At 32.4% G+C, this 72,089-nt stretch overlaps 2 protein-coding genes across 2 annotated transcripts; both read right to left on the reverse strand.

The window, feature by feature from the left end:
• Window positions 1–21,139: 21,139 nt before the first annotated feature.
• On the reverse strand, window positions 21,140–26,572 carry LOC132722530 (tomoregulin-2-like). The gene is made up of 4 exons (XM_060707038.1): window positions 26,466–26,572; window positions 22,947–23,166; window positions 22,264–22,602; window positions 21,140–21,242 (listed from the first exon to the last, which is right to left on the reverse strand). Exons 1-4 carry the CDS (start codon window positions 26,503–26,505, stop codon window positions 21,173–21,175), a joined length of 669 nt encoding a protein of 222 aa, XP_060563021.1. The 5' UTR covers window positions 26,506–26,572; the 3' UTR covers window positions 21,140–21,172.
• A 10,632-nt stretch (window positions 26,573–37,204) lies between these two features.
• Window positions 37,205–54,726, reverse strand: LOC132722527 (uncharacterized). Its single transcript, XM_060707034.1, has 5 exons — window positions 54,718–54,726; window positions 50,262–50,646; window positions 38,845–40,023; window positions 37,716–37,978; window positions 37,205–37,225 (listed from the first exon to the last, which is right to left on the reverse strand). Exons 1-5 carry the CDS (start codon window positions 54,724–54,726, stop codon window positions 37,205–37,207), a joined length of 1,857 nt encoding a protein of 618 aa, XP_060563017.1.
• Between the last annotated feature and the right edge of the window lie 17,363 nt (window positions 54,727–72,089).

Consider the following 72,089-nt stretch of genomic DNA (forward strand, 5'->3'; position numbering starts at 1 on the left):
GAATGACATTTGAGTTCTAAGTTTGTCTATATCACAGCAATGTGTTAAGTTTCCCTTCCTAGTAAGGAAATTATGTTTATACAACCTTGTCATATTATTACGATGTGGGATTTTAAAGTAAATCCTATAAGGAATGAAGAAGTTGGAGTGAAACATACCAGTTTCTCGAAAAAAATCTAAGTTCAAGGTGGAAATAATTCTGGAAATCGTCTTGCTAGAGTATTTAACCTTCTCAAAAAAGTTAAGTGATAATAAGAAAACATATATATGAAGTTTGAAGTAGATACATTAGGAAAAAAAGAAGTTATTTAAAAAAAAAAAACATTTTTTCATAAAAATTCTAAGTTCAAGGTAGGTAAAACAGATAATTTTTGTGCTAGAGTTGTAAACCTTGTCACATATGATGTGGTTGATGACCGGAAACTTATATTTAAAGTTTGAAGTAAACACCTTAAGAAATTAAGAACTTATAGTGAAAAAGCTGAAAAATTTAGATCAGATATCTTGAAATTCAGGCTATTTGTTGCCATTGCAACCAGAATTTTCAACATAGGAAGAAAAAAAGACGTGCATAATCTCCATACTGCCATCTATCTTTATATCAAGTTTCATAAAAATATTTTCAGTACTTTTTGCGTTATCGCGGGATCCAGTTTTGTGGACGGACCGACTAACGGACTGACAGACAGACGGACGGACGGACAGACGGACGGACTGACGGACAGACGGACGGAGGGTAAACCTTAAGTCCCCTCCGGTTAAACCGGTAGGGGACTAAAAACATTTATGATGGCTATGTTTATTCAATACTCCTTTAAATGCTTCAAATTGAGATAATGATGAATGTTTACCAAAAAGCAACAGCGGTTAAAAATGATGCAGAGTACTGGAATTTGCAAACTAAAATAGGCAACCAAACATAATAAAATAAAACAGTTCCTGGGACAGGATGGGCCTTTTTAAGTATTTTTGCAGGAAGTCAAATAATTTTCAAGTAGCGGTTTTCATAACATTACAGCGTGTATAAGTTTAACCTTCAACTCATTATTACAAGCTTTTCCACGAAATATTTTAGCTTTAATCGACCTTACAATTACGTGTTCTTTATATGATAACATTCTTTTTCAAAACAGGATGTAAACTATACACGATCACGCATTCATTGAATGATTCGTGGCGTGATACCAATAAAGGTACACACAAACGTATAAAATGTCGGTCAAATTTAAGATATATTTTCGGTCTGTCCTTTGCTCTCGACTGAATGCTGTTCATCGGCATGTGTATTCATGTTTTGTTTAAAGATTGAGTACACTCGAATCTTTTATTGTATATTTTTATTTCTATATGCATTTACGTTTCACTGTAAATATGTTTTTCTTATTATCAGCCACATCAAATATGGCTACAGACAAGGAATTCATACACATATCTCCAGAATCATTTTCACTTTAAATTTTTATCATTTCTTGAAAATTGTTTTAATATACTTCAGCGTCTTTATTTTTATAGGTATTTTCTTCAAACTAGATATTATATGTCTCTTATCTCTTATCATAACCCAAATAATACATGATAAGGTTCGACAGGCATCTTTATTTGTTCAGATATATTACCACTTCCCTCACCGCTGTGGGTTCAAATCCCAGGAAGCTATCCAGTTAGCTTACGGAACATCGGTGGTTCTCAGGTGCCCGTTCGTGTCTGAGTAATGCACGGAAGGGCACCTGAGGTCTTCCTCGACCAGTAAAGCTGGAACGTCGCCAAATGACCCATATTGTGTCGGTGTGACGTAAAACCAAAACAAACAAACACACTTTAAAATTATTGTGTCAGCTTTTTCCATTGATATTTGTTTCAAACAAAGACCTTAAGAGTAAACCATAGGGAAGTTTTCACCAGTAAAAAATTACTCAACTATATTGAAAAGTTAAATCAAATTCAACGTAAGATTTCGGAGTTGTGTGGCATTTTGCTATTTTTTTTAATCAATTCTGAGCCATGTTTTGCAGATAGTTTCATTATGATTATTGATCAATGTCTATAGTAACGAATGAAAAATGCATTTAAAAATTTCATTCAATTTTAGTAAAGCATTTGATCACTTGGAATTATGCCATTAATTGAAACAAAAGCTTAATGATATAACTATTTTGGATAAAATGTCACAGTTTAATGCGTTGAACCTATTTCTCAAATGAGAAAAATAGCTGTGAACAAAAGCTTCATTTTTCTGTTTAAAAAGTGTACAAAAAAACTGACAAAGACCTTCATTAATCACAAACTATGTTGAATGTAAAAATAATCTTTATACCTTAACTTTTTTGTTGCTTAATACAATAAACCTGATATTCAAACAAAGAGTTATAACTGACAAGGTAAAATCTGAAGCAGAAATTAGTCTTGGTTAAAGAGACAATTAAGTCAAAGGTCCAGGTTACATTTATACAGATGTTACATCCTTGGTCAGAATAACTACTACAAGAATAACATTCTGTGAAATGTTGAGCTCATATTGAACAGTTGAAATGTGATATGTCTTTAAAATAGAGATAATAAGAATCCCCAAAGAAAGCCCAACACGGCCAAATTGAAAATGTTGCCGGCTTGGTTTGATTGAGCCTGTTCATGGACGATACTGTCAAGTGAAAACTACCGTCCACGACCCTAGCACCGGCTTAAGCAGAATTCAACATTTAACAGGAACTGGTACAATTTTGAATTTTGAAACATCCGCAGATGTGTTCATATTGCGGTTATCATGGAACCTTCAATGTGACACGCCAGTGCCATAAGAGTTTTGTTACTTTTTATTGACTGTTTGTATTGTGTAAGATACATATTGTAACCGCAAGTTCCTACATTTTTATTAATAAGTTCTAATTCTAGTTGTTCATTTGTATTCCCAGAGTATTATCTTATAATTATTTAGTGTATTAGTTCAATGAAAGTACTTTAATGTGTGTTATTTAAATGCCACATTGCTTAATTAGTGAATAACCACCTTTAATAAAGCAGTATAATTCTGTTCAGAGTATACTAGCAACTCCTAACCGTTAACATCAATTATGTCTAATCCCACATTGGTACCCTTTAGAGAAAGTGAAGTGTCAAAGAATGATAATTCTAACTTGCTTAATATTTTAATTTCATTCCTTTATAGTACTTAGTTTAGCTTGTCGGGATTATAACTCAATAACTAGAAGTGATCATTGAAACGCCATACAGTGATAGAAAATAGTGAGAGGAAGTGTAACGGTCAAGACAGTGTTTGTTACATTTTTGCTTTTACTGTCATTATTTATTGACAGATGTGCATTGAATAACACTTTAAAATATTCTGGTTCAGGGAACACCCATTATCTATGTTTCAATTAGTTTCCATTCTTAGTTGTTCATTGGTTTTCAGATAACTGTCACTGTTTATTAACTGTATTAGATACATTTTTAATTGATATTACGAAAAGATCACTTACCAAATCACAAATTTTAGCATGGACTTTGACTGAATTATAGTCCTTTCTGACCTTGGAATTTTCTTGATACAACATAAATATTCAACATCAAATCATGAAAATAATCATAATATGAGAGGGTAACAGGTCAAAGCCAATAACTTATGCCTATTAATTTTAAAAGATTTCAGGTTAATTATACTTCAACACTATTGGTATACTTTATGAAGTTCATTTCCATTTTGATGTGACTATAACACTTGAATAAAATGAATTTAATTGATACTGTGCTTATCACTCATCCTCGACCCCCTAAAATAGCAACACCTCATCAATTTGTAAATGAATTATTTTCATTCATGGGGAAAATAATACCAACATATTCTACATTTTAATCATGTGTGATTTCTTTTTACACATAAATGACAATTTATAGAACACACAAATCATTGTTAACTGAAATACTGAAATTATGTCCCTGAAGCGAGTGATGCGTCGATCAGATTGACTTTGGAGAACACACAGGATATCACGTGACTATGAGATATTTAAGTGTGCACGTCTAAAATATAACTCTGCTCGAAAAAGGCAAAATGCCAAACTCTTAGTAAAAAGGTAATTGAATCAAAAGTTGATAGAAAATCTTTATCCGACAGTGAAAGGTCTCAACGGTAGGAAGTCTGAAAATTCAGTGCTTCCTGTAGACGACCGACACATTTTCTAACAATTTAATGGATACAATTGCAAAAAAATCGAGAATTATTGAAAGACTTTGAAAATTTAAACCCTGTACCATCTTTCATTTGTTTGTGAATTTAACCAAGGACAAAATAGAAAAGCTGAATAATCAATAACAGAAACAATCGTGTCAGATCGACAGATTGCAGACAGAAGTTTAGAAATCCTTCTTCACGAGCCCTAACCTTTACTCGACAAGATTTCGAATAAATACTTTAAAATACTTTTCTCATTTTTATGTACGAAACTAAACATATAGGTGATGGTTTTGAACTAGATACAAACATACTGCATGACCTTCATAAAGTGCAATCTTTATAAAATATTTTGTGTTTAGATGATATTGAGGTCAATTCCTTAAAATGATGTTTAAGAAATAAAATCGGCCTGAGAGGTGTATATCGGCTATTTAACACCGGTTTGGAGTTTTGATGCGTCGGAAATGACACCAAAGTTTTAAAATAAACTATTAAACCAACAAAACAATTTTACATATGATTATACAGTGAGATACGCACTCGAAATAAGCACTGAAAAAATAGCCTGTCATCAAGTATTTACCGCATTATTAATGTTCTTTATGACTATCCTATAACAAGTGACTACCAAACTGATTTAACAAGTTTGTCCTTTATGGTGCATTTTTTACACAATTGGTAAAATATTTTAATCTCAATTGTAATTTGATATTTCAATTACATACATACACAGTTGTCATGAAGATCATTGATAGCGAACAAATGATTGAACTGTCTTTCAGAAAGATTGAAATTAATCGCACAGTGTTATTGGTCATAACATGCGTTTTCTAAAGCGTTAATGATCTTTAAATCAATGATTGCGCTATTATAAGATCATCATGTTTAAATATATCTGGTGATTGCATTTAGTGGTTAAAATATATTGTGTAAGATATACGTTAGAGTTATATACATATATTAGTTGAAATAACGAAAAGTTTCACTAGGGGTCGGAGCTAAATGACTGTTATAAACAAATGATCAGATTACAGCCAAACAAAACTCAGTTGAGCATAAAGCATATTTTAAAAGCAATACATGAAAGTATCAAGACATGTATATACATATGCCTTAAGTCTCATACTTGATTGTCCTGATTTCGAAGAATTTGTCAAAAAATATGATTTTTTCTGTGTTGTTGAATCTCACCTTGATAGTGATGATTTAGTGGATATTATAGCATAAAATCGGCTATTTTTCCCTATTTTGCCCATGTTATAACGGGACCAAAACCATGTGTTAACATAGTCACGCGCTCTTGTTATAGCCCGGTTTCACCTATGCGCAATACATACAGGGCCCAGTAAACAAACAAAAAAAATGACGATTTGGCCTGTTTGCCAAAGAGTCATGCGCTCTTGTTATATTGAAATTATTGATTCGAGGGCCTCAATCGCATTAAATACGGCGAGCAGCATTCAAGTAACTATGCCGGAAATACGGCGTATATACATCGCTGCTAATCTTGGTTGTCGCCCTTTCTAAGAAACGGACAGTTGTCAATGTAAACAAATTACTGGCATTCAGTTTAACCCTCGATTAACTTACAAAACAAGATAACACAAAACGAATATGAGAACATGTTGTTTTATTGATGCTTATGTTGATAAATGCTCTTTATATTTCTTTGAGAGATTAATGTTTAGTGCCTGATTTTTTTTATAAACTTGTGTGCTTGAAAAAACCCGATTCTGATGACGTCACTGATCTTTTTTCTACCGTCAATCTGAAATCATTCTAAGAATTTCTGAGGGTCATGTTTTGTATTGGAAGAGTAATGTAACGTTGTTGTTTTTTTTCCTTGAGATAATATTTCTCCAATGTCAAGCTTTACAATATCAATTAAAATTCAAAATTTCGTTCGGTTCGTTGTTGGCCCCGGAAAAATAAAACGCATACGTAAAACATGTAGAATTGGATAAATACCGTCCAAGCACAAGGATTTAATGTATTGTGTTTTGTATTAAATATACATCATGAATCTGTTTTAAAATTTTATGCTATAATAGCGTCAACGCACGTTTATTTCGTGTAATAAAGTCTGCAGAGTCACTCAGAACTGTTGGAGCCCTCGACCTGCCGGGCTCGGGCACCAACCGTTCCTCGGGACTCTGCAGACGTTATAACACGGAAAAACGTGCGTTAACCCTATATAAACGACTTTGTAGTTCTGGCAAAGCATAGACAACAGTGTTACAAACGTAAATCTGGTGGTATAGGTGTATATGTAAGAGACAAGTACTCAAAGTTTGTGAAAATTCTACCTGGTGACAATGAGTATATACTGTAGACATCTATTGATAAATATTAATATCTAATATATCTGAGAATGCTGTTCTAGGTATTATATATTTCCAACCTGAAAATTCTAGGTTTCTGAATGAAAGTGACATTAACAGTTTCGAAAATGAAATAATTTCAAGATGTAGTTTAAATTAATATGTATTTTTTGGTAGGAGATGTTAACGCACGAATTTTCGAGCTTGCTGACTATTTGCCCTCTAACCCCTTTTTAAATGAATTGTTTGAAATTGACGAATCTTCTATATCTCAACTTGAAATGAGAAATTATCAAATAATCTTGATAGGAAGTTAAAAGATAAAAGGTGTAACTCCCATGGCTTAATGCTAATTGATTTATGTAGGAATAATAACCTATTTATTGTAAATGGTCGCTATGGCAATGATTTGACTGGAAATTTTACTTTAGAGAAAAATCTGTTATAGATTATCTAATAGTCACAGCAAATTGCTTTTCGCTTTTTGAAAAATTTGAAATATTAGAAACGGATTCCCTCTTTTCAGATGGACACAATGCTTTGTATTGGTCTATTAACTTAAAACAAAATTCTACAACACAAACACAAAACAATGTTAAAAATAGTTACATAAAACCACAATGGCGAGATGATAAAAAGAACTCATTCTGTCAAAATATTGATGTAAGTCATATCGATAGAATATCTGGCATGTTCTATTCTAAGCCAAATATTGAACAAATAACAGACGAACTTAAAACGCTATTCCAGAATGCTTAGAATTGTTAAACCTCATGTTGTATACTTTGATATACCTGAGTGAAATAAAGTTATCTGTCTGTCTGTCTGATTATTGTTCCGCTGTCTGGGGATTTAAAAATACCTAGTCAATGTACAACAGAGTAAAAATAGACATCACATGGGAGTCCACAGATGCTCGCCCATTATTACAACATAAGATGGATACCACTAAATCAGAAATGATGAATAAACATGAAAGGTATATCAAAGAATATCATTTAAAGAAACAAACAAACGTTCGTTTAGTTTTTCATTGAATATTTTAAAGCTCTTGCTCAATGCTGTAGAAAAAAATTTACATATTTTATGATAACCTCTCATCTATACATAGATCCATTTCTTATGCGTAGAAGTCAAACAAAAACATAAAGAAAATCAACTAAGATAAGTTTTCATGAAATGTATTACCTGTTTGGTTCTCCTTTAATCCATTTTCACTTTTTAAAAACGGTGGTTACGAAAATATGCACCAATGTCATCTTTTAATTGTTTGAATTTCAAATGATGTTGGTTTACTTTTTAAATGTTTCTTTGCCAATAACAAATGTGACTTCAATCTTAATTATAAAACATGCAAATATCTAGTTTTTTTATGTTGTCCGATCGATTTGAATTTAACATGTTTTGAAATATAAGTGGTGTCTTTTTATATTCATTTTCCGGTTGAATAAACCGCCTTCTTGTTAACCAATGGGAATGCAACATCAAAAATTGGTAGACAAGTCCAAACCTTATTGTCTATTTATGACGTAACTAGGGTAAAAGTTTGTATTTAAAGATAAATTATCATGCTCCTAGTTAGCATTGTTCGACTTGTTTTTTGAAAAAGCCGTCGTCTATCTAAGCAATCACATTGATAAATCTTACTTTGTATTGGAAAACCTTAAACATAATTTTATATTTAAATTGAAAAAAGCCTCGTGTTTATGATTGGTATTGAATTTTTAATTTTGTAAACAGTTCTTTCTTAAAATGACTTTTGTAAAAAAAGTATCTTAAAGTCTCATTTTTTTTTCGTTTCTTTATGTTGTTCAAACAATAATTACTATATTTAGCCTGTTTCATAAATAGATAATGCTTAACGCTTAGGCGATAATTGACGAAGCGTATATTTAATTTATACAATATTTTGCGTTGTGACCTGACATAAACGCCTACTGTCAAACAATTTGTGAAAGTTTATGGTAATAATTAAAATTTTCTGGGTTTTACACTGGCAGGATGAATTGACGCATTACAATAATTATATTAATTTAGTATTATAAAACGTTATCTAAATATATTAAGCAACAGCTAAATAACTTGAGGACTAGTTTTGTTCTATCTCTTTTTGGGTTAACTTTCAAAAACTGACGTTTAGATATTTAATAAATGGACTTTGTTAGGCATTATTTCTTGTAACCCCTCACTGTATTTTATCGTCAAAATATTCATTTGATAATACATTGAATAATTTAATTTAATTACCCCATACCTACTATTTTAATTAGTTTTGTTCATCATTTCTTTAATGTCACAATTGTGATTTTTATCCCCCCCGCCCAAAATAGGTCCTCGTCACGACCGGGTCCAAACCTTTCCCGGCCCGGACATTTTTTGGCCGGGATTTTCCCCAAAAAGTATTTCGGGTTTCAATTTAAAACCCCAAATAGGTAAATAGATCTCTTTGGGCGGGGAGGGCGGGGTCCCAAAAGGGAACGAAAACTCTACCCGGAAAAATTTAAATTCATTTTATTCCCTTTTTTGTTATTTTTCAAACTGTTTTTTGGTCCAGAGAATAACTCAAATAGCCTTTAAGAAAATCAACATAAAATTCTAGGTGAAAAATTTTTCTCGGAGGTGTGCAGTACAAAATAAAAGAAAAACTCCTTAACCCTTTCCCTTTAAATTTTTTAGTAATTGCCCTTTTTTATCTTTCATACTTCATTTCCCACCTGAAATTTTTGGGGGGCTTTGGGAAAAAGGCCAAAAAAAAAAAATTTTTTGAGATGTCAACATTGAAAACTTCATTTGTGGATTTATCTTATTAAGGATGAATGCTGTGCGAAAGGAATAATAACTCTACCTTTTTATACTTTTTTTCGAGTTATTGCCGCGTTTGTTTATCTTTCATACTTTTTTTCGGAGCTTATCTTAAGCAGTGTAGGAGGGTATTCAACATTGAAAACTTCATAGGGTGGATAGATATTCATTGAGGAACGAGTGCAGCACACAATAATGATAAAAACCTACCCCCTGCATTATTTTTTTCCAGTTATTGGGCCTTGTTATTTTCAGCCATCAGTATTCACATAGGTTTAAGTCTTTAATCACACAGCCAGAATTCTTAAAAATTGAATTATTCTGGTTCTACTAAATATCATTCATTTGTCCATGTTTACATGGCTCTGTTATATTTGTTTTACTTTTAAAGCAGTAAGTCTATTAAAACACTATGATATCAAATTATTAATTATTAAATAAGTTGCGACTAAGTTATGTGAGTTAACCGTGAACAACGTTAAACTCGTAAATGCAAGCTAAATTGTGATAGAAATTTAGATTGAACCCGGGAAAAGGATTTCTTGCATCTTGACGGGAGACGAAAAACTTTTGATTTCAGATCCAGTTTTTATTTCTTATTTCAAATGGTTCAACATAACTTCTTTTAAAAATACCACGCTAAATATTTGTTTAAAGCACTTATAAAGCGCGTATTTGACAGATGAAGAAATATAAGGGATAATTTATACATTAATGCGATTGATATGTATAACGATGGAAAAAGTTTAGATTAAAAATATTGAATTTTTGTTTTCTTTATACAATTGATACAAAAAATGCCAAATAATTCACCTGACGTGATTAAAAAAAATCAAAGGGGAAGAAAATAAGGGAATAATAGTGTTTAGGGGGATGTTTTTTTCAAGCGTTCAAATTTCCATTTATTACCTGCAAATTGATTAGATTATCATTTCTATCATTGGGGATTGAAGCCGGGATAATTCTGTCTGTTTTAAATTGTTACTGAATAAGTTGTTTATTTAATTTATTCTTATTGAAAGCAGTTTGTTTGAAAAATCCTATTCGATGTATTTACATTATTTATGAACGATATTTACACAAAACAAAAATTTGGGGTTGGGGAGAAAGCCCATGAAACTTATAAAATGTTCTGTCCCCGTTTAAAAGGTTTTTTTAACCCCTTATTAATTTAAATTTTCCATCAAATTGGGGGGTAAAAAAAATCAAAATTTTTTATATGACCGGGGTAAATTTAGTTAAGTTTCCCCGTTTTGTTTTTTAAATTAAGGGAATTGAAAATTGGGAAAAAAAGCAACTGTGTTTTAAACGGTGGCAAATTTGATTGTAAAAAAGAAAAAAAAATCTTTAATTGATATTTTAGGTACAATTATGCAATTACGGCAAAAAAACTACCAGCTACTATAAAACAAGAAAAAAAATGGGATATTTTGAAAAGAAGAAACTAGGTGAACACTAGTAACGCAGTAGGATGCTTTATCTTAAGTAGGTTTGTTAAAGAATAAGAAACAATATAATCGTTATTTAAATTCAACAGCGGTCTCCCCCTTCACATTGTCGCCTGTAGCTTAAAGAAAAAAACAAAAAAGATTTGAAAAGAAAATACATTAAAATTTTATCAAACTATATATCACTTCAAACATATTGTATAGTTAATAATCTTGGATGTTGCGTGCTCGGTGTTAAATAGAGCACGGTATGGAGTTCAGATGCGAAAAGTAATATTAATCACGAAGGCCGTTGACCGGAGTGATTAATACAAACAACCTGCAACGACGGAAACCGTGCTATATGATTATAACAAACAGCACTCAAAATCAAGATATATTTCCATTCTAAACACCCAAGGAAAAAACAATTTTAAAGTTGACTAAATGTTGCCCGGTTTTAAAATTGTTTCCTTCTCAAGAATTTCTAATAGCAAAGTTCTTGAAAACTTTTCTTGTCAGTTTGAAAAAAATGTCGTTAAATCTACCGTTTGGGCAAATATTTTGAAGAATAACAATGGTTTAAAAATGGTAATAAAATTTTGTTTTTGTCTTCTGTTGTTTATTTATTTTATTTTATCAGTGAAATTTAAAGTTTATATTTAATTGTTTGAAAGATGATTATAACGATATTTACTTTCTAAAAAATCTAGTTAAAAGCTTTTCAAAGTTAAAATTAAAAATGAGATTATTCTTAAGATATTGTTCCTTATTCGATATTTTGCAAGAAAGAAACAAGCAAGTAAATATTTTTTTATTTTCGATTATGCACAAAAATTCATTCATTTTTTTATTTTATTTGAGAGGTACCTTGCAAATTTTTGAAATATTCAATGTTTACAAATTTCCGTATTATCTCCGTTATCAAATGAAATTTATCAGTAATGTATCCTCAAACAATAAGTTATGCAAAAAGAGAGTTTCACTACGGTATTGAAAGAGGGTAACCGTTTAAAAGGGAAGCAATTCAAGTTTTTGAAGAGTTTCTCTAAGTACTTAGAATGTTTATAAGAAATATCAATTGAAGGTATGAAGTTTGAATTTGTTTGGTATTAAACTTCGCTTATTGTCCTTTTATTACAAAAACATAGTCATATTAGGATGTTAAAGTAACTTTAAAGAGATGCTTTTTTAATAATAATAATATAACTTGAGCAATATGATATTATATCACAAGCTAAATTATCAAAACTGGCAAGGCATACACAGAATCGGACTTATCAATGAACAATCAACCAACCAACATGTATGTAAACAAGCAAGCAAGCACCACCAAAAACACCATCAATGTGAATTTTGGTTGCTTTTACTCAGTCTAAAAGTAGATTAAACGTTTATTAAATTTTCAAATGAAATTTTGTAAGTTTTAAATTTCGATATTTCGTTCATATTGTAAAATTGTTTTATTTTTGCTCGGGGGCAATTATGAGGTTTGTAACACCTCACATTTTTACAATCGGTTCGAAGTTTGAACCCCAATATTAAAAAAAATAAGATATATTGAAAAATGTAAGCTTGATGCGACCTTTTAAATCAATGTAAATACAAATTTCTCATTCTCAAGACTCTTAAAAGGTTTATAATATCATAATTCTTGTTTGTAACGTCGTTTTCCCATCATTTTGGTTTTTATATTTCATTAAATTTTATGAATAATTTCAATTTTTCGACAGGTTTTTACATTTTTTTTAAAGGGTTATAATAAATTTATAGGGGGGAAATAATATATGTTTTTTCCCCTATTACTTTATAAATGAAAAGGTCATTTCAAAGTCAGTTTTTAAGTTTTTTGATAAATAAATGATAAAATTTTCATCAAGGATATTTTTTTTAATTGCATGAGCCAGTAATTTTATTACTTTTTCCACATTTTTTACCACGAAGTTATCCGCAGATAGACCATATTACCCCAAATTAGTGAACATTTTTAAAATACCGGGGACATTGATTTACAAATTTTAGCCGAAATTTGTGTCTGTTTTAAAAAGGATGATATATCGAAATTAAACAGACGTTCTCCTACATTTAAAACGGATTGTTGTCTAAGTTAAGTAGGTTTAGAAAACTTATTAGTATATAACTGCAAATCGGCTCTTACTCGGCAGTAATTAGTGTAACCGCTTTTTCATGAAGAAACCAGTGCTGAAAGTAAAAATTGTGGATGCAATTTTTTTAATTAGCCAGGGAGGGTTTCTAGAAAATGCTGATAACACTGTACCAATCCCATGTGAAGAACATTTTCCAATTTATTACATAGAGATACACGTGAGCTCAGCTTGCCAGAGACAAATTAGTACACAGTAACTTTTTGATATCCCTTTTAAAATAAAAGAAAAATGTCAATTATTAATTGCTGACTGTTTATATTTTCTAGAAAATTAAGCAAAACATTTATTGTTTCAAATATGACAGGAATGAAATTGCATTAACAGTCTGGTATTGTTTGAAAACTCATTGTTTTTCATGCCAGATTTTAAGATAATTGGACACCATCCTTCGTTTTACGTGACTCTGGGGAAAAACAAGTAATGCTTAATTAAAGAGGTGACACTTTCTATATTTTTATCTGATATCAAGTTTTTAAAGCCATTTGCAAAGGTAAAGCAAAGACTCCCTAGGGGTCGTCTAAAAAAACTCTTCCCCATACAAAAAACTAACGGACGAATCATTTTAACCCCAATCTTGTTCCCTGTAATAAATTTCACTAATTTTATAGCAAAAACCATATTTTTTTTAATTTGAAAAATTTTTTTACAAAAAAAAACTGTGTCATGATTTTATGACCGAGAAATATAACGCTTTGAGTCAGTCATGTTACTCATGGCAAAACATTTTAATTTATTACGTTTGTATCTCTCGGGGAATGCACCCCAAAATGTTAAAAATTTTTAATTTTTTTTTATTTAAAGCCCACTATGCCGAAAAATGCTATTTTTTTATTCTCAAACCGTTTTTTTTGGGACCTTTTTATATTTTTTCCTACATACCTGAATACCCTTTGTGTAGCTTCTTTGTAATTGGCAAAAAAATTATAGTGAATATGTTTGCTGTATGGAAGTCAAAAAACTACTTGTTTACTTGTACTACCTTACTTACAAAATCATTTTTTTTACTCCACTTGTTTGACATTCTAAAGAATAACAAATAGATTCCTGAAGCATTTATGCTCATATATGTATATGTTATGTTAGTATAAATACACCAGTGAACTATAACCTCGTCACTATATGTGCCATTTTCAACGGATTCCGAGACTTGCAAATTTACAACAAAAGTTCGTGACTTGCTATTTTAATTTACTATAAATTTTATTAACAAAAACCTGAAAATATTTCTCAATACAACATTAAATAAGACTTTTATGATATGTTGTAAAACTTAAGAAATCAATTTGATCGCCTTTCTTAACAAGTTTAATTAAACTATGCATTAATGCTTTTGAAAGGGGTATACTATTTACAAGACTATTACGGGGAAAGGGGAAATACTCTAGGTTATAAAGAAGAACTGATTTTTATTATTTTTAAATGCTTTTAAAAAAAAAAAATATTTTTAAATTTACATATGAAAAGTAATAAGAAAAAAAAACTGCCTATCCTCAAATAAGAATCATATTTTAAAATACTTTTTACTTTCATATCTCAGGTTTTTAGGGTTTAACCAAAACCCCCTTGGGAGTTTTAAATTTTGTTTCGTTTTCAAAATGAAAAAATTGGAAAGGGAAAAAACAAAATAAAAAAAATAAAAATCCCTTAAGAAAGCCCAACACAACAAATTAAAAATTTTAAAAGCATTTTTAAAACAAAATTTTAAAATGCCCTTTTCGTGGGGGCCTTTTTATTTCCCCCCCGTTTAAGGGACAAAAACAGGGTAATATTTTCAGCTTAATAGTCATGAATTTTTCTTAAATTTTTTTAAAAAAAATTTTAAAACGTATTCAGATTTGTTTAAAAATTGTTTTTAAACATGGGGCTTGAAAAACAATTTCTTTTCCCCAAAACCTTTCACCCCCTTTGAAAGTTGCAACTTGGTTCTCATTAGCTTAAAAACAGTTTGCCGAAAATTTTTTCTAATTTTAAATTATAAAAGTGATTATAAAACCATGTTTTGTAGAAAGGGAAAAAGGAAAACAACAATGAAAATCATTTTTTATTTTTTGCCTTTTATCAAAGGGGAAAAAATTTTTATAAAAAAAAAGCACAAAAATATCCTTGGTTTTGACATTTTAACACCTTTTTCTTTTCATTTATTTGAAAGTAAAAAAAGCACGGACATAATAAAATAAAATTTTATTTTTACAGAAACCCTATACATTTTTCATTTTTTGAAGAAATGAAAAATACATTTTTTTATTACGTCTCCCCAAAACAATTTTTTCCATAATCAATTATTACATAAAACTAAATAATTTAAGTGAATAAATTATGTTTTCTTCTCCGTTAATCTTCAACTACATGAGCAGTTTTTATGCAAGAAAAAATCGTTGATTTTCAAATATGACAGAAACTTGTATTAACCATTGATAACAAAAACAGAAGGAGCAAAGGGGAGGGATAAGAAGGTGGAGTGGCGTGACTTTCTTTGCTGTTGGATGAATTTTCGCCCCTCTCCTTTTCAATACTATCGAAGTAACATAATCAGTTTGTGTGATATCGTCTGCTAAAATCTTACACTATTGATGTAAAAATGTGCAGTTTACTAGATTTTGTCCATGGAATAATTCTCGCATCATTTACAAAAACCCTGATTTGATTCCGCTGTAAAACTTCGTTTTTCGTATTCAGTGGCGTGGCGGATAGCCGTAAGGACACGTCACATGATCTAGTCAGTGTTTGATTGACAATAGTTAAATAATTACCAAACACGGAGCCAAGAGAATTTCTATGTTCTTTGGAACTACAAATTTTAGTTTCTCATATAGATAATTATTATGTTTGATGTTTGGTATTTGTTTCTCTTCGCTCATTTTCTTCTATGAGGGCCGAGTTTACAGTCTGTCCAAGTCTCCCAGGAGTGGCTTCCTCTCTAACTAACACTGCGTATCTGCTCGTCACTAGATGACAACTGCGTGCAAACTTTCTTCTTATTATTTTATAAAAAGTTTTCTCACTCCCGAGAACGGGCTAGGAAACGACTTACGCGCTTAATTAACATCCGGGGCCTTAAATATGCGTTTCTAAGTCCCCATATGAACAATTAAGCCCTTATTGGTAACTGTCGGAAATCTGTCGAATCGGAAGTTCCCTTTTCTGAAACAAACCTTGATTTTATAATGGACTACTACTTTCGGGGTTTAAACTGAATTGTCTGCGCGTTAGGTCGCTCATAGATTTGCTGATTTCATTCCATTGAATGCTTGAAGTCCATTTACTTCCGCAGTACTTTGTGGGCTTCGTGGGTTTGTTTTTTGACGAAACGTTGTATAGGGTTGAATGTTTTTTCTGCTGAAACTGGTTTAAGTACTCGCGCACCTGCAATGTATTTAAAGAATTATTTTATGTTATTATTTATGCAATGCTCTCGGCGTGAGTCTATAGAGCTCTTTAATGTTAGTTTGTTTTTAAATCTTGTTTTATGCCATTTCATACAAGCTATAATTAAACATGTCACATATAAAACGTTAATCTTTACACTACAGGAGGCGGAAACTGTTTGGTGGATCAAGGTAAGCATGCGAGTCCTTGCAGCGTGACCAAAATGCTATACTGTTGTACTGACTAACCATACAGTTGAAAATGGATTGTTCAAAAATAGAAGAATATAGAAGCTGAAAAAGACTAATAAACTTAAAAAGGGTATGGAAGTATGAACTAGTACGTGAAAATTCTATGACTTAAACTATGTCAAAACGCCATTTATAATAAATTACTGTTTCAAGCTGTAAACAGCATGTTCCCGTATTTGTGATGTATTTGAAAAGTATTCTTACTCGTTAGAACCCTCGAAACGCTGCATTTAATCGTCTTCATTTGTAGCAGACACCAACTTTGGCCTTCCTGACAATACCCGCGTTTCTATGTTCTGAGTCACAGATTTGGGAGGAGCAAATACTCTGTCACATGACACGAGCATTGCCTGCATCATTACACACATTTCCTCCCTGCAAATGAAAGGAAAACAGCATTGGTAAGTTTAAAATTTACCTATAATTGAAGCAGAATGATATTTTGTTTTATTACATGTTGTACTTGTATAAAACTGACGGAGTTTTCTTCATCGAGATGTTCATATTCTATTTTCGAGAGAATTTAAATGATTTGAGCAACAGTATATAAATAACACGGGGTTTTGGGGAACAGAAAAATTCACCCCGAGGAAAAATACTGACCCGGGGCGGCCGAGGGAAACATTTATTTACGGGGGATATTTTTTTACTTTTTATTTCAAAAACCCGGGTTTTATTTTTTATTCCCCCGAAAAAAAATACTCGTTTAATCAAAATTTTTAAAACAAAATCAATTTTAAAAAAAAAACCAAGAGTAAAAATGATAACAAAAACTGCCCCTTACCTTTCAAGTTTTTAATTTATTTGGGCCAATTGGGAATTTTTTTTTTCTTTTTTTTTTAGAAATGATGTATTTTACAAATCAAAAAACATACAAAAAGCTGGGTTTATTTAAGAATAAAACACTAACCCATTTACAGGGTTATATGGGGGAAATCTACCCTTCTTTTTCCAAATTTATTTTTAGCAGGGTTTTTTAAAAAAACCCATTTTCCCATGTCTTCCACCTCAGTAACTTTCATGTTTAAAAATTTTAAAAATTCCTTTTTGCATTTTAAGTCCTGTTTCCATTTTGAAAATTTAATTTATTTACTTTGCAAACTTCCTTTGAAAACGAGTTCATTTTTACTATTCAAAAAAAAATAATTTTATACACAAAAAGCAACCAGGGTGGAATTTACAAAAATTTTAGGGGGTTTCATAAATTTCCAAAAAAAATTGTTTGTCCTTGGGGGTTTTTAACGACAAAAAAGAAATTAATCGAAAAAAAAATGGGGCCTTTTTATTTCATTTTATTTAAAAAAAACCCCAGGGCCCAAATTTTTATACTTTAAAAAATACTTTACCTAAACAACAAATTCTTAGTCAGTTTACCTTCTTAACAGTAAAAAAACCCCCCAGGGGCCTAGGGAAATTAGAAATTTACAAAAAATTTTGGGGGAAATAAAATTGCTGTAGAAATGCAGTTCAAATAAATTAATGAAAACTATCATTTTTTTCTAGACAGTAAATGCCATATACCCATTGATACTGCTTAACAGCAGGCCTGTGGATAATTTTGAAATAACGGTATACCCGGTATGTATTTTGAATAGTGTTTTGGCCACACTTAACTTAAAGTTATCATACAATTCAATTCTGTATTCATTTGCAAACATTTTTAAATGAATATTAACAATTAACAAAACAACAAGAGCTCATCAAATATATGTAAACAATAATAAATGCACAATAAAGGTGACACTAATTTGATAAATTATAAGTTTTTTTCCCGTTTTGAGCGTATTTGTTTATTCTGTTTTACACTGTTACAAATAAGATCAAGTCTTATTTGACAACCGATAAAATAGTTTTACAAAGGAACGATTACTTAATCAATTTAGCCTGATATTTAAAGTTTACTTTCCTTCCAATTTCTATGAATGTACATGATAATATTTCTTTAACGTTTTAGTTCTAAAGTATGTCGAGTATGAATACTTGGTAACCATGGATACTATGAAAGCGCGTGCATTTGTAGGGTCATGTGACATAAAGGCGACGAAAGTATTTAAAAATTCATAGTGAACATTAAATATATAACAAACATCTAATCTTTCCAATTACGTGTTGATTGAATTTTAATTTTAAGCAGATTTCCCCCACCCCCTGCTAAAACACATTTGAACATTTTAAAAAGTATTTTTGACATCTACATTATTTTTAAAAAACAGTCCAGATATCAATGCGCCTATACCACGTGACTTTTTTGTGATCTGCGTTGGTCGAAAAGAGGTCCAGGCATAGTTTCCTTCCATAACCTTTTTTGACATTTCATTATTTTAATGAGAAAGTGTAGAGCCCGCTCATTTAAGTGAGGAACTCATACGTACGATATAATTACAGTCAAACATGTGAACAAAGGTCGCCCAAGGGAGATACTGAACATGTCGTTAATATACAAGTTGTTTTTATTTGAAGGCTAGTCGGTTTTATTCAATCAAAAAGGGTTGGCGAAGATTGACATTTATTTACACGGTGATTTTTATTCTGAGGTGGTCTTAATCACAAGTTTGACTGTATCGACAATGGGGCTCTTTATTATTCAAAGGTCAAAATTGCGATACAATAGTTGTATACATTCGTGCGAAATTATTATCATACCATAAAATCCATACCATACAGAGTGTTAATGTTACTACAGGTGTTATATTATATGTTATTTTGGTTTTGGAGTGATATATGTGGATATATTACCTTTCAAGATTTTATATATAACGGCTCGGGTGATATTTTATCTTAATAATAATAAATACCACATTTATATAGCGCCCTTTCATTAAAATGTTCAAAGGCGCTTTACATCAATCATATATGTCTAAAACAATATAAATGAACAGGATTATGAACATTAAAAATATTTTGCATTAACTAATTAAAAGTATAAATTATGGAATTATTTTTACATATTAATACAATATAACTTAAAGATCCTTAAAACTCACTTTACAATATTATTGTCATACATTAAAATTGTCTTCAATATATAAATGTGTAAGAAATAATGTGCCTTTTGACATAAACTCATAAATAAATATTAAAAGCTACTTTAAATGCATATTGATGATTTCATTGTTTTGTTGTCATACTTTACAACAGAAAATATATGAACGATTGATAAAAGAATGAATACAGCGACATCAGACTAAAAGAATATTGAACCTAACGAACCTGGATAGCATGAGTACTGCTACACCAAGGTCCAGTAATATATCCACATATATCACTCCAAAACCAAAATGATAATTGTATTACCCTTCCCCTGCCGAGTTAAGACGATTTTAAAATAAATCATTGCTACTTCAAATGAAACGTCGAAATAAGATTCCCTTTAGGGTACCCCATCATCAATACATGACGTCACATAAATACATGACGTATTTTCTTTCGGACCTAACGAATGTAAACAAGAGAAAAGGAGTAGTCTGTTGAACGCACATTTTTGGAATTAATATTAAGCTTTCACAAGGTCATATTTGTTTTCAATACTGATGAGAATATGTATGATTACTCTATTTTGGTAAATATTTATCATTTGACAGTTAAAACGTGCTTGTAAATCGGAATTTACATCGCGTAAAATTAAACCGTACGCGCATCGCCACAGCGCATGTTGTTTAGAACGTGAGGTACCCAACGGGGAAATTTAGTGTGTATATTAATTACCCGTCCGGCTCGGTAATATCAATTTCTTTCGGGTGATCAATATCCAATCAAAAAGGCGGAAAAAATCTGGAAGGGTAATAAACTGGTATAAATCTGTAAATGACCATACCTTAAGGGTGATTTGTATTTACATGATTGACCTTGCATTTAGAAAACTGCAATTTATAACAAAGTGAAAGTAAATGTCCGCTATTGTAAACATTGTAGACAGATACCTTAAGGCAAAATTGGATAAGCAACAGCCGTAGTCAGTTCGGTACTAATTGTCCCTGGCACTTTCCTTTTTATTCAGTATTTTGAGCAGAAAATAAGACCCAATTACCTCTAAGTTATTCATCAGACAAGGATTGTATCTCATAGGCTATCTACTGTCCATGGGCAATGTTCCTTCTAAATAAAATAAACCAGGACTTATTCCTTCTCATGTTATCGTATAAACAAGGTTAAGAGGCCAGTATTTAAGATAAATGTTGCATGTAAAAGTAAGTTGTTAAGTTTTCAAAAATTCATAATATATGTAGTGTATTCTGATTGGTTAATCATCTCGTGGCCAGGTCTTTGTAACTCGTGGCCACGACAGAGTAACTCGTGGCCACGACATAGTATCTCGTTGTCACGACTTAGTAACTCGTGGCCACGACTTAGCTATCTCGTGGCCACGACTAAGTAACTCGTGGCCACGACATAGCAGCTCGTGGCCACGACATAGAATCTCGTGCGCACGGGATAAATAAACACACACACACAAACTGTATAAATCGGTGTATAGAAATGAATAAGACGTTTTGAAGTTCATTCTTTTTGGTGAAAAGGCGTTTAATCAATCAAGCGCCTTGTCCGATATATACCGGATAACGATATTTAGCATGGTTAGTGTGTTGCCCCATCTCACTCAATAAGGTGTAAAAAAACATCTGAACGCAGGATTACCCAATACAATATTTATTTAAAGCTTTTTCTTTCAATGGCAGTTTGAGAGATCAATAGCTTTTAGTGACGGCTGTATACAAGTTTCCTTGGCAAGCTCGCAACTGGAATAAATATAATAAAAATAAATCAGATATACCTGTATAAAAAAAAACCATTCTGGCACGCTTCACACTATTTCCCTATCAAGTGAATTATTACAGATTATAACAGAATTATGCAGAGCATGACAAACGAATGTTTGCGTGTCGTAGGACGTCAGATAAGACAAAAATAACCGAATGAGTTCAAGAAAATTACTTAGAACTACGCTAAATAAGTTATCTATAATAAAATACCGGTAACGTTAGAAAGAGCTTGCATAAGAATGCACGATTTATCTTTCAAGTGCTTTGTAGGCCACTAGAATTTAATGATTTTGAAATATGAACCGTGCATCAATCAATCAATCAATCAATCAATCAACCAACAAGCCAAGTTATCGATCAATCAATCATTCAATCAATCAGAGATCGGGTAATAAGGCAATGCCGACAACATTTGAAATACATTTGTACAATGTTTGTTCGAGAAAGTAAAGGAAATGATGACAAGAAACATTTTTTTTGTTTACTGAAAAGTTGTAAATATATATAATAATGTAAATGAATCGCTCATCGAAGTTACATTACTTCACACGGAAATTACGCAATCATCACCCACTAAGTATTTATTTCCAATTATAAATGAAATATTGAGAAATATTGATGAAATAATTTGTATATTTTAACTTTGCGTAATATGTTAACTGTAAACAATTATTTTTTAACTCAGTGAAACATATTTTATGTATTTTCACTGGTATGTTTTAACTCAATTTAGCCAAATACAAAATTGCAGGGGAAGTGTTTCGAATCGTAAGGTCAAAAAAGCGGAAAAGTATATAATAAACAGAAAATTCAAGTTTTTTTCTATAGATACGGGATTTATTTTATAATCATGGCATGATAATCGTCATATTTCACTCGTGTCTACCGCCACTCATGAAATATATTTTTTTTCCATATAACTCGATGAAAATATATTCCGTATTTATAGAAAAAAACTTGAATGTCCTCAACAGTATGTATTGAATAAAATATTTACTGATTGACATAACGTCTGCCATCGGAACCACAAATAATCTCTATACCAAGTGAATCACAGTCCATAGAATTCACGTATGTGCAAAGAAAAGACGAATGTAATGGATCTGTTGTGACGTGAGGTGTCGTGTGGGTACTATCCGAACCGGAAGTGACGGTAGATGTCGTCTGCTGTGACAAACTCTCCGGACCGGAAGTGACTGCATGTGTCGTCTGCTTTGACCAAATCTCTGGACCGGAAGTGACTATAGGTGTCGTCTGTGGGCAAGGTCCGTGATTGGCAAGTCTTAATGTTTGTGTCAAGGTCGAATACTCGCAGACGGCATGCGTGAACTTACAACTGTTAATAAAAATATTATAATGCATGACATCCGACACTTCATTAAAAGTCTGATTATCAGCAGTTAATTTTCGAAAAGTAAATTTTACAGATTTTAGAAAAGTAAAAATTTCTGCTTCTGAAAATGTGTTCTATCTCAAAGACAATCAATACTTACACTTTTAAAGTATACTTTACAGAATAATTTAACTTTAAAAGTGAATGAAGTTTTTTTTAATTGTAAATACAGCTAACCAGGTTTAGATACATCTGTTATGAAAGAGTTATACAAATTAGTTGATCAAATTTTACATCAAGCATTTACTGTGTTTTTTATTCTCTCCCTTGAGAAACTAATTTATTACTGGTTTTCATAGGTGACGCCGTCCGTACCACATACTTTCTCATCTCCCATTGTCACGTGATGGGTACAGTCCACGAGCAAAAGTTCGAGACAAAGGCGTTTTGTGTAATGAAGGTCAAGGTTGACAATGGCTGCATCAACCTGTCCGGGACTGGGAATATGTACCTCCTCGTGACCATGACTTCTTGGTTTGAGGAATGCCACCGCCATGTTAATGGATGCTGAATGAATCAAAGTACAGAAATACGTGCAGTTGTCTGGCACATGACACAGTTGTTCGTAAAAAGTAGAGTCTATTAAAACTAAGTACAAATACATATGCTGATACGGATGATCTTAGGTTTCCGGCAGGTTGCCTTGATAACAACAACAAAGTAAACGGAATGATTTTTAAAAAAATCGGTTGAATAGCCAAGGTCAAATACCAATGAAACAAAATGACATTCAGGCCGTTCTAAAAATTGCAAAGGAACGTGATTGACTTGTCAGACGCGCACTATTTATGATTTTGGCAGACTCAGCTATTCTTATTGGATTTTAATCCTTTTCACGTTTTGACCTAAATGTTTAAATATGTCTACTTATAACACGATTGCCTGTATGGCTTGTATTGTTTGAAATGTCTGGTTAGTTTCGATATTTTCAATAATTGGCCTTTACTTTGTTACTAATAAATCGATCGTCTTCATACAGTAGCACAACTGCCTTAAGTACAATGTTTTAAAGACAACACACTCAATTTGACCTACCTTGACTGATAAATGACCTTGACCATGAAGGTCAAATGATTGCACTTTTGCAGTTTTTTGCTGTAGTTGGCAATTACATTGTAAGTAATAAATGAACTGTCTTCATATCTGGGAAGAAAAATCCTTTGGACAAGACATTAAAAAAGATTTTATTAAACTTGAACTTGATTTAATTTGACCTTGACAATAAAGGTCACATTAGGGAATTGTACTTGTATGGGTCATAGCTTTCTTGTTTATTGATGGTTTTGATTTGTACTTGAGCAAAAGAACACTGATAACAAAACTGACATATTAAGAAATTGAAATATGGTATTTAAATATAAACGACGTTGCATGAAGGTCAAATTTTGAGTTCAATTAAGATTGTCATAACTTTGTTATCTATTTATGGATTTGATTTATACTTGGACCAAAGATGCCTTGCGATAAGACCCAAATGTTGAATATTCATTTATGACCTTTACTTTTATTTTACATTGACTGCTGTTGTCCAACTATTAAATGTGTCTTTAATTGTCATAACTTTGTTATTTATTACAGATTTGATTTGATTTATACTTGTACAAAAATACAACAACAACACATATGATAAAACTGGCATGTTGAACTATTCTGTCTAAAATTGTCGTAACTTTGTTATTTATTTATTTATTTATTTGTTTGTTTATTTGATTAATTCTTTTACAAGCGGACACTTATGACAAAACTGATATGATTATTAATTCAAATGTGTTCACTGGGGCATGCAGGTCTAGAATTTCATTTTCTCTCTGAAATGCCAAAAGCGCGTTTTTCTCCGTATTTTAGTGCAATATATATGAACCAGGGATTTATTAAAAATACTTTCTTATAGAAAAAGGACCAGACCGCTACACCACTAATCGGACCAGCGAAAAGTGTCGTGGGATCTATTTTGAACTCCTTTTTGTGTGACACAAAACGCTTACTATCTGTATTGTCAGTACCCCGGTATATGTTCTTAGCATATGCCAAGTTCAGTGACCTCTATTTTGGCGAATATATCTTTTATCGCGTTGAACAGAAATGCTTGTGTTTTTTTTCATTTCTCTAAAGCATTTTATTTTTAATGTACATTTTTAGTTCGGTAAAAAAATACCCATTTGCCATTTGTAATTTTATAGGTCCGGAAAAAATACTATTTGGCCAATTACCTGAACCATCTTTGTCATTGGTTACTTTTTGGCAATTTGTACAGTAATAGTGATGTAGGAAGTCAAAATAGTACTTTGTTTACATTTTGTTAATATTGTGTAAATTTGTTTCACAATTTTTGCTACTTTCTTCAAGTTACAAGCATCTAATGCTCTAAAACCATTATTTATCTAAACATTATAAAATTCATGTTTGCATTCACTAAAGAAGTAGAAATGAATTTGCTTCTGAGGCATAATGTGCCTTTAAGAATGTAGTTTGGTGACATGTTAAAGCTGCACGACTCTAGATGAGCCAAAATATTTCAAGAAAATCAATATTGAGAAAAATGTACTAAAATTTTAAGAAAGGTAAAAACATTCAACATCCAAGTTATATTTAAAATGTTATGTGCGGTTTAAGACTGATTTTTACCAGTATTTTATCACCATTATTCTACTGCGTTACCAACGCAGTAAGGTCTGTCTTTGTTTTTGTTGACCCTTTTTTGGAAATGTTCGTGGATTGTAGGTGACGATTATAATAAATAGATTACTTTATGTGTTCACCTAATAATATTAAATGATAAATACATTTCCAAAATTTTCATGAAAATTAACATGAATCTGGAGGCGTGCTGCTTTAATAGATTTACCTCGATAATAGCACGATGATTTCCGTATTGATTTATTATACATCAAGTCTGACAAAAACGCGGTCGGGGATTCAACAACATATTTCATAAAATTTCCACTGACGCTTTTAAAGACAGCATTTATATACCGCCCAGTGAAAGAACCGTCTGCCTTCATTATTTGTTGATGTTTTAAAAGATGGCTTCTAATTATTATTGAGGTTTTCATGATCGTAAGACCTTCAAAGATTAAAAAATTAACCCTCCACTCCCCCAAAAAAGCAAACAAGAGCCAACAAAAAACAAACAAACAAACAACAAAAACAACAAACAAACAGACAGGACAATCATAACATGGACAACAACAACAATAAAATAAACACGCTAAATGTCGCCCTTTTCAAAGTTTCGTCTTTTTGCTTTTAATTTATAGCTTTAGAATATTTTTCGTCTATGATTCCCTCGGGTAAATTTGCTATCAGATCTAGCGCATATTGCCCCAACTAATTATCAGAGAACAACAACAACAACAACAACAACGACAACAGCAACAAAACAACAACCACAACAACAACACCAACACCGTTAACGATAGCAACAAAAACAACAACAACAACAATAACGATAGCAACAAAAACAACAGCAACAGCACATACAAAATAAAACGGTGAGTAATCACCATTGGCATTTAATTTTACTTCCAGTTTCAATTTAATTTTATTCATTATAATGATGAAGTGAGTTACAGATTTCTGGAAAGTTGTACGGTACGGACCTGACGGACAGACCCGCTAAAAGACAGAATTTAAGGTAAAGCTTTGGTGCCATATTGTATAAATACCGATAGTGACATGCTAAATGGAAAGTTATTTTGTACATGTATTATAATTATACAATAAATAACATATATAACGTACAATATATAACGTACAATATATAACATACAAACTATAACGTACAATATATAACTGTGATAACTAACCTAGCGAGAAAAGTAAAAATCCAGTTATATTTAGTATCATTTTATCTATATGACGCCTTAAACCAGATTTGACAATTTCAATGCCTACTTATCTGATTAATCGTAATTGTCGCGCATGCGCACACATACAATTCCTAGGCCAGCCATGACCTATCAATTGCTGTTCTGATTTAGAGAAACTAGAACAGCTTGACATTCTTTTACGGACTTGGCCTGGTCAATTTACGCCTTATTTATTCTTTAGTAAGTCTGCAACATTTAAGTTTAAGTTCTGGACTGCTATTAACCTTTTACCCCGTGAGCATATTGCTAAAAATGGCCGTTTTCATTGAAAAGCCTCCTGTTACAAGTTCAAACTGCTATGAAACTATGAAAAATGCTTCAATACTGATGAAACTTGGCTCAAATGTTGACTAGACCATAGCCTCTGTAACAGCATCCTCAATCGTAAATTTCCTGTTACCTTGGCAACGGGTGGACGTCTCAAAATTGCCAAAAATCACTACTTTGCATGTTTTTATCCATCAAAACTGATTTCAAAGTGCTGCAACTTCTCAATGAATTGAGATAGAGTAAAAGGCTTTTCAGTGTCAGTTACTAGTTACCCTAAGATCGAGCTGAGGCTATTTTTAGCCTGACACAAGTCCAAAATTTTCTTGGCGATGAGGGGGACTCCGCCCCCTTCAAACCCACCAAACAGAAGGGGCACATCCTCCTTCTGGCAACCCCCTGATGTAACATTTGGATGGGGGACGCGCAGAAAAAGTGGTCACTTTTTAAAAAACATTTCTCAAAACGAAAAACAGTGTTTGGGGCCTAAACATGGCATTTTTTCATTGCTTGAGGCCTCAAAAGGGGGAGGCAAAAAGCCGTCGAAACACGCTTATATAACGGAAAGGTTAAACTCAGCAGAAATCTGTATTTCATAACTCTATTGTGAGTCGAAGCCTAAAATACAAACTGTATCCTTATGTTAGCTATCTTAGTTCCACAATATTTTTTTCATTTGTTAAGTCACTGTCAAATTATGGAATCTATGCTGGCGTGTAGTACTTCTCGAATCCTTCCACCAAGAAATGAGATCCTGCAAAATACACCCCCCCCCAAAAAAAAAAATGTACAATGTTACAATAAATACACCTAAAATGTTACCAGTCACATCAAATTGACTTAGAAAATTAAAAAAAAAAAACACGTGTTATATGACGTCATTTCAAGCTATGTTTGTCACAATCATTATTACATGTCTTGAAAAATAAATTGAATCATTTAAGGAAAATATTCATTAATTCCAATCACAATTTGCTGGTTATGAAGTAAAATAAGCACCGTTGTTTCATTGTTGTTTACAATACAAAAAGACATGTTTCATATCATTTGGGATGTCACTACAACTGACTCGATCAGGACGATTCATTGTATTCATTGTATTTTAAATTAGCCAATGAGCTCTAAAATATCTTTATTCTGACATCTGTGATTTTAACAATGTATCCTCCCTGAAAAGTTGTGTTGTTCTGTATCAAGTGCTAGTGACTTGAAAATCGCACTGATACTGTATAGAACATATGATGTTTTTTCCAACAAATTCAGTGGTGAGTTTTAAAGACGTCAGGTGCCGCGTCGTGTTTTCGAGGTACGAGCGGGTTGAACCTGAGAAAAATAACTGCCATTCTGTGAGCTAGGCGGATCGCTATTTCACAATAATCGAAACTGTTGGTGGAAATTGAACCCATGGCGGTGAGGGCTGAGGGTTTAAGTCAGTCACCTTTAGTTTCAGTTTATAGTTTATACAAATTTATTTCAGTTCCATTGTGTTGGAACCTATATGCTTATTGGAACACTCTCGAATCTGTTCGTGGAACAAACCAGTACTAAGCAATGAACAAGGAAACAACGGCTTGCCCCTGACAGGGTTTGAACCCAAGCGGAAAGTTATCCTTTGGTTAATTGTCTGACGCGTTAACTACTTGGCCAAGCCAACTTTACCACTGGGCTACGAAAATCACTTCATAATTCTACCTGTCTTGTGATTGTGACCACCCTGACATTTTGTTGATATAAATTGGTATATAAAAGCATATCTGAGGCATAATGGTCTTTCAAAGAAGTTTCATGTAAGCTATCAATTAGATACAGATAATTATTAATCGTGTACACTCTTTTTTATAGAATCTTAGAATTTATTAAATCTAAGTTCATACTGCGGCCAGCTTGTTATGGTTCTTAAATCTAAGTTCATAATGCAGACATCGTGTTATGGTTATTAAATCTTAGTTCATAATGCAGACAGCTTGTTATGGTTCTTAAATCTTAGTTCATAATGCGGACAGCTTATTATGGTTCTTAAATTTAAGTTTATACTGCGGTCAGCTTGTTATGGTTCTTAAATCTAAGTTCTTACTGCGGCCAGCTTGTTATGGTTCTTAAATCTAAGTTCATACTGCGGCCAGTTTGTTATGGTTCTTAAATCTTAGTTCATAATGCAGACAGCTTGTTATGGTTCTTAAATCTACGTTGTTTTTTTTACTGCGGCCAGCTTGTTATGGTTCTTAAATCTAAGTTGTTTTATACTACGGCAAGCTTATTATGATTCTTAAATCTAAGTTCATAGGGCATACAGCTTTTTTGTTTTTTTTTTTCTGCGGCCAGCTTGTTATGGTTCTTAAATCTAAGTTCATACTGCGGCCAGCTTGTTATGGTTCTTAAATCTACGTTGTATTTTACTGCGGCCAGCTTGTTATGGTTCTTAAATCTAAGCTCATAATGCAGACGGCTTGTTATGGTTCTTCAATCTATGTTGTTTTATACTACGGCAAGCTTATAATGGTTCTTAAATCTATAATCATAATGCGGCAAGCTTGTTATGTTTTTAAAATCTACGTTATTTTATTCTGCGGTCAGCTTGATATGGTTCTTAAATCTAAGTTCATAATACAGACAGCTTATTATGTTTCTTAAATCTACGCTATTTCATAACGCAGATAGCTTGTTATGGTTCTTAAATCTACGTTATTTTTGTACTACAGTCTGCTTATTATTTAATTTATTTCATGATGCCGCAAGCTTGTTATTGTTCTTATATCTATGTTATTTTAAAATGCGGCTAGCTTATTATAGTAATAAAATCAACGTTATTTCATGATGCCGCCAGATTGTCTAAATTATTTCATCATGCAGCCAGCTTGTTATGGTTCTCTTCGGCCAGTTCGATTTCGTTTGATAATTTTAGTCATTTGACAATGCGGCAAGTTTGTTTTGGTTCTTATATCAAGACTCTTTCATAACTTTATTTCTTAATGCGCTCAGGTTGTTGTTTTAGTTAGTTTTGGTTCTTACATCTAGTTCCGTCATGTGGTCAGCTTGTTTGTTTTGGTTCCTATATCAAGGTTATATCATATTTTGTGACAAGCTTCATTTCGGATCTTATATGTATGTGCTTTTGAAAAGTGGCTTGGTCCTTTAATCTAGGTTTATTCATTATGCGGCTAGCTTGTTTAAGTTTTTATTGCTAGGTTATTTCAAAATGCTGCTCGATTGTTAACTTTGGTTGTTATATATAGATTCTTTTATTATGCGGCCAGCGCATATGGTAAGTATATACAATGACGCCAGTTTGTTTGCCATGATCTTTATAAAGAATGTTTTATTATTGGACAAGGCTTTGTTATAACTCAAAGAAGTGTTAAAAGGTATGTCACGGTGAAGAACTGTTCACTTATAAGGGGAGATATTCTGAGGGTCTAGGCTTCGAGTCCGGGTCAGACTGCACATTTTTTCTCACCCTGTGCCATTTGGCGCCCAACTGGGGACCTGGAGGGTTTTAGTCACATTGCTCTGAGAAATTCGAGGACGAATTTCAATATAGCGAGGAGGTATGTCACGGTTCAGAACTGTTCACTAATTAGGAGACATAGTGTGTAAGCGACCTGATAGCTCAGTCTATAGAGCCGCGGTACAGTATCAGAGGGTTCCGAGTTCGAGTCCCCGTCGGGTGCATTTTTATCACCCCTTGGTACTTTCATGGTACCTTCATAATGCGCCAGCATTTAATTTGTTTATATAATTAGTTTTACAATGCAACCAGCTTGTCTTTTTTCTATCCTTTGTGTTCTGTTTCATAATAAAGTCACCTCAACATTTTGAACCTGCACAATACAGCCATTTGAAGTTGTTAAGATATAGAATAAACCTGCCGAGTTCAATCATGTGTGCACTTTAAATTCTGGACTAACCAGTACTGGTGCTACATAATGATTTTTCCCAATAGGACACAACATCCAGGATAAATGTATTATACAGCTACAGACGTCAAGTTTCCTTACAACGAAACTGATTTACGTAAATATGTATTTGTATATGATAACTAAACCATATCAATTTTGTTTCACAATTTCATTTTTATTCAAAATATGAACTTTAATAATTATAATCTTCATGCATGTATAGAACATTAATTTATGAAAAATACGATTACTGTTAAAATATCATACTTGCAATCAGTATTGACAGTATAATTATTATAATATATATAACAAAATGTACATTTCCATATTTATCTCACTTTACTGGATATGTGAAACAGTAAAATATTAATATGTTAATTCTGACATTTTCTAAAACTTGTGAAAAGGTCAAATCTGTTGTTATTATCAGATTGATGAAAATAAGAAATAAAATGATAGCATTCCTTATGTATAATGGGTCTTTAACCAACATTTCATCATCTTTTAAAAAATAATTATCAATGTTCATCATAACATTTCAATGTAAATCTTCAATTAGTTTTACAACAGCCTCTCTTCTATTGCAAATAAGTTGCAATGACCTTGAATGCCCGGGGCATAACTCTGAAACTGTAAGATATATCATCACGAAACTTTATAGATAGACAGATCTCATTGAATAGAAGTGCATTGCAAAAACATAACTCTGCCTTGCCTTATTTTGCAGTTTTTGTCATTTGTTCGTTTTTACACTTTCCCGTGTTCAAAACCCTGTCGGGGAGCATCACCCGGTTCAACCGGTTCTTGTCTTTAAATGAGATTTATCTATCTATGAATTTTCAAGTTCTTAACTTCAACACTTTAAAAATTAACCTCGGAGGGACAAAACTTAATATGAAAATGCATGAGAGAAAACTAAGGCGATTCTTGAATAATTATCTTCTTAAACAACTTTGTTGTACAAGAGTATAATTACTGATATGATTGTGGTTTTAGAGAACGGGTGCTATATTGAATATGTACACAATCATAAAACAACACTACTTATCTTTGTAAATTACACAAAATTCCAATAAGAAAACTATATACATGTAAACAAAAGTCATAATAGTAACAAGACAGCCATGATGACCCTAATGAACCATGTATAAATAATTATTACAATCTTTACAACTTTGTTGTATTAGAGTATCATTACTGATATGATTCTGGTTCTAGAGAACGGCGCTATATTGAATACGTATACATAAAACAAAAATACTTATCTTTGTAAATTATACAAAATTCCACTAAGAAAACTATGTACACGTATACAAAAATCATTAAAGTAAACAAGACGGCCATGACGTCCCTAATGAACCAAGGATAAGTATCTATGACAATCTTTACAACTTTGTTGTATGAGAGTCTTATTACTGATATGACTGTGGTTTTAGAGAACGGGCGCTATATTGAATACATACACAAAATACAAAAATACTTATCGTTGTAAATTACAAAATTTCACTAAGGAAACTATATACATATACACAAAAAAAAACATCTCTTAAAGTAACAAGAAGGCCATGATGACCCTAATTCGCCATATTTCACGACATAGTAGCATGACAATATCCCATCGTTCTGGATGTATCCTTATTGTGTTACCTGAATGTATGTAACTTTCTTAATTACATATAGGTAAGTAATATACATGCCATTTTCTGATCATTTGAATATAAATTATGTACATGCATATAAACAAATTAGTTTGACAATGAGATACACAGTACCTCAAACACAAAAAATAGTATTTAAAACTTATAGATAACTATAAACATTTGTATATACTTAACCTAAAAAAACACACCATCAAAACTGACTAGAACATGGATGAGCAATACATAAATATCTTATTTACAAATAAACATATCAACCTATAACTGATAGGCACATATTAATACAACTAAATAAATAAATAAAGATTTGTATTTATTACATGTTTTCCGGTGGTTTATAGAAATATGTCAGTGAAATATAAAACTGACAATTTCACTGTTTGAAACAGTGAAATTATCAATTTGATAATTTCACTGTTTTGATTTTAAGCCCCTTCATTGTTTCAGTGACTTAATAACGTGATGTAACCAATAAAATAATTTTTATCTTAAAATAGAATGGTCTGGAAACGCGCTATGCAAATCGTTCTCGCCACAATATAACATGTCTTGGTATAACTCAGTATAGTTTTCTATACGCAAATTATGTAAGTGTTCAAGAAAAGGGCAAAACCTAAATACAGGAGCAAAATGAAAATTCTGACAACATGATGTTCTTTAAAAATCTTTAAACATGTGAAAGAAAGATAAATATTTCAGAAAATAATGTCATAAAGCCATGATCTGTTGAAAAACATAGCATATTTGCCGACAAATGGCGCCATTTTGAAAATGCATCAAATTTAACATAAACTATTTATATAAAACATCGTGAAATATTATAAAATCATCTTTACATGATACGATTAAATAAAAAAAAAATTCTTTGTAAAATCAATTTCTGTGTTGCCATTGAACTATGCATAATTAAAAAAATATTAAGAAACTTGGACCTATTTTCAAGTTTAAGAAGTAGATTTTTACCTTGACACTGGGAATAAAAAAAATCCCAATTCCATTGCAAATCTATAGAATTATTACTTTTTAAAGTAAAAACTGATACCGAAATGTAGCCAAGTAGTTTTGAGTATTTTTTTAACAATTTATCTTATAATTATAATTTTGAACGTAACTGCATTCTGCCAGATCACGGTTTGTAGATATCCTAATTTCATTTCATTAATATAATAAATTGTTACTTTTCAAAGAAATAACTGATAATGATGTTGCCAGAATTCGTTTTCAGTCATTTTTGATCGTTTTATCTTATTATTCTAATTTTTTTTTTGATTGATTTCCACTAGAGTTTGTGTCTTGACAAATATCTGGAATTAAACTTTCATTGTATAAGGAAAGAATATCTAAATTGTTACTCAAAGGAAGATCTAAGACCCCCCCACCTGTTGGACAAACATTGACCAAAGGACTTTAATTTAAACATACTTGGTACAGGTAAACTAGACAATGTTTACTGCATAAATATTTTAGCTTTAGTATTGATTGATTTAAAAAAAGATCATGATGACTTTAATTATAAGAAAAAAAGTATGCCCTCACCAGACAGAGTCAGTTTAGACCCTAGGGCTACTATATATTTTAAAGGAAACTGGTTGACAGGTCAGCATCTATGTTAAGATTTGGTGAGCTATGACCTAGAGAGGCATTTGTTTACATTTTTAATTATTCTATTTTAAAGCATTTAAGACCTCTTCTCACTAGTGATTATGACGTTTTATAAAAGACTTGTTGTTACTCAGGCAAGTTGTGCTTTTCTACGTGTTCCAAGGTATAAGAACACACACCATACGTGCAATACATGAACAGTTTCCGGCTAGTGTAATTTTCGGACAGACCAGTTTTTTATTATTTATTTGTGGATTCCATGTACCCTCACACATCTATACTGTCCAATAATGAACCCAGTGAAGGTAACTTTCATTTTAACACTTATTTCATGTCGTTTTATGAAGGAGAAGGATTCTCATGATTTCCAAATAGAACAGTATCCTGACAATTATATTTCGGACAGTATTAACGTTTTACAAGTCAATTATGGACAACTAGTGTATTTTAACACCTTTATTAATTGTTCAGTGTCAACTAGAAAATATGTTTCTCGTACTATAGAGAGCAGAAACGATTTACTTCCTATATGCTTGTTGTTGTGTGGAGATATCCATCCGTGCCCCGGACCCTCATGTGACACTTGTAGTTCCACCACAAGTGATTTTAAAGTTTTCAATAAACGTGGCCTTCATTTCATTCAAGTGAACACTTGAAGTCTTTTACCAAAACTACATGAAATTAATTCTGTAGCTCGTAGATCTAGAGCCGCATGTATTTGTGTTTCCGAAACATGGTTAGATGACTCAGTTCCAGAATCTGAAGTTAACATCGACAACTATTGTATTCAGCGCAGGGATCGAAACAGACAAGGGGATGGCGTTTGTATTTATATCAGGAAGGAATCATCCTACAACACACGTGATGATCTCAAGCATGAAGAATTACAAGCTACATGGATTGATATACTTTTACCAAAATCAAAACTATCTTATGTGGTGTTATTTATAGACCTCCTGTGCAACTAAACTTCTATACAATTTTAGACTCTTTATGCTCGTCAGTAGTGACTTTTTACAATGTGAATCTATAATTTTAGGAGATTTTAATTCAGATGTGTCTACAGTTAAGTCTTATCCTCTTTTGCAATGTTTTAAAGTCATTTATTAATATGTTTCATTACAAAAACAATTGATTTCAGAACCTACTAGAGTTAGTATTACAAGTGCAACTATTATTGACTTGATATTGGTGTCTGATAATGAGTACAATTACTCAGTCAGGGTAATTCATACTTCATTTAGTGATCATAGCTTAGATATTTGTACAAAAGAAAAGTCAGTTAAATTTCACTTATGTTATGTTATAAGATGTTTACATAACAATGTCCTTTAAATTTTGAAAATTATAACAAAGATGATTTCAGTTTTGTCTTCCCTTTTACTGGCTTTTTTTGAATGTTTTTTAAAATTTCCCAATATAAATTTTAAAATTTTTTTATCTGGTAGAAAAAACATGTAAAAGACAAATTAAAAAAAAAAAAATATTGCCAGACATTAGTTATTTGAAAAAAACTTTTAAAAAATTTAAATGTATGAAAACGGGTATAATATTTTGCCTAAAAAAAGTTCATTCTGTGAAAAAAAAAAAAGGAAAAAAGTTCTTTTTTTAAATAATAAAATATAAAAAAAATAAACCTCTTTTTTAAAAAAAGTTTAAAATTTGGTTTTCCTTTTCCCAAAAAAAGGGTTTTTTTCCCAAACAAAATTTGTTAAATTGAAAAGGTGTTTTGGAAAAAAACTTTTGGTAATCATTTTTTAAATTTTTATCCCAAAATTCAGAAATTTTTAAAAATTCCCAAAATTTTCATAAATTTTTTTTAAATTTTTTTAAAATTTAAAAAAGGTGTTTTAAAAGTTTTTTTTTTCTTGTTTCGAAAAAAGCAATTTCTTTTAAAGGGGCCAAAAAAAAGGGTTTGATGTAACCCTAGTTTTAAGAATTTGGGCCCCAGATTTTGCCTTAGTATATATAAAAATTTACCCCTTTTAAGGCAAGTCCTATGATTTAATTCAAAAGGGGTTTTTCCCTTATAAAAAAAAAAAAATCTTTTTATTAGGGCTGTTCCTTTTTTAAATGTTGTATTCTAAAAAATCTTTGAAAAGGGTTTTGCCCAGGTGAAGCTTATTTTAAGGATAAAGATTGCTTTAATAAATTTCAATCAGGTTTCGGGACTGGCTTCTCTACTGATACTTGTCTGATTCACCTTATAGACTTTATCAGGTATGAAAATGATAAAGGTAATGTTGTTGGTATGGTGCTGCTGGATTTGCAGAAAGCGTTTGACACAGTCGACCATTCCATTCTTTTAATGAAACTGCAAGCATCAGGTCTTAGTATTGACGTCCTAAATTGGTTCAAATTATATTTATCAGATAGACAGCAGCTTGTAGATGTCTCTGGTACTTATTCTTCCAATTCCAAAATAACATGTGGTGTTCCTCAGGGCTCAATCCTTGGACCCCTTCTCTTTTTAATTTATATAAATGATATGTCAGCTGTGGTCAAAAATAAATTGCTTTTGTATGCTGATGATTCTGGTATCCTTGTATCTGGTAAAAGTTTATCTTTTGTTAAAAAGGCATTGACAGATGATATGGAATTGGTCAGCCAATGGTTAGTGGACAATAAGTGGTCATTGCACTTGGGTAAAACCAAGTCAATTTTATTTGGGTCCAGGCAAAAGCTTAGGTCACAATCTAACCTGCATATAACCTGTTTTGGTACATCCATTGAATCAGCTTCATCTATCAAGGATTTTAAACATGATTATATTTAGGTTTGCCTCTCTATGTCATGCCGCCAATACAAAGGACCTCAATGGAAATAAGAGCTTTTTTGCCCTTTTTTGTGTTATCCTTGGTTTTGGTGAGCATGTCATAGTTTTACTCGTATGTGATATAGTATTTAATAATGCTCATTATTTTATCCTATGTTATATTGTCAACTATGTATATGCTTCCTTTGCCGAAATAAATCTATCTATCTATCTAATGTTATAAAAGGAGACATTTAATTAATTTATAAAGAGTCTGGCAATTAATTTTACAAAATAAACTAAAAATCTAACGAGAATAATATTTCCGAAAATAAGAAAAACAAATCTTAATTTTTTAATAAATGAAATGTGTAGGAGATAATAGAGGGTTAATTATTAACCTGTGTTCACCTATATATACATAGCCTATGTTTAAAAAGTACTTTATTTTGATTAAAAAAATATCGATTTCGGGAATAAAAAAATTCATGGTAGATATTAACTAACAAGTTGATTTATCTATAACAAATACATTAAATATAAGAGTATTGTTAATTGTTAATAATCTATATCAGTTCTTACATATATATGCATGTACATGTATTAAATAATCAATAATTCAATATAAACTCACTCACCTGTTAATTCTTTCCATATTCCATATCCTAATCCAAGTGGTATATCCATTCAATTCCGTAAAACCTTCCTTGAATTATTTCTTTTTATTAAATGCTTTTATTTATAAACAATTGTCACTTAATTTATTAATTGGAAACGGAAGTACATGAATGTCCTAATTAAACTGTTAAAAATTGAAGAGTCGCCATTTTGCTTCTAAGTGTCCATATTGTATTTAAATTGTTTAAGTTATTTAAAATTATTGAAGTCAGTTTATTTTACAATGTTTTTCCTTTGTTTATTCTTTTCTTGGTTTTATTGTTTTGAACTCAAAGATCCAGTCGTCTCGTATCACATGAAAAGTTTGTGATCTCCGAATATTTTCTCTAACACGGTCATATTCTGTTTTCGGTGTAATGTCGTACATCACTACTGTAACTGACTGCGGCAGATTTTCAAGCACGGTTATAAAGTTCTGTAAACTTCCTGCAGACATTTCTATATCCCTCAATTCCACACGTTCAATATTAAACATGTCACGTGACAGTAACAATGAACTTTCCTCTAGATTGATCCATTGCAATGTAACATTAACTAATGACGATGTTGATATATTTAATTGTAGCCTCCCAGGTAACTTCGACAAGTCTAACTCTGATAGTGTTTAATGTTGAGACAAGTCCCAGTCCAATATATACAAGAAAAATGGTCATGTTCTTTACAGTATAACCCCAACAATTTTAACTCTTTCATTGATTTTTGAGCGGAGATAAACTTGTAAAATGTTTCCAGTATTTTGTGAGATAACGTGAAGAAATCAATATATAAATATTGTAAGTTTTGTACTCGCGCCAAATTTTTCTTTACATTTTCTTCATCATTTGACCATATACCCCACAACAAAGTAACGCACCGTAAACTGGGAAACAATATCCGATCTATCTCAGCCTCCTTCTCCATACCACCATGATAGTAAAGTTTCTGTATATGACTGAGATCTGTGAGAGAGAATAAATCTATAATTTCACGTAAACGTCTGGAAGTAAACCTGGTGTCTATATAAAGTGATTTTATGTTGGTTTTATTTTGTTTTAACAAACGTTGTAACAGTTTACTGTCCTCGGTGAACTTGTCAATGAAGAAATCTTGTAAACATAATTGAATATTTTCACTTTCAGGCATTGCTTTTAAACACGACATGAACATTTTCTGTATGTTATACAATGGATGAATGTACATGGAGTACTCGTAACCTCTCTTAGTTCTAAAGTCGCGTGTTATCCTGTCTTCATTTATCACAGACATCAAATCACGTGATATTTCACACATCCGGTCAGCATTCATTTCACTTATAAATTCACAACTTTTTGACATGTCCAGAATGTCTTGAACATTACTACATTTTTCTACAACAATTTTCTTAGCGTCACTTTGAAAACTTAGAAATATGGCGGCAAAGAATTCTTGCACTGTTTTGTGAGAAAACGATACTTTAATAATTTCCTTAATTAAAGTTTTACTTCTACTTTCTGACAGTATTCCTGAGAGAAGACTTAATTTCATGTCGTCTGCTTTGAGATATATATCAGCAACCGTTCTATCAAATACCAGCGTATTTTCTCTGTTTTTGTTTATTAATGTTTGGTAAGCTAGTTCTGCTAATGATGTTATAAGACCATAAAACTTTTTACAAAATTCATGTTTTTTGAAGTTATCTGGAATTTCACTAGCTGTAGAATCACGAGATAGTTGAACTTCCGGGTGTTTCTTTGACGTTCTTGATAATAGAAATTCAATGATATTGGTGTAAATTTCATGTTTTGAATTTCCTATTGGAATGTTGTTACACCATAGGCAAACTATATACATTAGGAGGAGTGGAATCACTTGCATGTGCTCTAGGCGACGGTCACTTATCACTTCATTAAAGTTCCATATTTTACTCTCCAGTACTCTATCGTCACGGACACCTGTCATTTTTCTAATAGCATTTTCTTCTAGTTGCCGTATGGAACCTGCACTTAATTGAACCAATTCTACTTTTTTGTTTATTTGACTCGTTTTGAGATTTGCAAATCCAAGCTTCCACGGTCGAGTTGTCGTAAGGATAACACAATTATCACGTACGTACCGATGTGGGATTTTTTCTCTTGCTTCGCTACAGCTATTATCAGGATGAGTCCATTCATCAAGACCGTCCAATATAATCAAGCATTTTTCTTTACGTAAGACTTCATGTATTGTTGCAGAAGAAGGCAGTTTCTTAATTATTTGCTGTTCAATCATATCGTCAATGTTGCAAACAGAGGCACAGTCTCTTAATAAAACCAAAAATAAGAACTTAAAGTCAAATAACGTTTTCAACTCATCATCTTTAAAACAGGCGTAGTTTTCATCGTGGTTATGAGCTTGACACCACGTGATTGCAAGATATTTTGAGAAAGCAGTTTTACCAAGGCCTGCATCAGCTGATAGATAAATTTCTTGTTGATCTCCACTGCCGGTTGAAAACAGGTCTTTCAAAGACCTGATCGGTTTTCTTACCTCTTCATGACAAGTTGGGGATTTTTGTTGTACCGCAACTATATCTGGCATCACAAAGAATCCAGCTAGAGGTGTCTCTATTTCTTCAAGAAGCGGGGAGAGTGGTATTGAGCTACACCTTTTTCTGTAAAATTTAATCATGTCGCATTGAAGTTCTGAAAAGAAAATAGAAAAAAGTGTTAACCAGTGACAATCTTTCTATTCGAATAATATATGTAATATGAGGTGTTTACTAACTTAAATTTTACATGGTTAAATCATCATATAATGTATACGGCAAATAAAAAGTAGATATGTAACCCTATATTCAGATGCTATGTTTAACTTTAACAATGCATAACTTTATCTAAACCTTATTTTAATAATTGCATAAATTCATATACAAAACGAAGTTTTCCATTCCATCGTTATTATTAATTCATTGTATGCTTGAAAATAAACATTTTCCTTCTTCATTCTGAACCCAAAGAATTGGAGGGAGAGGGTGTGGACAAGCTAAAGAAGAAAATGTTTCTTCTATAGTTCATTGCATGATCAAACACCAAGAACGATATATGTTTAACATGTTTGAACCGCTTTAAAATGATATTTTTACATTAAAAATATGAAAACAAATCGTTATCACGGAGAGGGAATCAGGAAGGAAATCTTTTTAATCGAAACATGAAGTTATTCCTCCTGTTTTCTCCATCGTTTTCATTTTGCCTAATCGGAATTTCTCGGCTATTATTCATAATCAGACTTAATACGGCCCTTGTTTGATTTTATTAACCGGTCGATAGCATACTGATTATACGGTCAAAGCAGACAATATATAGATATACTGTAGATTTTCGGCATAGCACCTTATAACATGTGTTAGCATTTATTTGTTTCTGTAAAAAACATGTTGTTTTACTGAGCATTTGAACGCAATAGGAATAACTGCTAATTGGCGTGTTCTACATTTGTGCAAACACTTGGTCATTTCTATTTAAAAATACTTCAAAATAAATATAAATAAAGAAAAAAAACTAAGACAAAAGTTATCTTCTGACCACCGACCACTGGTATATAAGGCAATCACTTAGCAGGATGTGATTACGACATATAAAGTCTTATTGTGTGACTTTTCAAAACATTATGTTTATATTCCATATTAACCATTGTTAATTACGTGGATATAACCGAAGTTAGATCGAATATTCAAATACATCTTATAATGTACTAGTATTCATATTTGACAGGTCAGTAAAATTAGACTATAAATGTACTTCCACCACGTGGTTTTACATCAAAGACACAGAGTGAAATCTTTGATAATGTAAAACAGAAAAGGGTGTAAATATTTGACATCCAAAAAAGTCTGTTTCGGTACAAGTTTGATTGAAAGTATCTGATAACCATGTTGAAATCAAATTATAAACATACTCGACTCTATGTCAACAGGTTGGCATTTTGTTCAATAAACTTAAAGGGACTCCACTGAAGTATAAAAGCCTAAATACATAACATTTGAATTTCTTACATGAATGAGCTGGGACACTTTAAACAGAAATAATTGAAAAGATAGTGAGGTAATACACTTTGAAATAAATTAAAAATCGTATAAAATCGTATGTTTATGCTTTTTTAGCCCGATTTGAGTGAATAGCGTTTAAACGCTTTTTATTTTATGTCATTTTTTTTTAAATTTGAATAATGATTCTGGAAAAACAAAGTACGCGAATGATCTGAAACTTTGCACAAAGATTAGTGGTCTAAACCTACATCAAATAGTATATTTATCTGGAAAACATATTTTCAGTCCCATCATGTAAAAAAACCTCAGTGGAGTCCCTTTAAAAATGCATTGTTTACTTTTATATCTCCAAATTTACTTAATTTCGGTATACTTATACTTGATAAAGTGGAGAAAAAAAACACTCAGTCATCAACTCCCAGCATTGAATTACATTTTACATGGTTAGTTTCTTGCGTAGGTTAGACAGAAATACCATATGCATACTATTCAAGAATGATATATTATGTGTTTTGAAGTAGGCAAATATTCAATTACCCATTTTAATGGCCATACACAGTCGCCCTTCCCACCAAAGTTCGGATAAGGACCTCGAACACAATTGATAATTGCCTCAGAGGGACATTAAAATGGGTATATGAATTCTTGATGATACCAAAGCTGTTTATAATTATATGGGTTATATTAGTATTAACAAGAAAAAAATCAAACATTACCATTACCAAGCAAGATGTGTACGATACTAAACACCCCGAGGTTGACATATGTTTCATCCTCATTGTGTAAGTTATAAATTTAGCATACGGAAATTCTAGTTCTCACAAAGTAGATATCCCCTCCCTCCAACCTTCACACATTCAGTACTAAGCCACCTTCTTCTCAAACATGAATTAGGCTTTCAAATACAGAGCTATCTAAGATCTTATCGAAATATTATACTCATTATCACTAATTCTGCGTCATCACTAATTTCATGGTTATGGCATAATTTCATGTGACCAGTGTTAGAATTGGTCAGAATTGACATATTTTATTCATACGCCTAAACAACAAAGTTTTTGTACAAAATATATTTAAATCTCTAGATTTTTACACAAAACAGAACAAAATTTTACAAATTTCTGCAAAAAGCAGCTTTAGTGCAACGTCTGAAAAAAACAACATGATTTTTCAAATGTTCATGTTTGTTGAAAAAATAAATTTTGAGCTACAAAGAAAGGATAGTTTTAATACTTAAAATTAAACAAATAAACATGTTGAATTTTTTACTGAAACATGATAAAAATGAAATGTAACACCATTACCGCGATTTAAATGATGAGAAAATGGCCGACTAGTGGTCTGCATCTGGTACATTAAAACTGACTTTGACTCAATATATTGTTGTTTCCTTGTGTCATATAGTAGAAAAAACATATATGTTATAGCTTATGACAATTTTTGTACCGTAAGTTTCATTTGTTATTTTCTTTCTTGTTTCAAAGCGTTAAGTACCGTGAACTAAGAGGGCCACAGTAGTATATATCATGAAAATGAAGTTTAAAGTAAGCGTGTATAATAGCAAATACAAGCTAAAAAAATCAATTGCAGTATATTGAATAATTTGCTAAAACTGAAAAAAGATAAGTGTCGTCTGCTATCACTTCCGGCAGAAAAAGTAAAAGAATGTAAAGACATTTAAAAAAAATACAGTGGAATATTTCAAATTTCAATAAATAAAAATCTTACCATTGTTACCACTGGTAATAATTAATTCTAATGTAAAGAAAAAAAAAAGAAACGAAACAGAAATTGAATTGTCTCATCACTGGTGAATTTGCGAGGACTACTGAAACAAACATAATATATCTATGAATAGAAATTGATTATTCTTTGACAGTGCCAACGAAGGAAGAATCCATTACTTAAGGTAAGAGGGTGCGCAGAACACAGTGGTTAGAACAATAAGAACAATGTAACATTTCTGGTGGAAAGGGTCCGTTCTTTTACCACACAAAATCTGTTTCATTCACACACGTACACACACGTGCGCGCACGCACAAACACACAAAACAGTCTAATTTTTTGGATGTTGAAATTATCACTTCAGGAACCCAAACATATCCAGAAAACAGAGCTGTTGTAGGGCCGGAGCGTGGAGGACGGGAGGTTGAAGCATTCACAAGCTGCAGGATTTTTGTCACTTGTAGATGTTCATTATGTCGTTACATGTTAGTTTACAGTGCTGATGCATTGTTTATATACTGCATTCCATTTAAATATTTCTATACAAAGGGGAAAATGCACAGCACTTAGTACATTGTTAAGAAATAAAGCAATGTACATGTACTTTTATTATATAATAATTATAATGATAGTAATAATAATAATAATGATGAAGGCGATGATACAAAAACTAATTATAGTAATAATAATAATAATAATAATAATAATTATTATAATAATAATAATATTATTTTTATTATTTTAATTAATATATTTTATTATAATTATTATACTTATTATTATGATTATTTTTATAACTATTATTATCACTATTATCTATGATTGATAATTGTGGCCAGATAATAATATTTTGATGCGCCAAAATAATAAGTTGTAGCCAGAGCATAATAATATCTCGAGGTTACAAGATAAAAAAGTGAAGCAGATACCACCTCATAATCCAAATCCTCATACAATTCTTATTTATTTTAGATTTCTGTTACAATTAAAGTATTCTACTAATGATAGCGTGACATTTTACTTCATATGATTTATGTACAGCACTTTCTAATATATTGATAGTTATAAACAAAAGTGAGTAATATAATTACATAAACAATGTTCGTGACGGTCCACCGTTTCTGAACACAATATTTTCGGTTTTTGCTCATCAATAAATAGACATGCTTATATTACTGAAAAAGTCATAAATAGAGCAAAATTGTAAACTTAATTGCTGTGTCAGCACAATTTACAACGTCATCTGCGAAAATAATGCATACAATAACATTATCATGAATTACATTTGTCACAGAAATGCCTCGGTGTTTTCGTCGCAGAAAGCGAGGTAACTCATTAATATATTTATTTAATTTCATCGTACAAATTAAGTCTCCTGTTGTGTGTCAATGTTACACTGAAACGGGTAATTGACGGCTTGTAATTAACGCCTGATTTTAAAGGCTATTGTATCTAACTTGCTGAGAGAGTCTAAAGAAAAAGTCATATCAAACTGACAGACATACACCATAAATACCGTTATATCAAACTTGCTGACAAAAGATATCAACACAGTTATATCAAACCTGCCGCCACAAACTATAATACCGCTGTATCCAACTTGCAGACATAAACGTTAACTACATGTTATTTCAAACCTGCCACCACAAGCTACAATAGATACCGTTAAATCCAACTTGCAGATACATGTATAAACTTTAACTTACGTTTTATCAGACCTGTCACCATAAACTATAAATACCGCTGTATCCATCTTGCAGACATAAATATTAACGTATGTTTTATCAAACCTGCCACAACAAACTATAAATACCGTTGTATCCAACATGCAGACAGAAACTATAAATACTTGCAGACATAAACTATAACTACAGTTATATCAAATTTGCCACCACAAGCTATAAATACCATTAAATCCAACTTGCAGATATAAACTTTAACTAACGTTATATCAAACCTGCAACCACACGCTATAAAAACCGCTTTATCAAACTTGCAGACATAAATCATAACTACAGTTATTTCAAACCTAAAACCAGAAGCTATAGAAACCGTAAAATTCAACTTGCAGATATAATCTATAACTAACATTATCTCAAACCTTTCACCACAAACTATAAATACCGCTTTATCCAACTTGCAGACATAAAAAACTATAACTAACGTTATATCAAATCTGCCACCACAAACTATAAATACCGCTGTGTCCAATTTGCAGACATAAACTATAACTACAGTTATTTCAAACCTGCCACCATAAGCTATAAATACCGCCGTATCCAACTTGCAGACATAAAAAATAACTACAGATATATCAAACCTGCCACCAGAAACTATAAATACCGCTGTATCCAACTTGCAGACATAAACCATAACTACATATATATCAAACCTGCCACCACAAACTATAAAAACCGCTGTATCCAACTTGCAGGCATAAACTATAACTACAGTTATTTCAAACCTGCCATCGCAATACATAAATACCGCTGTAACCAACATGCAGATATAAACTGTAAGTAACGTTATTTCAAACCTGCCACCACAAATTTTAAATATCGCTGGATCAAACAGGCAGACATAAGCTATAACTTCATTTATATCAATTTTGCCGACAGAAGCTATAAATACCGCTGTATCAAACTTGCAGACATAAAATAAAGCTACATTTATATCAAACTTGACACCAGAAGCTATAGAAACTGTTAAATCCAACTTGCAGACATAAACTATAACTACGGTTATATCACACCTGCCACCACAACCTATATATACCGCTCTATCCAACTTGCAGATATAAACTATAACTAACGTTATATCAAACTTGCCACCACAAATTATAAATATCGCTGAATCTAACTTGCAGACACAAACTATAACTTCAGTTTTATCAAATATGCCACCAGAAACTAAAAATAACGCTGTATCCAACTTGCAGACATAATCTATAAATACAGTTATATCAAACCTGCAACCACAAGTTATACATACTGTTTTATCCAAACTAGCAGATATAAACTATAAGTAACGTTATATCAAACCTGCCACCACAAACTTTAAATACCGCTGTATCCAACTTGCAGACATAAACTATAACTACAGTTATAACAAACATGCCACCACCATTTATAAATATCGCTGAATCCAACTTGCAGACATAAACTATATTTTTAGTTATATAAAACATGCCACCACAAAATAAAAATACCGCTGTATCCAACTTGCAGACATAATCTATCAATACAGTTATATCAAACCTGCAACCACAAGCTATAGATACCGTTTAATCATAACTTGCAGATATAAACTATAAGTAACGTTATATGAAACCTGTCACCTCAAACTATAATTGCTGCTGTATCCAACTTGCAGACAAAAACTATAACTACAGTTATATCAAACCTGCTATCGCAATCTATAAATACCGCTGTATCAAACTTGCAGATATAAACTATATCAAACGTTATATCAAACCTGCCACCACAAATTATTAATATCGCTGAATCCAACTTGCAGACATAAACTATAACTTCAGTTATATCAAACCTGCCACCACAATCTTTAAATGCCGCTGTATCCAACTTGCAGACATAATCTATAAATAAAGTTATATCAAACCTGCCACCACAAGATAGATACCGTTTAATCCAAACTTGCAAATATAAACTATAACTTACGTAATATCAAACCTGCCACCACAATCTATAAATACCGCTGTATCCAACTAGCAGATATAAACTATAACTAAAATTATATCAAAACTGCCACCACAAGCTATAAATACCGCTCGAACCAATTTGCATATACAAACTATAACTAACGTTATATGAAATCTGTCACCACAAACTATAAAGAACGTTAAATCAAACAAGCAGATATAAACTATTACTAACGCTATACCAAATTTGCCACCAGAAACAATAAATACCGCTGTTTCCAACTTGCAGACATAAACTATTTCTACAGTTATATCAAACTTGCCATCACAGGCTATAAATACCGTTGTTTCCAACTTGCAGACATTAACTTTACCTAACGTTATATCAATCCTGCGACCATAAGCTATAAATACCGCTCTATCCAACTTGCAGATATAAACTATAAGTACAGTTTTATCAAACCTGCCACCACAAACTATAAATACCGCTGTATCCAACTTGCAGGCATAAAAAATAACTACAGTTATATCAAACCTGCCACCACAAACTATAAATACCGCTGTATCCAACTTGCAGGCATAAACTTAAACTACAGTTATTTCAAACCTGCCATCGCAATCTATAAATACCGCTGTAACCAACATGCAGATATAAACTATAACTAAAGTTATAACAAACCTGCCACCACAAATTTTAAATATCGCTGAATCCAACATGCAGACATAAGCTATAACTTCAGTTATATCAACTTTGCCGACAGAAGCTATAAATACCGCTGTATCAAACTTGCAGATATAAACTATAACAAATGTTATATCAAACCTGCTTCCACAAAATATATATATCGCTGAATCCAACTTGCAGACATAAACTATAACTTCAGTTATATCAAACCTGCCACCACAATCTTTAAATGCCGCTGTATCGAACTTGCAGACATAATCTATAAATAAAGTTATATCAAACCTGCCACCACAAGATAGAAACCGTTTAATCCAAACTTGCAGATATAAACTAAAACTGACGTAAAATCAAACCTGCTACCACAATCTATAAATACCGCTGTATCCAACTAGCAGATATAAACTATAACTAAAATTATATCAAAACTGCCACCACAAGCTATAAATACCGCTCTATCCAATTTGCAGATACAAACCATAACTAACGTTATATGAAATCTGTCACCACAAACTATAAATACCGTTTAATCCAACTAGCAGAAAGAACCTTTTACTACAGTTATATCAAACTTGCCATCACAAAATATTAATACCGCTGTATCCAACTTGCAGACATAAACTTTAACTAACGTTATATCAAACCTGCCACAACAAGCTATAAATACCGCTGTATCCAACTTGCAGATGTAAACAATAACTAACGTTATATCAAACCTGTTATCACAAACTATAAAAACCGCTGTATCCGGCTGGCAGACATAAACTATAACTACATTCATATCAAACCTGCCACCACAAACTATAAATAACGCTTTTTCCAACTTGCAGACATAAACTATAACTAACGTTATATCAAAAATGCCACCACAAACTATAAATACCGTTGTATCCAACTTGCAGGCATAAACTATAACTACAGTTATATCAAACCTGCCACCACAAGCTATTAATACCGTTATATCAAACTAGCCGACAGAAGCTATAAATACCGTGAGATCAAACTTGCCGACTGATTCTTAAGAAATCGTTATATCTAACTTGCCGACAGAGTCTTAAGATATCGTTATTTCTTACATGCCGACAAATGCTTTAAATAACCTTATATACAACTCGCACACAAGCTATCAATACCGTTATATCCAACTTACCAGCAGAGTACATAGATATTCTATACATACTTACATGACTGTTCAATTTGCTGAAATAAGCTATATACACCGTTATATTCAACTTTCCGACAAAATGTATACATATCGTTATATTCAATGTAGCCGATAGAAGCTATATACCGTTATTTTCAACTTGCCGACCAAAGTTTTACATACTATTATACTCAATTTCCAGACAGGAGCAATATTTACCGTAACATCCCCTTGCCAATAGATGCTATATAATTTATTATTATTATTATTATATACCAAACTTCTTAAGCACTTTTTTTTATGCACATTGACACGTTAAAAAGTACTGTACAGTATAACCACATACATGATACAATATATAAAAGAAAAAACAACAAAAGAAACAAATTAAAACATCAATATCGCTTAAGTCACAAATTCAAATCAAATGTAGTTTTAAAAAGTTAAAAAGACCCACATAAATACTAAAAATCAGGTAAGAACCTAAAAAATAATCAGTCCAAATAAAACCTCTTAAATAAGTGAGTTTTAAGTGCTCTCTTAAACACTGTTAGAGTTTCACAGCTTTTAAGTGTTCTACGTAGGTAGGGCATTCCAGAGTTTAGGGGATGCCGTCATAAAAGCACACTCACCACAAGTAACAGTCCTACTACGCGGTACAACAAGTGCTAAGCAATCATTCTGAGACCTAAGTTGTCTGGATAGGGTAGAAATGTCCAGCATGTTTCGTATGTACATAGGTGCCTGTCCATGAAGCGCCTTAAACACATATGTAAGGAGTTTGTACTTGACTCTGATGTGCACTTCCTAGGAAGCTACACACTGTCCATAAGATATTCAGTAGTGGCCAAGAGATATGCATGCATGCATCCATGCATGCATGCATGCATGCATACATGCATACATGCATACATACATACATACATACATACATACATACACATATATAAATATGGCATATGTAAGTGAACAACATTTAAACCTACATGAACAAGAATACAGTTTAATAAATTCTATTTTGCTCATTTTCTCTCCAAGTCCAAACAAATCGATAGATCATTATAATATCTATACTAATAGATTTACAATTTAAAAATTAAAATTGTATTTTTAAAACTAGATATCAATTCAAACAAAATTAAACTGTTTTTATTGATCGGAGTTGAAAAACCTCGAGATGTTCAATATACATGGTCAGAATTGGAAATACACGTTTGCAAAGGCAAAGTTCATAAAAATACTTTCATCAATAGAAACATGATATAAAATCTAAATTCTGCAGATTAATCAAAATGTTTTAATTATTATTTGAACAGTTTTTAGAAAGAATTATTACTAACAACCATTATAAAACATGTCCATTAAGCACGAATTATTAGTTCACATCGTTGTTGTTACCATTTTCTTTTTACATATTTGTGCAACTGAAATCAACCCATGTTTTCATTTAAGATCATCTTTAGATTGTCAAAATTAAAATACCTGAGTAAGCAAGGCCATTAATATCGAATATTTTAATAATTCCTTATATCAACAGAATAAAAATATGCTAACCATAAGTCTTTAAGTCTTCAATAGTTTTTATAAATTTATTGTCTGCCTTTAAATGCTCTAAATCAACAACTTCTGCCTTATTCAAGATTAAAATATATTTTTGTATCAACAAAATAAAAGGATGCTTACCTTGCATATTTGAAGACGTGTGTTGTGCTGGCAGTCGTTCTTCTATTTCATCTATTTTAGTTTTAACAGTATTTAAGTCTTCAGTAGTATTTTTATGACCAGCTTTAAGAAGTTGTATGTCAGCTTCTACTGATTTTTCGTGTGTTTCCCATTTTTCAATTTCATCTATTTTAGTTTGAACAGTATTTAAGTCCTCGGTAGTCTTTTTATGGCCAGCTTTTAGAAGTTCTATGTCAGCTTCTATTGCTTTATCGTGTTTTTCCCATTTTTCAATTTCATCTGTTACCCTCTGTTCTGTTTGTGGATCAAGAGGGCTGTATTCAAAGTCAGAAATCGTCTGTTTAAAGTCTTTGATTGGATAAACTTTATCAAATCTAAGGAGAATCTGAAAAGGGCACAGATATGATAATTATGTTAATCATAGTTTGCACACCATTATCATGAAGGAAATATACTTAAACATACTTATTTCATACGATTAATATTTTTATCCCCAGCAAAGTACAATATAAGGAAGAGTTAGGCAATTAAGTTATCATGTGAATGAATTTCCTACTTTTACTATTTTAATTGTTGTACTGATTGTGACGGAAGTATTCAAACACTGGAAAGTGCTTAAGGTTTATAAATACCGGATATAATAAACTACAGATAATCAATAAGTGTATCGTCATTCAACAAAGGATATACATTAAATCAAACATACTAACTTTACATTGTTTGCCTGATAACGTATTTAATTAAGTGACATATCTAAAGATATACTATGCTACAATCTGATATTAGAAAAAATAGTGATAATTGCTACACAGCCCCTTTGTAAATGAATAGTGTATTTAGTTTGTTATTCAAATTAGACATATTAAGTCAGAATTTCATAGCTTTTAATAAATTTCTGTGATTAAATTATTTTACTCAAGGATGAGCATAGTATATCTTTAACATAACAGACAATACATTTCACTTGCAGATTAAATTTCGAATTTAGCCTGTTATTTCCTTTTTTAAACAAAAACCCTTAAAGAACATTTTTTATAAATAAATTTGGGAAACGGGGTTTAAACCCGTTTTGAAAAATTTAAATTATGTGTTTTGATGACCTGGTTATGTTTGGAAGGGAAAAAACTTTTTGCTTTTCCCCTTTTGTTAAGGGCAACATTTTCTCTAAAATAAATCTTACATTGGTTTAAAAACAAAAATTTTCCCCGTTTTATTTCCTTTTCCCTTTGTTTAAAAAAATCTTATATTGTATCCCTTATTTTATAAAAAACAAACTTTAAGATAAAATCGGGCTTGTAAATACGTGCCTTTTTTCCCGGTTAAAAAACAATTGAAATTTTTTTCTCTATTTAAACTTTTTTTATTTTTAAAAATCTCATTTAAATTCTAGAATAATAAAAAAATCTCTTAAAAAGAATAAAAATAATATTAAAAACCTTTTTAGTATTTTACGGTTTTAAAATCAGAATAATATTTAAACTAACAAATATTAAAAACATATTAAATTTTAAAATGTAAGCTATAAATTGGAAATTTTTCATTATAGAAAAACATTAAACCTATTCAAAATCTTAAATTTTTTCCTTTTTTAAACTCAAATGGGGCTGCCTCGAAGGGAAATATCACTTTTTAAGGGAATACCAATTAAAATTTTTAATTTTTTGAAACTTTAAATTTTCTGAAAACAAATATAAGTGTGATTCCCAAATTTTGACTTTAAACAGTCCACTAAAAAAAAATTTGCCTGTTTAATTTTCCGCCCTTCAAAAGTTTATAGTGGTTTTTTCGTTTGGGAAAAACACTGAAGGGGTAATGGGTTGAGGGAAACCCGAAAAAAATTTCCCTTTAAAAAGCAATTCCCCCATAATAATTAATTTTAGCGGAAAAGGAAATACATTTCTGAAAAGCCTTTCCGAGATTAGTTACCGGGTTTTAGCAAGCCAACCAGAAAATTAAAATTTTCCCAAAATGATGTTATTATAAGATGTAAATTTAAAAAAAATATGTAAACATTATTTAGTTAAAAATTTCATTAATTTTAAATTTTTTTTTTTCCCTAACCCCAAACAAAAAAGGCAAGGCAAACCTAAATTTGAAATCTCATGTATAATTAAACAGAAAAACATTTAACTTAACTGCAGACCATGTAGACTAAATTGAAACATGGATCGTCATAGTTACGTGGTCAGATTGTGCAGATATGCAGTAGGCATGTTTCAACATACTATAAAGATTAATGTTTTTCAGTTGAAGAATAACCGAACTGTACTTTTTCAAAAGGTACCTTTTCTTATTTCGCAATAGAACCTGATTAAGATTGTGTTAACAATGTGTTCTATTGTTTACAGCTATATCTCAAGATTTTTTATATCATAAATGGTGAGTTATTATGGTTCTTTTTGTTTAACCACATTATAGATATTACAATAATTTTAACATATAATTATTGTTTTGACACAAATTCAAATTGCGCGTAAACAAAATAAAATGATGCTGATAAAAGATTATGCTGTTTTTTTCAGTACGGTTTATACGAACTACCGATTGATTAGTACTTACTAAAAAACTTAATAAAAATAATGTTATCATAATGATATATAAAAAAAGGAAAATGTAAACTTAAGAGAAATAGTAAGGCGTGTGATAAGTTCGTATTAGTTTAGATTATCATTTGGTCACCGCCAAAGGCCAATGTCAATTTCCTAAATTAATTTGCAATGTCTTTGCCTTCCAATTATAAATAATAACATAATGCCATATTCGGGCGCATTTTTATCAATCCAAATGGTATTTTACTTTCCACTGTCTTTTTTAACCGTTACGCTTGCAGGAGTTTTTAATGCACCAATACCTTAATGTCAATATACAGTAGCAACAACATATTTTGTTTGCTGTTTGCAAGAATATCAAATAGAAGGATACCATGTCATCGCGCACCTTCTGAATGTTCCAACTCGGACCATTTTTTGCAGAAAATTCATCGACTGGTGGTTTAAAAATTTTGATATAATCAGTAATCGCGTACTAAAATATATTATGCATTCTGGACGACTTTTATTGAATTTTTTGTTGTGCTTTATCAAGTTACTGCAAGAACATCTTGCAAGTTAATAATTTATTTAATTGGCGACAACAACGAAACACATACCTGAAAGGTAAGTTTAAAACTTTAAATTGATTGATTGATTGATTGATTTTGATTGATTGATTTTCTTTAGACCGGCCGGTCAAGGATAACCTACGAAAGTGCAAGCACTTATTTCCAGTAGGGTCCTTACCTCAGCAGACACTAGAGACAGCTACGAGATACAAGAAAATCCGGGAACCAGTCCCTAGCTCTTATTGAATAGATTCCTTGGTTCTTTTACATGCCCAGTGTATAGCACTGATACATGCGAGGATTACCTGGGTTTCGTACCAGTAAACCTTTAGTTAGGTGGGAAACACTGAAAGTGTTTCTGAAAAATCCCAAGGGTGTTACCCAGGATCGAACCCGGAACCTCAGGAGTGACAGTCAGTGGTCTTACCAACTGAGCTATCGCGCCACTTGCATTAAAATAATTTGGTTTACTTCCATATGAAAATTTGCAATGCCTTTTTGCTTAGTTCATTTTACACTCCTTGCCTATCGAATACGCAGGTGACTTATTACTATGTGGTTATGTTATTCTGTATATTCAACATTACAGTCAATATGAAACATTTGATGGCATTAAAACATTGCAACGCCTGTACTATAGCAACTTTGAAATCTTAAGTAAAAAAATGATAATACTAGTTTTTATCGACAGTCATTCTTACAATTTATTTGTGTCCACTACCTAAAATCATCATCGAATAACTTTAGTAAATACCTGTTTTCTATAGTCAGAATTTGTTATTACTGGGAATTATGAGAATATCCAAAATGGACATTTCTTATTTATACTGTTCGGTGCTTTGCTTGATGCATGAATAGAGAGATAGTGCTTTCGAGGACTGCCTTCTGCTCTCCCTTGTGATCATTGCATTCGGTATAGTTGTTTGTTTGCACTTTTTACTGCAGTCTGTGAACAGGTTCAATCAAACCGTGTTGCATCTCAATTTTGAATTAGTTTTTTTTTCAAATTAAGTTTTCATACGACGGTCATTCATTGTATTAGGCCACGCAAATTCAAGTTCCTCTAAATAGTTTTTACGTATGCCACTCGTGTTCAGTTGGATTCAGTCCGTTGATTATCTTTTCAACTCCGTGTTCATACAACCTCGACCACGTCTCAACGATATTTGATAATATATATAATTTCTTTTGTTTGAGGAACGAATTAGAAGGAAATTAGTAAAGAGTGACAAGAGTCCACGATATTTTCGTGCAGTATTTCAGTCTGTGTAAGTTCATTCAGCTTTGGGTAATCGACCGGTTTACATCATTAAATTTTACATACTTAACATAACATAAGTTATTTTGTACATGTACATGCGGCATGGCTGACAATGACGATACTAGTTCTTCTATTCTACAGCCAGAGAATTCTTCAATAAGAGAAGTTTTGTTTGAACTAAGGCAGCAACGGGAAGAAGTAAGAGCGCTGCGCGCAGAAGTTCAAGGAAATTCTCAAAGTGTCGTTACCGAAGTGAAGAAGTATAAAACCGAGAGGGACATTTCTTGGCGTTTTCAAGGTAACAAGATACAATATGAAATTAACAGTGGCATGAGCAGTACAGTAAAGCAGCTAGTTTGGGCTATAGATAATCAGAAGTTTGACTATTCTAAAGAGATTGTCTAGAACTATCAGACAAGTTTAAAAAACGAAACAAATTGATACACATCGCAGACTCTTCAGGCGGCTGGGAATATGTGATACAGTATGAAAAAAATCCCGTCGCTAGTGATACAGAAGACGAAAGCAATATCTATAAGGCTGAGACTCGAGCTCTTAAGCGCAAACGTTCAAGCTCACGTGGCAAGGGTGCGGCCACGTCATCCTATTCTCGTGACGATGCTGGTTCTTACACTGGTTTTCAAGTACGAATGATTTTCGTTATCAACCCATATCGACGTTTCCTAGAGGGAAGTCTTTTCGTGGCTCATCCAACAACTTCAGTTCAAGAAGCTACTTGCAATCATTTGGGTATAACTCAGGTTTACTTGGGCCCTGCTTTGCCTGGGGCGAATATAACCACTTCCGAAAAAATTGTCCAAACATCACCCGTCCATAAGTCCCAGCCGGGAACCAGTCATCCAGTGGAAAGGAAAAAGTGTGAGCAAAGTCCTTCTCATGAAGACTTCTTCAAAGATAAGTATTTTTATAATCTTGATAAGTTTACGCATAATTATTACGAGTATGAACAAGGTCAAAAACATATAATTGTGAATATAGGTATTATGTGCGTTTTGGAAGCCCAATATTAGTTGGATAAATAGCAGAGATATATTTTAGAATCAAAAGGTTTCTAAAACAGTATATTCTGATGCCAGCTGCATGGGTTATGCAGGGTATGAAGTGTCAACTATAAATGGGGTTTCCCATGGTAATTGGAATTGTAAAGAATCAAGTTATTCTTCCACTTGGAGAGAGCTTGAAGCTGACAGCGTATAGGGTTTTGCAGTCCTTGGCTCATATTTTAGCTCATGAAAGAGTTAAATGGTCTATGGATCACCAAGTAGTTGCTACAATAGTGAAACAAGGTTCTATGAAAAAGACTTACAGGATGTATCCTATAAGATTTTTCATTTTTCATTTTTGTTTGTCTAATTAAATTTTTTCTTGAGTTAGAATGGATCCTTCGTTCGAAGAATGATAAAGCTGATTATTTATCAAAAATTGTAGATTTTGACAATTGGGGACTTGCTTCTCAAACTTTCGATTTATTACAAAAACGTTAAGGTCAATTCGAGATTGGTTTGCTTCCGAAAATAATGCGAAAGTAGATCGTTTTTATTCCAGATATTGGAATTCGTCTTCTGAAGGAGTAGACGCATTCACAGAGGTTTGGGGCAATGATTTCGTATATATTGTCCCACCCATATCAATAAATTATAGAGTATTGTCAAAGATGAAAATTGATAAAGCAAAAAAATGTTATTGTTGTACCTTGCTGGAAATCAGCTGTATTGTGACCTATTCTCTGTCAAAACGGAAATTTTACGTCTAGCGTTAAGGATTGGATAGATTTGCCTACAAATAGAGATTTTAATACTCGATGTTAGTCCGGGAATGGTATTTTCGGCAATACAGATTTAAAATTCCGAGTGATAGCTTTATTTATTTATTTTTCTAAGGGAGATTAATCGTATTACTTATATCAGTATTTGACTTTAAAGTTGTCCTCCTTATAATAAGCAAAATACCTAATTATTGCCAGTGGAAAGACAGTATTGCCGGGGATAGACAGCTATGTCAGATATAATAAAAGGAATTTATCAGTTACAAAACTTAATTGATTGATAAAATGTACAGTCAAATTGTGTTTATTGTGATTATTGGTAAATTTACATTTCAAGCATACTTACTAATTGTTTCCTTTTATTATGCGTTTATTTTCATAGACGCATAAAGATGATATTGATGCATTACCCGAAGTTTTGGCAGAAAAGGTGGAGCTAATCCCGGATCTACTACGCAAGTCGAGGGCTGATAGCACAAGTCGAAAATATGAGAACAGTTGTTCTCTCTAGGAGAAATGGGCAAAGTGTAATGGGTTAGGGAGTGGGGATATCTTTCCTGCTAAGGCTTTTCCTTTGGCAATTTATTTTGCATCATTGATACACACAGCAAATACACCAAGTCCTGTGATTTCTGCTTTTTATGCAGTCAAATGGTTTCATGATTTATTTGACTTTAAATCGCCAACTGATTCAAAGTTAGTTACAAATATTTTAGAATCAACTAAAAGGTGACTGGGCAAACCAACAGTTAAAAAAGAACCTTTAACAAGGGACATTTTATCAAAAATGTAAAATCATTTGTATTCTTCAAAAAATCAAAAAAAAATCAGAGAATCATTTGCGCGTGTCTTTAAGCCTTTTCTGGTTTTTGAGAAGTTCCGAATTGTTAAGTATTAAAGTGTCTGATATTGTTTTCTTTCAGACATACGTGCCAATTTTTATAGAAAGCAGTAAGACTATTAAATATAGAGACGGGTCTTGGATAACAATAGCTAAAACAGGAACGTTTTTATGTCCAGTTGTTAATGTTCAGAAATTTATATCATGGTCGTCACTTAAAAGTGATGATTTTGTATTATGTAATTTGAATGGTTCAAAAGAAAGGTTTTCTGTGAGAAAAGTTAACAAGGCTATGTCATACAGTACTTTACGTGAAGAATTTCTCAGGGATTTAAAGTCACATGTTAAACACGTCAAGCAGTACTGCTTACATTCTTTAAGGTCAAGTGGTGCCACTGTCGCCGCCAATAAAGTAGTAAAATACAGGTTATTTAAACGGGATGGTCGCTGGCTTAGCGACAGTATAAAAGATGGATATGTGAAAGACGATTTAAATGAGCGTTAATCTGTATCTTTATCTTCACGGGGGAGGAAGTGTTACACGAAGGATGGAGTTCTTATGATAACTTGTTCAGGAGTTCTTGTGATAACTGTCACGGAGTTCGCCGGAAAACATCTGTATATACTACAAATACACTCGTCAAAAATGGTTATTTTCATCTTTCCAAAATGAGTTTTAGGTGCTAAATTAAACTTTAATGATTAAGCTTGTCTTACATCTTGTATTATGTGTCAAAAACTAATTCACAGGCTAATTTTCATCGCCTCTTGCTTCAAATCTGGTAGTTTTGAGTAAAATTTCCAAATTACTTGCCAATTCACAAGTTTTGACCGGTTTATTTCTGGCATTCATCCTTTCCATACATAATTACCTATTTATAATGCAAAATTGCAAATATAAAGCACCGGCTTACAGATTTATACCCGATTTTTCAAATGTTCCGGAGTTCTTGTGATAACTCTGAAGATGTCACAGAGTTCTTATGATAACTTTTGTTATTGCTAGTGTGTTTCTTTGGCTAAATCACGGCACGTTTTGGCGTTTATTATCATTCAATAAGATTGTAAATCATTATGGAAATGCAGTACGATCATCCTTTGCACAAAAAATGTGGATAAAACGTTGGTCTCAAGTGTCTGCAAAGGATAAATAGGTGATAGGCTATCATCTACAGTAAAATTGAACCAGCAGCCACTGATATTAGCAGTATAATGGCTTAAACAACAAAAACAAAAATGTCTCAAAAACGTACACGTTGTTCTCAGTTTCACATGTTTTTAAGCAACCACCTTTCTTAAGCAGACAATATATAGGCATGCTTCCCTTACCTAAAGGCTAAGTAATTTGTATCATTTTATACCATAATAAATGAGTATATAACCAGGATAATTTCCACACCTATGTCTTTAAAATAAGTACGATACATGATAAAAACTCAACTGCGGTTGACTCTAACTACCAATCTCTCGAAAAAATTTGAACTGTCCCTCCAGGTTCCAGATTTACCTAGAATGGGATTTCAGTTTTTGTGCATGGGCATTCAAACTATAATTCCCCAGGTGTTGCTTGTAAGTGTCACAAGTTCTCTAATGTAACTTAAAACAACAGACAAAACTTTGAAACATATTAATCGCTGTACTATTATAACTGCTGTTTTACTTAGAAAGCAAATGTTTCTCTGATTGATGCAGTAACATAGATGCTTAACTGAGAAAAAATAGACTGTATGCCTGGATGAAAATGATAAAGGGCCAGAAACCTGCTAGGGGCCGGAAACTGCAAGGAAACCAGTACATAAATCATTTTTCAAGTCTACGAAATCTAAGCCAAACAAAAAAGAATACTATGAAAAAGAAACAGGGGGAAAGAAAAAATATCTCTTGAAATAAAATTCACTCAAAACCAACGTTATATATCCTATTTTTTGCGCAAAGGATGAGCGTACTACATGTCATAATGATTTACAATCTCAATGAATAACTAAAAACGCTAAAACGTGCCGTGATTTAGCGCAAGGAACACACTTGCAATAACAAAAGTTATCATAAGAACTCTGTGACATTTCAGAGTTATCACAAGAACTCCGGGACATTTGAAAAATCGGCTATAAATCTGTTAGCCGATGCTTCATGTTTGCAATTTTGCATTATAATTAGGTAATTATGTATGGAAAGGATGAAGACCAGAAATAAACAGGTCAATACTTGTGAATTGGCAAATAATTTGGAAATTTTACTCAAAACTACATGATTTGAAGCAAGAGGCGATTAAAAATGGCCTGTGAATTAGTTTTTGACACATAATACAAGATGTAACGATTGTTTTTGTAGTATATACAGATGTTTTCCTACGAACTCCGTGACAGTTATCACAAGAACTCCTGAACAAGTTATCATAAGAACTCCATCCTTCGTGTAACACTTCCTCCCCCGTGATCTTAAGGATTGTGAATTTTGATAGACAGTAAACCTCAATTACTTTTGATGTTGCAATAATATTATGTGTGTTATATTTGTATAATTATACATGTATCATGATTGATATTGTTCATTGAAATAAATTTCGTTCACATTCTATTATTCTCTTTTTGTTTAAATTTTTGATTATCATTATCATTTAAATAATGGTAATATAGTTACTTTTTCCCATTCTTTCAATTTCATCGGTTATCAAAGTGCTTCGGTTACCAATTACAATTTGAAATTGAACGTAAGACTGAGTTGTGTTTTTATTGATATGTGACTTAGTAGATTGAGGGAAATATATTTTCTTTCGTTTGAGGAACGAATTAGAAAGAAATTATTTTCCCTTAAGGTAACGTAGTCATCGTCGGGATATTAAGTAAATCGTGACATGAGTGCACGATATTTTCGTGCAATATTTCAGTCTGTGTAAGTTCATTCCGCTTTGGGTAACCGACCGGTTTACATCGTTAATTTTTTTAAATTCTTTTTCAAAAAAAGAAAGTAGATAATTATGAATAAAATATGTTTCATTCATAGGTAGAGTGTGAACAGATATGTATTTGTAAATTTGTAAAATGGCGTCAAAGTGTTTTCTTTAAAGTAGTATATAAACATTATTGTGTGATATAAAATATGAAATATTGTATGAATTGTATGTACCATCGGTTACCCAAGTGCTTCGGTTACAAATTACAATTTGAAATTGAAAGTAAGACTGAGTTGTGTTTTTATTTGTCTAATGTGACGTAGTAGATTGAGGGAAATGTATTGCCCTTCCGAATCAAACAATAAACAGTAGATTGGGAGACCACTTCTAAACGACTTTCCGCTTGATTCGGCGTCAAACGAAGTATTACACGAACATCGGTAGCCGACATACTTCAAAACTGCTCGGTCGACATCTTTAACGCATTTATTGCCATTCTTTAACTCATGTATCTATCTGGTATCTTGACAATGTGATAGAGCAGGCTGCAAGCTTCTTGTAAGGCATTACATGTTTCTTTTCCTGTTTTGTTACGGCATTCAATTTTAATGTAGCTACGCTGATCTGTGGTCTTCACGGCTTACAGTGACGTCATGTAACACTTTGTTATGATGTCATCATTTGAAATGACGTTACATGACGTTACGTGCAAGTTGCATTTTTATTTAAGTATCTACATGATAGTTTTAAAAATGTTAGTTTGTTTACTTCGGAAGTTGTATGAGTTGCATTAAATATTGAATGACCCCTAAAAGTGTTTACTATTCAATCTATTTAATTAACATGGATAATTTTAGTATTTTTAATCGTCTTTAACAGCCACCACTTCAGAAAGAGATGTCATCTTAAGCTGATTTCTATTATTTGCCCTGTTGATCATTTCTGTGCAACAGCAGCATCTGCGATGCGGCAGCATATAGTGAATAATATATCACAAATATGTATCAAAATCGAAAGTTTCTGTTTTGTTACGTATATATTAAAATGTACAACAGAAATAAAGTATAGATAAATTAAATGAAATGTGAATTGTTCTTTAATAGTATTACTTAATATGAAAGTGTATGTATTTGATACCATGGTCGTGAAGTACGTGGGGTAACGGGCTAGCAGTCTAGCGGGCTAACAGTGTGAACTGAGCGGGCTAGCAGTCTAGCGGGCTAACAGTGTGAACTGGGAGGGTTAGCAGTCTAGCGGGATAACATTGTGAACTGGGCGGGCTGGCGGGCCAGCGGGCTTAACTCTAAAATTTAACTGATTGAACATGAAAACGTTATGATACATTTCCTAGCAGTGTGAAGTGGGCGGGCTAACAGTGAAGCGGACTAGCAGAGTGAACTGGGCTGGCTGGCGGGCCAGCGGGTAAACTTTAATACTGGAATCAACGTTTAAACCTCATGATGAATTTCCTAGCAGTGTGAAGTTGGTGGGCTGACAGTGTAAGGGGCTAGCAGTGTAAACTGGGCGGGCTTGCGGGCCAGCGGGCTAAACTCTAAAACTTAACTGATTCAACATGAAAACATTATGATACATATCCTAGCAGTGTGAAGTGGGCGTGCTAACACAGTAGCGGGATAGCAGTGTGAACTGAGCGGGGTGGCAGGCCAGAGGGCTAAACTTTTATACTTAATTGAGTGAAAAAGAAAACGTTATGTAACATTTCCTAGCGGTGTGAATTTGGCGGGCTAACAGTGTAGCGGGCTAGAAGTATGAACTGACCGGCCTGGTGGGCCAGCGGGCTAAACTTTAATACTTAATTGAATGAAAATGAAAACGATATGAAACATTTCCTAGCAGTTTGAAGTGGGCGGGCTTACAGCGTAGCGGGCTAGCAGTGTGCAATGAGCGGCCAGCGGGCTAAACTTTAATACTTAATTGAGTCCACATAAAAACCTCATGAAACATTTCTTAGCAGTGTGAAGTGGCTGCTGACAGTGTAGCGGGATAGCAGTGTCAACTGGGCGGGCTGGCAAGACAGCGGGCTTAACTGTAAAACTTAACTGATTGAACATGAAAACGTTATGATACATTACCTGGCAGTGTGAAGTGGGCAGGCTAACGGTGTAGCGGGTTAGCAGTTGAACTGGGTGGGCTGGCGGGACAGCGGACTAAACTCTAATACTTAATTGAATCATCAATAAAACCTCATGATACATTTCCTACCAGTGTGAACTGGGTGGGCTGGCGGACCAGCGGGATAAACTTTTATACTTAATTGAGTCAATATAAAAACGTTATGATACATTTCCTAGCAGTATGAAGTGGCCGAGTTAACGGTATAGCGGGTAAGCAGTGTGAATTGGGCGGGCTGGCGGGCCAGCGAGCTAAACTGTAATACTTGATTGAATCATTATTTAAACCTCATGATGAATTTCCTAGCAGTGTGAACTGGGCGGGCTGGCGAACCAGCGGGATAAACTCTAAAACTTAACTGATTGAACATGAAAACGTTATGACACATTACCTGGCAGTGTAAAGTGGGCGGGCTGACAGTTTAGCGGGCTAGCAGTTTGAACTGGGCGGGCTGGCGGGCCAGCGGGCCAGCGGGTAAACTTTAATACAAATTGAATCAACATGAAAACGTTATGAAAACATTTCCTAGCAGTGTGAAGTGGGCGAGCTGACAGTGTAGCAGGCTAGCAGTGTGAATTTGATGTGTTGGCGGAAGGCGGCTTAAACTTTAATACTTAAATGAATCATCATGAAAACGTTATGATACATTTCCTATCAGTGTGAAGTGGGCGGGCTTACAGTGTAGCGGGCTAGCAGTGTGAACTGGACTAGCTGGCCGGCCAGTGGGCTTTACTTTAACACTTAATTGAATCCATATTAAAACCTCATGTTGCATTTCCTAGCAGTGTTAAATTGGGCAGGCTGACAGTGTAGCGGGATAGCAGTGTCAACTGGGCGAGCTGGTGGGCCAGCGGGCTTAACTGTAAAACTTAACTGATTTAACATGAAAACGTTATGATACATTTCCTAGCAGTGTGAAGTGGGCGGGCTAACAGTGTAGCGAGCTAGCATTGTGAACTGGACGGGCTGGCGGGCCCAGTTCACATTGCTAGCCTGCTACACTGTCAGCCCGTCCAATTCACACTGCTGGATAATGTATTATGAGCTTTTAATGTGGATTCAATTTAGTATTAAAGTTTAGCCCGCTGTCCCGCAAGCCCGCCCATTTCACACTGCTAGGAAATGTATCATAACGTTTTCATGTTGATTCAATTTAGTATTAAAGTTAATCCCGCTGGCCTGCCAGCCCGCTAAATTCACACTGCTAGCCCGCTACACTGTTAGCCCGCCCACTTCACACCGCTAGGAAATGTATCATAACGTTTTATGTTCATTCAATTAAGTATTAAAGTTTATCCCCCTGGCCCGCCAGGCCGCTTAGTTCACACTGCTTACCCGCTACACTGTATGTCCGCCCACTTCACACTGCTAGGATATGTATCATAACGTTTTCATGTTGAATTAGTTACGTTTTAGAGTTAATCCCGCTGGCCCGCCAGCCCGTCCGGTTCACAACTAGACCGCTAGACTGATAGCCCGCCCAGTTCACACTGTTAGCCCGCTAGACTGCTAGCCCGCCCAGTTCACACTGTTAACCCGCTAGAAGGCTTACCCGCTCAGTTCACACTGTTATCACGCTAGACTGCTAGCCCGTTACTCAGCGTACTTCACGGCCATTTTGATTCCATATATGCTGATATAAAAACTTACATTTATCGCTGTTTAATATTACTCCATTGCAATAAGTCCCTCTTTCTATTCACAAACAAAAATCAAAATGATTGATTTAATTTGACGGGGCCTATATATATTATACTTATCTATATATTATCTATGGTTTCTATCATGTGACAAATCAAGTGTTTACAATGTGGTACACGATACATACGAGACTCGTCAACGGACTTTGCCTGTTCTTTATTGTGACTTTATTTGATACGTAATATCTGATAAATCTTATGATATAAATGTGGTTGTTCCGCTTTGTATTAATTAAATGAGATATTTCAATTATATGGGTACACAACAATTCTTCTACCAATGACGGCTTTTACTTTCACTTGAACCAATCGTACATCTATTAAATATAGTTCTTTTAAGAAATAATATTTTTCAGCTGTGTTTATCGGTTATTCAACACCGGTGCGTAGTAATTGAACACAAATAGAAATGTTTAAAAAAAAAGTTTCATCTTATTATTCAAGAATTATTTTATCAAGTTTTCAAGAAACTTACATGTCAGATTGGGTTGTCTTGTGTTTACATCAGTGCCAGATTACATATTTTCAAACCCCACCCAAATCATGTACATGTAGTCCCTATCTAACCAGGTTTTATTGGCTGTTTAAAGGTACATTATAAAACTCAGGAATCTATATTTTTGTAAAAGTTCTTTTGAAATATCAGACATGTGTTGATAAATTTTATAGAACATGTTAGATGTTTAACAACCGAAGACAAATGCGCTGGGCGAGCGTGCAGTAATGTGTCGAAAAGGTAGCAAAATGTAAACAAAGTAGTATTTTGACTTCCATACAAAATACTTATTCAATATAGTTATAATAGTTATCGACAGAAAAGTGCCGGAATTATCGATATATTAAGATGCGTTGTTATGTCTTTTAATATATTTTGTAATGACGCTTATTAACATAACTTACTTACGGTATAATGTTAAGGATGAAATCTATCTCAGTAAACATACAATATTACAATTATCTGTTTAGGTATTTTCAAATGTACGTGGTACTGTACACATGATTTGTTGAAACACCAAATACAACATACAAATAATGTAGTGTTTAATTTATATTTACCACTTTCTTCACTTTTTTTATTAACAAATAATTTGAAGAAATAATTGAAAATTCATTAGAATGCATGGAACAAAAATCTTACACAGAGCAAACAATAAAAATGGTAAATGCAATCGACAGTGAATTTTATGCCGGTGCTAGGGGGCGTTGACGGTAACTTGCAGTTTCCATTACCGTCCATGACCAGGCTCAATCAAACCGAGCCTGCATCATTTTACAATATTGCCGTGTTGGGATTTCTTTAGGGATTCTGTTTTCACTATTTTATATGCTAACATAATTATGAATAAAGATTTTATTAATCTCGATCAGAGTGAAAACATGTAAAAATGTTGTTTTTTTTTTCGTAACTAGTATGATTATGATTTCAACGATGCATGAAATAAACGCCCATCATAATTTTATTTTTGTTGTTGTTGTTGTTTTGAACATTACTTAAAAACGATGCACTTTAACGTCAGATGCTATGTTCCTTGAAATCGATATAATTGACAATAGTCTATTCTAGTGCACGACATAAAACGACCTAAAGTGGGTAAGAAAAAAATAAGGACCGTCCTAGACATGTGTGTCCTCTAGACACACACCCTTGCTTTTTATGTTAATCTTTGATCAAATATTTGGGAAGAAGTAACGTCGGTTACTCTCTAATTTCAACATTAATGTCTGTACTTCACAGAAAATCTGTCAACGTTATGCCAAAACAACGCGAATCAATGATCAATTCTTAACATTATAAAAAATAACCAACATATGTCTAACCTAACGACACCAACTCTATTCGTTCTAAATGCTGAACAATGTGCCCTTCTTAATGTTGAATAATGTGCCCTTCTAAATGTTGAATAATGTGCCCTTGTTGGGGTAGAAAATAGAGCTGAGATGGCATACACTACGATGTCAATTACAGTTTAGTTGTTTTATTTTATAAAAACTGAGATATCTAACTCATTATATATATGACTATTTGTTACAAGGGACATCATATTTAATAGCTTGGATAAAGATATCAGTAGATACGATTGTCTCATATGTGAATCATATTGTAGAGGTCAAAACCTATCTATATACATGCACCAACTACGAGTTTGATAAATAGTTGAACTGTCATACTACACACATTTGTTCAAATATTTGTACGTTAAATGGGTATAAACTTGTACTCCCGTTATCTAGGATAAAAATAAATCAGTTCTACTGGTTTTTTGTCGAGCAGGTTTTTCAGACACCGAAAGAAAATATAAAACATATTACTGCAAATAAATTTAAATTCAAAAAATGTTTTTTTAATTATATATATCTAAGCACTTGATCGATTAATATTACTCTTTCATATATCCGAAAACGCATCCTTTTTACAATTAAAGCGATACTCAGCTATTTCTTAACAGTTACACTGTGGCGTCGTTATATGTCACAACACCGCTAAATGTCGCACCATTGCCGCTTAAAGTGGCACTTGCCACTACACGTCACAAAATCTTCTGCCGTTATATATCACAATGTTTTTTTGTTTTATTTTTTATATAAAATGTCGAACGATTTTCCTTTGCTGTAATATGTCGCAACAGTCGCAAAAATCTAATTCATATTATTTTGTGGTATTAAAGACAATGAGTAAATGCCTTAACATATACAGAAACTATATGTCATTCTTATTTAGAGTTACAATTTTGAAATTATATTTGTTTTCTCCTAATTTTAAGTACACAATCCTATTTAGTTGTAAATGGTAGTTACAAATTGTAATTAGGCGTTTAAAGCTCCTAATTAAAGCTGAGAAGTACTTTTGGAAACGCTGTCATTCTATTATATATTTTCGACCATGCGACTACATATTGTAAGGAAAGTGACCGTGCTACCACAAACACGCATCACAGGAATCGCCTTCTCTCACGAGAAATTTACAAAGAGTTGTCCGCCGTTGCATTGAAGGGCATACTATAAAAATGCTCGATTTCCTTATGATAATTGATAAGGAGGCTAATTTCACAGATATTTCTTGAATTGGTTTATTTACAACCGTAGTAATGCAAATCAAACGGGGTGCCTGTTTACGTCCTTTTAAGTCCTCTTTTACATTTAAAGATAATATATAATTTCTTGAGTTTAATGATTTTTCTCCTTTATAACAAAACTACATGAAATTGTCAAATTAACCAAGAATGTTTAAGAAAAATAAAACATGGATATATGTTCCACGGTTTATTATTAACTTTGGGACATTTTGTCAAAGCACGCATTTATCTTTTTATATATTCGACTTATTCTACCTATTAAAGAAAATGTTTTCTTTTTTCAGTCTACACACAGTAAACGTAATTTCAAAACAGACGTAGCCCGTCAATTCAATGTCATGTCACATTACCTGAAAATATGAAAAATTATTTACAATCATAGGGAAATTTGAATCTTGTTTTGTCTTGTTACTACTTGTCAATAAAGGCTTTTTCAATGCACCTTTCAAATTAACATTTTTCTGTCATCAGAAATTTTGTTTACAAATAATAGTTTAAATCTCACATTGTTGATAAAGATACAATAGGAATAAAATGATAATAATCACGACCACGACATGTGGGTTGCCAAATGAAACACGTATGCAAATATGTTTTGTCACAAAGGGGCTCTTTGTCGTTGTCAATCTATAATACGGACTAAGGTGACTTCAGTTTTGACCACCAGAGATTAGCTTAAATTCTATTTCCTGCTTTGCTACCATATGACCTATACTGTGTTGGTCCGACCTAAAGGCTAAGAAACAAAACCAAAACACGGGTTCTTGTTAAAACTCTTAAATCAGCTTTGAAAGTGTCATCAGGTCCGTAAGCAAAAGGGTTATAGGCTGGACAACAGTGTTACTGCATAAGCTTTAAATCTAAAATTCCAGTTCAATTAATTTTAAAAAGTATGTCTACAAATTGTTTAAAATATGTAAAACATACAATCCGTAGGACAAAGCCGGCATTAAATAGAACAGAATCATGCATGTTATTAAGACTGCTATGATCGCATTCTCACAACTTACATGGGCACAAATGTGTATTTGTTTGAGTATGTTGTCATCATTACATCAGTGACAAGATCATTTCAGATAAGTATTTCTTCAAAGAGAAGAAACAATGTCTTCCTTGAAATGAAAACAAAAGATAGGAAAGCAGGGAGGGGCTCAAATTACTTTGCATGTTCCTTGTAAATGTAACTGAATAAAAATCATAAAGCAAATCTTTATGCGGTTGTAATGTGTTAAAATGTTCTAGTCATAAACATTTTATAGAACCAAACACATGACTATTTGGAAATATTGAACACATTAAAACAGGGCTGGGAATCAAAACTGCGTCGTATCCTACAAAACGTAAACAAACTCCGCCATCTTGGAACGAAAAACATATGTTTCTGTTTATTACTCTTTTGTTGGAAATGGCTGAAAACCAGATATTTGTATTAACACGCTTCACTATTTTCCGCTTCGTTTGTTACATTTTGATTGCAAAACTATTTTGGCAAACAAAAGTTATAGCGAACTTGCAACTCGAAGCGGGTCAGAATTTTTATAGATTTTTGTGGGTGCAACGCAGTTTATATTGCTTTATTCACCATTTTATCATTCAAATCAAATATATACTCGTTTCAAAATAAACCATTGATTTCAAAGTATAATTTTACACCATTACTAAAATTACATTTAAAAGAAATGTTTATTTTGAAAGATAATAATGTTTTGTACGAAATGATACGACACAGTTGAAAAGAAAATATGATACGACGCAATTGTAATTTCATATATATTAGTTCAGCTATTAAATTATGCGCTAGGGAGGCTAGAAACGCCCAAAAACATTTCGTTGTTTTTTGCGAATTTTTTATCATTATGAGTACACACAAGCGACCTTGTATACAACTTGCGTCAATAGCAGAGATCACTTATTGGTTTCCCAAAAACGGAAAAGGTAATAAACATTCTATTAAGGCTTCATTTTTGGTCGCTTTTTAAGCACCTGTCATATGCATCCACATATGTATATACATTGAAACACGTGATCGTACACCCATATGACAACGTGTTCTAGTGTTGCCTTAGTATGCTTATATTCTCGTGAATTCGAAACTAATTGGGTGGTTACTTTTCAAATGTGCACTTTTGTGATACAAAATTTCAATATTCCACGGTAACCTGGACGCTGTATCAATCCGGAATGACCTTTGTTTAAAAAAGAAAGAATTACAAATTTCGAAAAAGTCTCTTGCTATTACAAGAGAGGTATAATGCAAATTGCATGCTTACCTTTGTTACTATGAACAACAATTTTCGACAATTCCGTAATGTCTTTTACGCGCCGAGTTTCAGTATTCATTTTGAAATTCTTTATAATCGGTGAACACAAATGAGCTTTATTATTTGAAACTTAAATCAGTATTTAAAATAAAGTTTTATTCCTCTCTTAAATGAACATTAAATTTTGAAACTCCTATTATAAGTGGTTAGACAACGATATTTTTGCAAGTAAGGTATGCGTTTCATGTTCAGCGCCATTCAACTTTACTGCTGATTTTGTCGCATCGTCGATGAGAACAGACGGAATGTATTTTCTGAAAATTAATTTCATTTTTGTAATACAGTATCATTCTTCTCCATAATAAGCTTTAAATGTTTAAAATCGAGATATGAATGATAGAACTACGCATTATTTAGTAAAGTAGGTGTTCGTTTTGCAATTAAAACTTCTATATTCGTCCCATAACAAATGAACATTAGAAATTAATTAAGATATTATGATAAATGAATAAGCATGTTCATGCTTATCTGAAACGTAGCTTCCGCAATATAAACTTTCAAATTAATGTTATATTGGAAATGAAACAACGTATTTTAAATATTTTAAAGCAACAGAACATTGCTATAAACCGTGAATGGTAAGGTTTTTTTTATCAAGCGCAAGTTATATTTCTGAAAAATGACTTATATTGGCAAACTTATTCCTGTTGTAAAGAGTTCCAAAATACTACTACGTCGTATCATGTTTGCTTACCAACTGCGTCATAACATTTCGTACAAATCATTATTTTCTTTCAAAATAAACATTTCTTATTAATGAAATTTTTTAGTAAATGATGTAAAATCATATTTTGAAATTTATGGTGTATATAATTGATTTGAAGGACTAAATGATGAATAATGCAATTTGAAATGCGTCGTATCCACAAAACTCCATACAAATTCTGGCCCCTTCGAGTTGCAAGTTTGCTATAACTTTTGTTTGACAAAATGGTTCTGCAAGCAAAATATACCGAATGAAGCGGAGCGTGTTAACACATATATCTGGTTTACAGTCATTTCCAACAATAAAAGTAATTAACAAAAACATACGTTTTTTTTTCCAATATGGCGGCGTTTGTTTACGTTTTGTAGGATACGACACAGTTTTGATTCCCAGCCCTGTTAATAATATGAAACTTATTGATAAACATTTGATTTACTTGACATATTAACTCCTACTTTAACTTTTGTTTCAGTGTCATATATGTTCACCTTGTCAACACGCCGATATCTTCACCTCGTTATCTAAACTACACTCGACTGACATTGATACTTTAATCAAATATTCTTACCCTGATATCTTGTGTCTGGCGTGTGCCGTCATAGTGTAGTCCTAACTAATAACATTGTTCAAAGTTTTATTATTGTGTGATAAAAAGTCACCCCATCGTACACCTTATCAATAGTTGTAAACAGTAGTACTTAAATATTTTTATGCAGATTGACCGATTTTATTTGGGTGTAATTGCGATTCGTTTAGTATTTTTCTTCATTCTATTTTTCAGATGTTATCGGTTTCTTTTACAGAGGTATTGTATTGTACCACTGATCTTATGAATATTTATACTGTAAAAGCCCTATTTGAGACACCCCACCCCACTTTAAGACCGAAATGGCGGAATTTTCTGTTCTTATATGAATGGTTACATGATCCAGAATTAAACCCACCCCGCGTATTCACTATTAAGACCATCCCCTTTCAGTCCCAAATTGCCTTTTATTCTATTTTTGATCACTGATTATCCGGTCACTACCTATCTAAATAACAAGTTTATGATGATCATCTTGGAGCGTTTGATTACAAGCCTCGTGGGGCGGATCTGAACCGAAACATATAACATATGTTATTATTCATGACACACTCACACACTTACGCAAACAAATGATTAATACAACATTCTAACACTTTCGGATTTTTTTCTTTATAAACAAAGAAGGCCCGAAGCGTGCATTATTCTACAACAATGCACTTGCCGTTCTTACTATCTCCCTGTGTATTTTCACATTGAGGGCGCCATTTTGTTTGAAAAATCTGATAAATAAAAACATATTTTGTCGAATTTTGTTGTGAAAACTATCTAGAATGAAAGAAAATGGTCTAACTAAGAAAATGAATCCGAATACCAATATCTTTAATTCAGTAGTTAACGCTGTACAGACATTTAAAGTGTTGTTTATGTGACGTCACAATGTAGCGCCAAACAGCACGTGCAAAACAATCAAATCAAGTACGCTATTTTAATGTCGCAAACGAGTTAAGTTTTACATTTATTTCCCTTTTAATAGTTTTTATTTCGCTTAATATAATTTAGAATGAAATAAAATAAACAAAGAAAGTTTTATCAACGTTTTCAAAATTCGTTATTCTGAAAATGTTTCTACACACGGTAGATTGAACGACAGTTTTTTCCAACCCACTGGAACAGCCTTTAAAGAACGTTTCTATTGGAAACTCGGAGGTATAACTTTATAATAATAATTATATTCTTTCTTGACGTGTTAGAATGGAAATAGATATTAATTCTTCGTGCATTATTGTATAACGTTTTTCGTGCATTATTGTAGAACGTTTTTCGTTCAACTGCTTTGTAATTAATCACTCAGGCCTATCGGCCTTCGTGGTTATATTACTACGCATTTGAACTCAAACCGTGCATTATTCTACAACAATGCACTCAGAATTGATATCTGTTTCCTAATTACATCAACAATTGTTAAAACGGTCTTTTTTACGGAT

The sequence above is a fragment of the Ruditapes philippinarum genome, unplaced genomic scaffold (genome assembly GCF_026571515.1).
Source record: "Ruditapes philippinarum isolate M1 unplaced genomic scaffold, ASM2657151v2 ctg2005_1_1_1_1, whole genome shotgun sequence".
NCBI classification, from domain to species: domain Eukaryota; kingdom Metazoa; phylum Mollusca; class Bivalvia; order Venerida; family Veneridae; genus Ruditapes; species Ruditapes philippinarum.

Coding starts and splice junctions, on each gene's coding strand:
- LOC132722530 (XM_060707038.1), bottom strand. CDS start 26,505: ATGATACTAAATATAACTGGATTTTTACTTTTCTCGCTAG. Junction 23,167..26,465: donor ATTTTTACTTTTCTCGCTAG/GTTAGTTATCAC, acceptor TGATTCATTCAG/CATCCATTAACATGGCGGTG. Junction 22,603..22,946: donor GGCGTCACCTATGAAAACCA/GTAATAAATTAG, acceptor TTTTATTAACAG/TTGTAAGTTCACGCATGCCG.
- LOC132722527 (XM_060707034.1), bottom strand. Junction 40,024..50,261: donor CACGTCTTCAAATATGCAAG/GTAAGCATCCTT, acceptor TTTTCTTTTCAG/AACTTCAATGCGACATGATT. Junction 37,226..37,715: donor CGAAAACAGAATATGACCGT/GTTAGAGAAAAT, acceptor TATTTGTTATAG/ATAAATCAACTTGTTAGTTA.